The sequence below is a fragment of the Podarcis melisellensis genome, assembly GCF_964234715.1.
Source record: "Podarcis melisellensis genome assembly, chromosome: 10".
NCBI lineage: Eukaryota > Metazoa > Chordata > Lepidosauria > Squamata > Lacertidae > Podarcis > Podarcis melisellensis.
Window position 1 is genome coordinate 65937779 of NC_138542.1, and position 72089 is coordinate 66009867.

Consider the following 72089-nt stretch of genomic DNA (forward strand, 5'->3'; position numbering starts at 1 on the left):
TATCCATCTGCTATCAGAGGTATTGATGGTTGAATCTGTGCACCTGATAATTGCAGCGGCATTGCTTCCAAAAATTTGAGCTTTAAATAACAGCTCTGCTAACCATTCTTCTGTTTTGATCTTTGAATCGAAAGTAGCGCTTTTGAGAGCTGGGGAACAAATATTTCCCAAGCAAATATTTCATTGTGAGGATGTTCACCTTCTTTCAGCCCTGGTAGCTGTGATTGCTGCTTTATTCTACAGCTGCTTTGGCACTCTGTGTGTGTGTGTGTGTGTGTGTGTGTGTGTGTGTGTGTGTGTGTTTGCAGAGAAGGAAGCTTCTAGTTTTCTTTCCTTCCTTCCTTCCCAGATAAATCAGCTGAGCAATCTCATACACTCCTGAAGGTCATGGGCAGCTATGGACAAGGAGAGAGGATAGTCCAGTGTGATGGGTTGTGCCCCAGATTTGGCTGAAGCCCAAACCAAATTGGGCTGATGCATGGAGGAGACAGCAATGGGCACCGGTGGCGGCGGAATTAGCCTACCCTAGAAAGATGAACTCCACCCACTTTTGCCTCTGGCCCCGCCCAGTGCTGTCATGTGACCCTTGGAAGGTTGCCCAGGAGTGAAAGCAGCCCTCATCTTCCTACCCCCATTTTATGGTGTTTGGGGGGACAGAAATTATAAGAAAGCGGTCCTCGCAAGGAAATAACTTTCTCTCTCCACATTTCCATGCCCTCCACCATTTCTCCAATGAAAATAGGGATGTCCTATTTCATAATAATAATATTAATAATTTTATTATTTATATCCCACACACCTGACTGGGTTGCCCCAGCCACTCTCAGCGGCTTCCAACGTACATAAAAACATAACAAAACATTAAGCATTAAAACACTGCCCTATACAAGACTGCCTTCAGGTGTCTCCTAAAGGTTGGATAGTTACTTATCTCCTTGGCTTGGGGGCTGCATAACTCCATCCCCTCCAATATTTCTCTGATGAAAATAGGGAAATTCTAAGGAAAACCAGGACATGCCAGGATCAAATCAGAAACTGGGAGGGCTTCTGTAAATCCATGACTGTCCCTGGAAAATAGGGACATTTGGAGGGTCTGCATTTCATATATATTCCTCTCCTCAAATCTCTCTCTCTCTCTCTCTCTCTCTCTCTCTCTCTCTCTCTCTCTCTCTCTCTCTCTCTCATGAACTTTTGTCCAGCCCCAGTAGACAAAGACAAATAAGGACAGGCAGGTTCCTTCTTTATTTATAACTTTCTGGCCAGCAATCGTTTTTAATTGCAGCAGGTTCTTGCAGTACAAGACATTGCCGAAGGAAATTGAACGAAACACGGCAGCCATCAGCTGTTCAGGGTGAGACCCAGGCTAGTTAATAGCAAGGGAAGGGACGTCTCCTTTATTGTGGCAAGGGCTTAGGGGAAAAGCTCTTTTGAATCCGAACCCAGGAGCAATAAAACCTTTTGGCAATTCGTGAGTGCATGCATGTACAGGGTGTGTGTGTCAGGGGGTGTTGCGAGTGAAATCGATGCAGTTGCTAGTGAAAAGGAATTTGCATTTGTATATAACAAATAGCTGCACACACACACTCGCGCAAATGCCTGCCGAAGCTCTGTACCGTGTGCCTGAAATGTCCGGCAGATTGCACAGGATGAGAAATCGTTGCTTCTGGATCAGTGCACAGTCACTGATGGGCCTATCAAGCTGACGGCGGGAGCGCTGGGCCTAATACACATGGGTGGCGGAGAAGAGTGTCTCCGGATGTTATCTTCATGCATGTCAGGAGCACAGAGGCATCAGAAACAAGTTAACAAAAGCCAGAGCAAGCTCAATGGAGTCCCATTGCTCAGCTGATTTATCTAGGGAGCGGCTGTTAGCTTTAGTAAAGGTTGGGTGTTTTGGAAAATTGGAAAGTATTGGAAGACACAAGATCTACCCACCTTGGAAGAATGGTAGATGAAGGTGATAGACTATATGGGACTGGCAGAAATGACTAGCAGAATCCAAGACCAGGGAAGAGAGACGGCGGAAGAAGATTGGAAGAAATTTAAGGACTATCTTGGGAAATATTGCAAGATTAATTAATGTTAGAATGATGATGGTTTAGAAAATTAAGGGGTTTTTCAGCTGTAATGATTAAGTGAAAAGAAAGGTTGAAAATTAAATGTAAATTAAGGGAGAGGATTTGCTGAATTAATAATTAGAAATTGGAATACAAAAAGGGGAGGTATGAGGAGGTCGGGGAAGTAAGTTATAAGAAAATAAGGGAATGAAACTTTACTTGTTTTTAAATAATTTTTAGCTTTGTATTTTTTATTTTTTTGGTGTTTGTGTTTTGTTTTTATTATTGTTTTTTTGTATAACCTTTGAAATTTCAATAAATATCCATTTTGGAAAATTTTCAGCCTGAGGGGCACATTTAATGTTGATTAACCAGAGCAAGACGGTTTGAGCATACTATACCAATCCTGGTCTGACTGCACGGGCTTCCAATTAGTTTCTGGGCCCAATTCAAAGTGCTGGTTTTGACCTATAAAGCCTTAAGTGGCTCAGGGCTACAATACCTCAAGAACCACCTCTTCCCCTATGAACCTACTCGGATCCTGAGACTGAAGCCTTAATTACTTGGGATCCATTTGCCTGCTTACCCAGGACGCAGAGGTGACAAAGAAGCACCAGGGATTCAGTTCCTTCGGAGAAAAAGTTTATTGTGATCTGCGCAGAGACCACCAGCGGAATTATTTCCAAAGGCTGGGGGCCCCTAAAACACGTAAGCAAGCAGTTTTTATACCCTAGCAGCACCTCCCAACCACCCCACCACCAGTAACGTATCATATCATATTCCCCCCTTTGCCTTATGGCCTCATTGGGTGTTGCCAGAGCATTTTGGCAGTGCACTCCTTTCGCTTATCAGTCAAACCTGCATATCTTATTTGCTCCAGATGCATTTCTCCTCCTGCTCTCCGGGCGTTGCCTTCCAACTGTCAATGCACCCCCCCTGCCCACTCCCTTCATTTCCCTCCTCTTCTTCTGAACAACCTAACCCATAGGTTCGTTCGCAGGGATAGGCCTATACTCTCGCATGAGGGCAATCACACGGGGTCCCATCATTCGGGACATCATTTTTTTGCATCATCTGTTGCAAAAGCAGGGAATACAGAAGCAGAGCAAAAGCAAAATTAGCAAAGGTCCCATAAGCATAGCAAAGAGCCCCCGGAGCCACCCTGTTGGGAGGAAATTGTCTAGTAGGACATATCCCATCCTTCCTTCCCAAGTTTGTACAGGAACATGGGCTACTTTTTCTGCCAATTGAAGCCACTTGTTATAGAGACTCTGAGCCCCCTGTCTTCTCATTTCATGTGTGGGGAAAATGCTATTACGATTTAAGGCCTGGAAGCATTTGGCCTTGGGAGTGGATTCTCCCACCATAAATAGGAGAAGGATCATCAAGGGGATGGAGGGGGATCGCTTCCTTCCAGAAAACCTATGGCGTTCGTGCCAACAGAAATATAACAGCATCCATATAATCAAGGCAGTACATGTCACCCCTATCCACCATGCCCGATGGTTCCAAGGTTCCTCCCACCATTCCTTAATCATGATAAGGGTCTGGGGAAGGTTTTGGCCTGCCTGGGCGTTCAGGGCGATCAGGATAAAAGGGGTCGTGGAAACCTCCAAGGATCAAATCCTATAGTATGCAAATAGAACCCTTCTAGTCCTGCGGGGTGACTATATCCTTGGTGGGTGGAGGGCAAACACAAGCCCCACGGGGAAGGAGCCCAAGGTTGGTAGATTACCACACACCCACAAGAGTAGGTGGCACTTGGTGTCAAAATACCCACGGGCTCTTCCTCACACCAAATAATACACACTAGAGTTCTTTCGGAATTTAAAACATTATCAGGTGGTGTTACTCAAACTGCAGGCACGCTGGGAGCGCTGCCGGCGGGCGCTCCTCCCATCCACTTCTTCAGCCGTGCCTAGAGGTCCGGAGTGATACCAGCAGAGCGGTCGTCCGCTGGGCGCCTGTGTACGTACATACTGCCACAAGCAAATAATGATACAATCCACATCGAGGTAATTCAGTAAAGTCCACAACAAGGTCCTCCATGGGTGCCGTCCCACTGTGCTGAACTCCTGGTGGAGCCAAGTGTCCAGTTCTAGGGTTGTTCCTTTGGCACAACATGCATTTCCTGGAAGCTTGGGCAGCCAGTTGGTGAAGGTTGGCCACATAAAAACACTTTTCCAGCTGCTTGGTCATGTCATCAGGTCCCACATGGGTGGACTCATGGTACCGCTGAATTACTTGCCGGGACAATGATCCTGGGATCCATATCCTCAGCATCTGCAGTAGCCACCTCATGGGCAGAGTACCTTGGTTTCAAGGTGCTATCCAGAATTTCTTCTGGTACCAGGGCCCCAATGAAAGGTGTTGGGGATGAACCCCGGGCTGCTTCCTTTGCTACCCGGTCAGCCAGGCGGTTTCCCCTGGCCTCTTCACTAGGTCCAGTTTTGTGTCCATAACAGTGTATCACTGCCACTGCTTCAGGTTCCCAGACAGCGTCCAGAAGGTCTAAGAGCGCCTGAGGGTGCGCCACTTGACCCCCTCTGGAGGTGAGCAGACCTCTTTCCTTCCACAGTGCCCCGTGGGCATGCAGGGTGAGGAAAGCGTACTTTGAGTCAGTATAAATATTGATCTTTTCCCCTTTTGCTAGACACAGGGCCCTGGTAAGTGCCGTTATTTCAGCCAGTTGGGCTGAGGTTCCCAGTGGGAGTGAACTGGCCTCAACCACGTTGTTTTCAAGGGCTACCACTGCATATCCTGCCTTTCGCTGTCCAGCCTCAACAAAGCTGCTTCCATCCACAAACCATGAAGGCCAATGTGGGTTTGCCTCATCCTTAAGGTCAGGCCTGCTGGAATACACTTCATCCATGACCTCTACACAATCATGGGTCGGTCCCTCACCTTCTCCTACCGGTAATAAGGTAGCTGGGTTAAGGGCTGTGGTAACCTGAAACTTCAGGCGTGGATGTAATAACAACATCTGGCACTTCCTCATTTTTGCTTGTGATAGGAAATAGGTGCCTTTCATGTCAAGTAAGGCTGGGACTGCGTGTGGAGTCACACAAGTGGTGTCTTGTCCGAACGTGAATTTATCTGCCTTTGTGAGTAGGGTGGCCACTGCCACAACTGCTCTCATACAGGGGGGCAACCCTTGTTCTGTTGAGGTTAGCCTCTCTGACAAGTATGCAACGGGTTGCTGCCAATTTCCCAGTTTCTGGCATAAAACTCCCTTGGCTACCCCCTGGTCTTCATCTATGAACAGGGTAAAAGGCTTCTCGGGGTTTGGGATGCCAAGCGCTGGGGCTTGTTGTAATGCCACTTTGAGATCCCGAAAAGCCTGCTGCTGTTCCCTGCCCCATATAAAAGGATCCTTCTCTGTTCCCCTAGTTGACTCATGCAGGGGCCGAGCAATGCTGCTGTAGTTAGGTATCCATATCCTACAGAACCCTGCGGATCCCAGAAAACCACGGAGCTCCCTGCGGTTTTTTGGCTCTGGTATTTGGATAATAGCCTGTTTTCTTTCCTCCCTTAGAGTTCGCTGTTGGTGAGAGATGTCAAAACCAAGGTATTTTACAGTTGGTTGACATATCTGCGCCTTCTTCTTGGATACCCGGTATCCAGCCTCAGCCAGGTGGTTTAACAAGTCCTTGGTGGCTTTCATGATTCTGAATCACTTCCCTAACTCTCATCACCTACGGTCTGCAAATAATAACATCCTCAAGGTCCCAGGCCTCAGAGAGGTCAGGCTGGCCTCAACTAGAGCCAGGGCCTTCTCGGCTGCGGCTCCAATCTGGTGGAACGCTCTGTCACAAGAGACTAGGGCCCTGCGGGACCTGACATCTTTCCGCAGGGCCTGCAAGACAGAGTTGTTCCACCAGGCCTTTGGTCAGGGCACAGCCTGACTCCCTCCTCTGGCAACCTGCACAGAATCTTGCTTAATCAGTTGCCATTAATTTGATTTCAATTGATTTTTATAATGAAATATTTTTAGAATAGTTACAGATAGGTAGCCGTGTTGGTCTGCCATAGTCAAGACAAAAACAAAAAACAAAAAAAGGTGCTACTGGAAGGATTTTTTTTTTTTTTTAGAATGTGCAATTATCTGATTGTTTGATTGTTTTGATTGTTGTTAGCCGCCCTGAGCCCGGCTTCGGCTGGGGAGGGCGGGATACAAATAAAATTTATTATTATTATTATTATCAAATTAGTAGGCTTCCGGGAGGCCCGCCTTATCCCAGTCAATACATTCAAACAATTTTATAATTTTCGCTGGGTTCTCCTCAAAAAAAAAAAGGGGGTTCTGATTGCGCCAATTACATACATCTGCACTTGAGAAAGGCACATGTTGGACCGTATATGTTTGTGGCGCTGGCGCCCCGTTCACCCCTGGGGGTCCCGGTGGGTCATAAACCCGGCGCAGGGGGGCTATCTTCTCTGCTCTCTCCTTTTGTTTCTTGGCTGCCTTATGCAGGGCAGCTCTATCCCAAGCCTGTTCCCAATGTCTCTGTTTCTTCTTCCATTGCTCCCTTTTACACTCTGTGGCACTCACTAAGTGCCCACTAACGTCTATTTCTTCCTTAAAGTCATTTACAAAATCTCTAACTCTTTTCCTTTGTTCTTCAGTCCACCTCTTTCCACCCTTTGTCAACTTTCCAATAGTCTGTCTAAACTCCTCATCCTCTCCCTTTTCCTCATCTGATTCATCATCTTTGGCCTCCCCTGGCACTGCCATTGGTGGGGCATATGGGGGAGGAGGTCTCAATACACCTTCTTCTTCCGGGTCCTGTAAGACCTGGGGTTTTGGCTTCGTTCTGACCGCACACAGGCGGGCGCCCTGGTCTATTCTACTGCGGCAGGATTCCAGCCACGAGGGATTTTTTCCCACATTAGTTTTCCAGGTGGAAATATAAGGAATCTGGTCCGGGTGAACATTAACTATATTTTGCCACAGGGGGTCTATTAACTGCAGGTCGAGAGTGCCCTCTGATGGCCAGCCAGTACTTCACATAAAGTTCTAAGTCTCTCTTTCTGCAACTTAAAACCCCAATAGTCATGTTTTGTAGCTGTTCTCCAGTTATCCAGTAAACACTGCAAAGGGGTACATTTACTGCCTCCAGATCCCATGTCTAACAAAATACTCTGCTCCTATACGGGACTTCTCTTCAAACACACCGGTTTTGCTACAGACTGTGGCTTGGCGAGCTCGCGCTGCCAAGAAACTCACAATCCTACACACGCTTGGCCATGGGGACGCTAAGCCCCGGCCTCACATATACATTCATCCTTTCACACCACACACAACACAGGCTCCCCTCTGTCCTCCCCTCCTACCCTCCTGGCGGCACTTTTACTGCCACGGCCAGGTGAGGTTGATCAAGCCTCTAGCCCCTTTCCCTTAGAGCTCACCTTTCTCCCGTTGTGGGTCCCTTTCCTCGGCCGTCGTTTTTCTCCCTTGACCGGGTGTCTCCACTTTGGGACGGTGTGGCTAGCTCCCCCTACAAACTGGCAGGGTGCGCGCTTGGAGCTGCGAGCACCAGCCCAAGCTGTTCACCGCGGTCGAGCCTGGCCTCCGGTCCAATGGGTTTGGGCAAATCCCGGACGAGCCCCCAAATCTGAAGCCTTAATTACTTGGGATCCATTTGCCTGCTTACCCAGGACGCAGAGGTGACAAAGAAGCACCAGGGATTCAGTTCCTTCGGAGAAAAAGTTTATTGTGATCTGCGCAGAGACCACCAGCGGAATTATTTCCAAAGGCTGGGGGCCCCTAAAACACGTAAGCAAGCAGTTTTTATACCCTAGCAGCACCTCCCAACCACCCCACCACCAGTAACGTATCATATCATATTCCCCCCTTTGCCTTATGGCCTCATTGGGTGTTGCCAGAGCATTTTGGCAGTGCACTCCTTTCGCTTATCAGTCAAACCTGCATATCTTATTTGCTCCAGATGCATTTCTCCTCCTGCTCTCCGGGCGTTGCCTTCCAACTGTCAATGCACCCCCCCTGCCCACTCCCTTCAAGACCATCTTCTGAAGCTCTTTGTGTGCTGTCTCCTCAAGAGGTCCGGAGGGTGGCAACACGAGAACGGGGCCTTCTCTGCAGTGGCTCTCCGTCTGTGGAATGCTCTCCCCAGGGAAATTCACCTGGCGCCTTCATTATACACCTTTAGGCGCCAGGCAAAAAACGTTCCATTTTAACCAGGCCTTTGGTTGATCCGATTTATAATAAAAATAATAATTTACTATTTATATCCATTTATACTATTTATACTATTTATTTATATTCTGGTTGAGTTTCCCCAGCCACTCTGGGTGGCTTCCAACAGAATATTAAAATACAATAATCTATTAAACATTAAAAGCTTCTCTAAACAGGGCTGCCTTCAGATTTACATCCTATGCCCTTTTAAAATGTGTGGGGGTTTTTAGGAGGGGGCTATGGAGTTTTTTTTGTTTTTATTGGGCATTTTGTGGTTTTATATTTTGATTTTATTCTCTGAACCGCCCTGAGACCCCCGAGTGTAGGGCGGTATATAAATTAAATAAATAATAATGGTGGTGATGATATTAATAAGTCTCCCATCTGACTGGGTTGCCCCAGTGACTCTGGATGGCTCCCAACAAAATATTAAGAACACAATAAAACACAATAAAACATCAACCATTACCTTATGGGCAGCCTTATTTGGCATCATGTGACCATGGTGGGTGGAGCCCTGGTAAAGGTGGGTGGAGCAATGGCATAGCTCATTTTTTTGGGCAGCTCTGGACCTGCAGGGCTGTTGGCAAGCAACCAAGGAAATGGGGCAACTGGCAGGCCTCCATGTGGCTCCAGCCCACCGGCCGGTGTGCCGGAGAAACTCCAGTCCTTGGTGCAGCATGAACCAGTGACCTGAGCTTCAGTAGCTAGGGCACGCTACTCAGCAGAGTAAACACTGCGCAAACAGAAGTGGCAGGAGACAGCTGTGTGAGCATATTTACAAGTAGTTTATTCAGCGTACAGCAGGACAAAAGGAAACATGTCTGATCCCCTTTGTGTCCAAATCAAAGTGGCAAGAGCAAAAGCTATACACAAATGGAAGTTCCCAGCAAGCTGTGCTGGAGTGTAAACAGGCACATGACACACAACAATCATGCCTGTTCCCTAAGGTGGAAGGGTGCCCAATCAGCCATGTCCCTCCCAGCTACCCTCCCACTGGCGGGCACCCAGAAGGGATGCAGTCACTCCATCGGCACCCCCTCCCTCCTCTGTTTTTTCGAGCAATGCCGGGCCTTCTTTGTGCCCAGCTGGGGAGCACCAGGAAAGAACGCAGCAGATCAGGAACCTTGAAGGCCTAGTGTCACCCAGAATAATAATAATAATAATAATAATAATAATAATAATAATAATAATAATAATATCTTTATTGTCATTGCCCCCTCTCGGGGACCACGAAATTACTTGGCTGCTCCATCCACCCAGGTAGGGCACTCCACACAAAATCAAAACAACTATAGAAACACTAATTAAAACAATACAGTATAATACAGCAAGGAAGATTAGATGACTTTCAAAGTCCAGGCTTCCCATTCAGGGCCGAGATCGCTCTGGAGAAGAAGCTGTTCTTAAGATGGCTCGTTCTTGTCTTCATCGTCTTGTATCTCCGTCCCGACGGCAGGAGCTCGAAGTGACAGTGACCAGGATGTGATGGATCTTTTACTATGTCCAGTGCCTTCCTATGGCACCTTGTGGCATAAATCTGCTCTAAGGTGGAGAGTGGGCAGCCAACAATGCTCTTTGCTGCCTTAACAACTCTGCACAACCCCATCCTGTCCTGGGTAGTACAGCTTCCGTACCACACACATAAGCCATAAGTGAGCACGCTCTCAATGGCACAGTGATAGAATGATCTGGCCCTCAATCCCCAGTCTTACTACGCCACTGGGGTAGAGCACTAAATGCAAAATTTTGCCTTTATAGGCAAGACTTGGTTTCTTTCTCCAGTTACACGAGGGGCTATACTTTTCTGACCGTAGAGGAAACCATCGGGATTCTGCCTCCTGGTGGCCCCAGATTGAAGCAACATCTGGAACATTCTGGGGATAAGATCATAATGATGATGAAGAAGAAGCACCTGCCCAAATCATCTCTGCTGACGTGAGAGAAAATGCAAAAGGAGAGAGGTGGGGAAAGGAAAACAAATTTAGCAACAAAATGAATATGAATTTAATGAATGAATAATCAAACAAATGAGGTATCCGCTAATGAAAACGAATGGAATTATTGCATATGCAGTGGGAAAAACAAATCTTTCACCCCCTTGACAGCTACTGCTTGAATCATTACATTCATTATGTTCCTATCGGTGAATAATTCTGAGGCAAGGTACACAGTGTGACCTGGAACACCCCAAAGATGGACTTCATCTCCTATCATCCCTGAACTTTGGCCATGTTGGCTGGGGCAGATGGGACTTGTAGTCCAATAATGTCTGGTGGGTGGGCAACCGGTTGGGGAAAACAGGCCTAGAATCTCCACTCTTGGTGATGTGCTGTGGCAGGGCTGTTCCTCTTGAAGTGGTTGGACTTCACCTTCTTTCATCCTTGATGATTGGCCATCCTGCCTGGGGCTGATGGGAGTTGAAATCCAAAACAAGAGAGTCCTCATATGGTCCCTTCAGAGAAAAGAAAAGCAAGATCACAACTTTCCAGCAATTGTTTGTTTGCTGTTGTTTAATGAGAGAAATGAGACAAAATAATTAAATTATGAAGTATTCATGAGAGGGGAGGAATAAGTAAAAGGAAGAGACAACAACAAATTTAAGGAAGAATGGAAGATGTTTATTGCATATATACTGAAGCATTGTACACAGGTCAATACACTAGCAGAGTTTTAAAACTACTTGTCATTTTGTAATGAGTGAATAATAAGTCATTTGAATGGGTTTCAAATTTAACAATGGACATGCGGTATATTGATAAATAATGGAACCAAGGAAGAGATTAGAGGGAAGTCAATTTGTGTTGTGTTGTTTTGTTTTTTGTATCGGTATCGTTTTTATTTTTGTTATTTTTGGAAAATTAATAAATTGTTATTATAAAAGAGAGAGGGGGGAGGAAGAAGGAGGTACCACAGAATGAGTAGCATGGCTGTGCAACTTAAGAGAAGAAAATGGAGACTTTAGTGACTTCAGTGGAGAAAGGGAGCTTCTGAGAGAATGGCACGTTTCTCATTGGGGATAACAGAAGAACATGGCACGATCGTCTCTCAAATAAGTTAAAAAATGCCAATTAAAATAAGAGAGAGAAAAGACAAAAGACAAGCCTTGCTCCATGATCCCATCCTGTTGTCACAATAGCCAGCCAGATGCCTCTAGAAAACCAACAAGCAGATCTTGAGCACAACAGCACTCTCCCTACAACCATACCTTGGGTTAAAGTCACTTTGGGTTAAATCTTTTCAGGTTGCGTCCCACTGTGACCTGGAAGTAACGGGATGGGTTACTTTTGGGTTTTGCCACTTGTTCATGCACAGATGCTCAGAATGACGTCACACGCATGCGCAGATGCAGTGAATCGTGGCGGCGCATGTGCAGACGTGGGTTGCATTCTGCTCATGATGCGAACGGGGCTCCGGAATGGATCCCGTTCACATCCAGGGGTACCACAGTACTTGCAATATCCAACAAGTGGTATTCAGAGGCTTACTGCTTCTGACAGTTTGCTGAGGTGCAGGCAGTAGCCAGAAATATGAAGGCCATGTTCCCAGCCTGCGCACCTGGTCCTTCAGGGGCACAGTTACTTCTTTCAGCGCACTAGGTTTCAGCGCACTAGGCATCTATATCCCGCGGGATATAAAATCCAAACTCTCTTCTTCTTCTTCCCTGAGCTATTCAAGGCAGCAGAGATATGAGATGATCAGAGTCCCCCCAAACTTGAAGCATGGGAAGTCCCAACAAAAAAAATTATAATTTAGGCAGAATATTTGGACTATTTGATATGTATTTGTATAATTTGGAACATTAACGGCCTCGGTCCTGTATACCTGAAGGAGTGTCTCCACCCCCATCGTTCAGCCTGGACACTGAGGTCCAGCGCCGAGGGCCTTCTGGCGGTTCCCTCCCTGTGAGAAGTGAGGTTGCAGGGAACCAGGCAGAGGGCCTTCTTGATGGTGGTGTCCGCCCTGTAGAACACCCTCCCATCAGATGTCAAAGAGATAAACAACTACCTAACATTTAGAAGACAGGGAAGTTTTTAATGTGTGATATTTTAATGTATTTTTAATCTTTGTTGGAAGTCGCCCAGAGTGGCTGGGGAAGCCCGGCCAAATGGGCGGGGTACAAATAAATTATTATTATTATTATTATTATTATTATTATTATTATTATTATTATTACTGCTTCTGACAGTGGAGGGTCCACATGATCAGCATGGATAGTGGCCATTGATAGACACACACACACACACACAGAAAGAGAGAGAGAGAGAGAAGGATTATTGTCAGCCTTTCTCCTGTCTAGGACACAACAGATCAGGGGGCTGCTGATTTCAAGCTGCAAAGTGGACATCAGCTGGGAGTTCAGAAACTCAAGTGCAGGAGCTCAGGAGAGCAAAGCCAAGAACTCACGAGCTCCACCAAGTGGAAGGAATGACTCTGGGTGTAAAGCTGACATGCAGGAATTAGGACTGGAAGGTGGAATTTGGCGAAGGCCAATTCCAGTGTGGAATTAACCGATCCACCCCTTCATGGCCAGTGCGCAGATTGGCTTGGTGCCCGCTTGTGAATCAGCACATTGCCAGATCTTCGAGTTAACTCACACTCCCCATGCAAGGTGATCCAAAGACTGCCCTTCTGTCTCCTGCTACTTTTAAAGAGGCAATTACAGCTGCTGACCAGCAGCTTGCTAGGGGATGGGGCTCCTTCAACACATGTATTGATAACCTAGAGCAAGACCCTCAGGTTGTGATGCTCCTTGGCGATGTGCCGTTGCTCTCAGTGGGAATTGTGTGTTCATGTAGGAAGAAAACCCCTTTGCACCCACAGAGCAGCCATGACCCTTTATGTTCTCCCAGGTCTTCCAATTATTGCTTTCTACCTCTCTGGGTTTCCATTCTCTCTTTTTTATTATTGATTTTATGCTACTACATATGGTTTTCTGCTAACTTTCTGCGCTGGTGCAGCACCTTTATCGATTGTTTTCTTATAGCTGATTGCTGATTGCATTCCATTGATTTTAATTTGTGGATCACCCAGAGGACATTCCCAGAGGAATGTAAATAAAAAAATTACATGAAGAAATAAAATAAAATTTAGCGCTGACTCATTTTGTGCCATGCTCCCCACACCGACTTCTGTGAATGTTTGTATGCGAATAAACAAATCTAACTTTAGAGGCTCAGAGAAGCTGCCTCTTCTCTCTAATTATCCATGCAATGGTGGCGGGATAATCTTACACAGTTGAAGGGTGCTTCTGAGAGAATGGCACACTTCTCATTGAGGATAATGGCAGAACATTGCCCAATTTCCTCTCAGGTTAGTTTTTTAAAAATTATTAAATGGATAAGAATTGTGCAAGATATTCCACAACAAGGATGCATTCTTAACCATCTGTTTGTGCTCTTCTTTACAACAGGACCTGAATTGCCAGTGTGGTGTAGTGGTGTAGTGGTTAAGAGCGGTAGACTCGTAATCTGGGGAACTGGGTTCGCGTCTCTGCTCCTCCGCATGCAGCTGCTGGGTGACCTTGGGCCAGTCACACTTCTCTGAAGTCTCTCAGCCCCACTCACCTCACAGAGTGTTTGTTGTGGGGGAGGAAGGGAAAGGAGAATGTTAGCCGCTTTGAGACTACTTAAGGGGAGTGAAAGGCAGGGTATCAAATCCAAACAACTCTTCTTCTTCTTCTTCTTCTTCTTCTTCTTCTTCTTCTTCTTCTTCTTCTTCTTCTTCTTCTTCTTCTTCTTCTCCTCACCATTGAATCATACCACACTGGTGCATTTAGAGAAGGGGAGCATCTTTATTGCATTGTGCCAGATGTGTTTTCAGAATGGCACTCCTTGCAGCGGAGGGAAGGATTTAACCTAATTACTGTCCAGGACAGGGCTATCCAGCCTGGGGTCCTCAAGATATTGTTAGGCTACAGCTCCCATGATTCCTGACATTTGGGACTGGCTGGGGTTGACGGGATTTGGAGTCTAACAACATTTGGAGCGGGCAGAGGCGGAACTAGCTACTCTGGCACCAGGAGTGGCGTGCACCCAGGGGGTGGGGCTAGCTGCCTGTGGGGGGAAGAAGGAGGTACCACATCCCAGGGGGTGGGCCTGTTAGGATATTGATGTTCCGTTTCACCTAAGAGGAACAGATATGTGGGGTTTTTTTAAAAAAAGATTTTTTTATTGATACAAGAAGAAAAAAGAAAGAAACACTAATTCCAAATTACACACAGGAATAACTATAGACACATAATTTTCTTAGCAAACAATATAACATATGTTGGTCTTAACACTAAAGACCCAATCTCCTGCCTATTCCATATTTCAATTTCATAATACTTATTGCTAATACACACTTTTATCATAATTAAACTTATTTTTAATACCGTATTTTTCTCTCTTTAACACGCAGATTTTTTCTCCTAAAAAGTAAGGGGAAATGTCTGTGCATGTGATTGAGCAAATGTGTGGTCCCTGGAGCCTACTGGCGTGAGTGCAGGGGCAAAAATCAGGCAAAAATCAAATCGCGCATCATTTGACAAAGTTTGGACAAAGTTGTCCACGTTGGACAAAGTTAAAACTACAAAGAGCTAATTTCCTACTTGAGCATGCATATGTAATTCAGAGTAAATAAAAGAGGAAGCAAGGAGGAATGCTTTTAGGAAACTCTGGAGGTCATAAACAGGAGGGGCAGGATTGACCATCTCCTTATGAACTGTCTTCCTGGCCCTTAAGATTATCTAAAGATTAACAAACTACAATAGCTACATCAAAGCTAACTATCATCTTTATGACCCAGGATGCCTGATGAAGCAACTGGCCTGTGTTTAGAATGCTGATACGTGCCTGTCAGGTGTAGAGAAAGCAGAGATGCAGAGGCTTGTGGGATTCGATCAGAAATTATTGTCAATGTATTAAACCCAGTCAACGCAATGTGTTCATCGCGGACACAATGGCTTGCTCCATATTTTTTATAATTCCTCATAGCAATCCCACCTGATCACTACAGACTCACACCAGAGTGCCAGACCAAAAAAACCAGCTGTTCCAGGATCCAATCAGAAGCTGGGGTGGCTTCTGTAATTCTGGGATGTCCCGCTCAATTTGGGACAGTTGAACAGTATGGTGGTATCACCCAGGAAGGACAGTCAGGTGGGAAGAAGGAGAGGTCAAGTGGGAAAGATGTTTGCAAAGAAGCACTGTATATTCTCCCATGTAGACACAGCCAGCCTGTTAGGTCTTCCTCTTTTCCTAGGCCTTTTTCACTACTTCTCTCTCTTCCTGCCTAGCCGCTCCTTCTTCCCACCCAATGCTTATCTATCCTTCCTACCATATCCCAATGGCCCAGGATCTCTCTAAGTGGCCCAACCCATGGTAATCCGTCGCTGTTTCCACTCAATTTACCGTATTTTTTGACCCATAGGACACACTTTTCCCCCTCCAAAAATGAAGGGGAAATGTGTGTGTGTCCTATGGGGCGAGTGCAGGCTTTCATAGAATCATAGAATCATAGAGTTGGAAGAGACCACAAGGGCCATCGAGTCCAACCCCCTGCCAAGCAGGAAACACCATCAGAGCACTCCTGACATATGGTTGTCAAGCCTCTGCTTAAAGAGCTCCAAAGAAGGAGACTCCACCACACTCCTTGGCAGCAAATTCCACTGTCAAACAGCTCTTACTGTCAGGAAGTTCTTCCTAATCTTTAGGTGGAATCTTCTTTCTTGTAGTTTGGATCCATTGCTCCGTGTCCGCTTCTCTGGAGCAGCAGAAAACAACCTTTCTCCCTCTTCTATGTGACATCCTTTTATATATTTGAACATGGCTATCATATCACCCCTTAACCTCCTCTTCTCCAGGCTAAACATGCCCAGCTCCCTTAGCCGTTCCTCGTAAGGCATCGTTTCCAGGCCTTTGACCATTTTGGTTGCCCTCCTCTGGACACGTTCCAGTTTGTCAGTGTCCTTCTTGAACTGTGGTGCATTGGTGCGCACCGACCCCTCTCGCTCTCCAGGCTTCAGGAAGCTATCTGCAAGCCTGGGGAGCCCGGGAGGTCCCATCGGGCGCGCGAGGCTTGGGGCGGCAGCCTGCAGCCTGAAGCACGGAGAGCCCTCCGGAGGGCTCCCCGTGCTTCGGGCGGGTGTGCGCAAGGCTTGGGATGGCAGCCGCGGCTGGGGGGGGGGGGAGAAATATTTTTTATTTCCCCCCCAAAAAATATTTTTTTATTCTCCCCCCCCCAAAAAAAAACGAGGTGCGTCCTATGGGCCGGTGTGCCCTATAGGACGAAAAATACGGTATGTCCACCTTATAAAATGGCTGCTTGTGGACAACAGCAAGCAGATCTGAAAGAGTTAAAGTGACTTGGGTACGTATTTTGAGTCATTAACTTTGCAGATCTTGTTTTTAATAAACTGAAACCCGGCCACGGAAAAACCATCGCAAAGTCCTGAAATAATTAAAAAAAGGAGAGATTTTTAGGATGATATGAGGACATATTAAGGCCAAAGCCATTTTATTATGGCTGTCATAATATGATTTTATTTAAAGTTTGAAATTGGATTTTGGAGGAAGTAACCACCCACAAAAAGTCAAAGATTCCACTTTATATATATATTTTTAAAAGAAAAGCAGCTTCAAAATTGATTAAAGCCCCCCCCCCCCTTTTTTTACAGAGTGGGACTTTGAAAGAAGGATTGAAATCGAGTTTAACAAAATATCTGTCATGCGTTATCTCTGTAGGAGATAGAAAGGCAAATAGGAGGGAGAAGATAACAGCCCAAGGAGTCTTTGCAACTCCCCAGGAAACAAAGCCCCTTGTTTCTCGAGCAAGACCCATAAACGCCACTTTCCTTCTCTAAAAAGCGGGAAGGAAATGACTTTACTGCACTTCCTCTCTTCAAGTTGGCAAAGTTAGCTTTGCATGAAGGTTCAGGGAGCAGGTGAGGCTTCTGTTTGCTGTACGTTTATTTTAAACCCAGGAGAACCAGACATGCTCAGGTTGAGAAGCTGATACTCATTGTGAGTAGAACAAATGGCACACTCCTGACAATGTACTGTTTTCTCGTTCAGAGGAAACCAGAGACACTCATCTATTTTTAATTGAATTGTAAAAGGTGAGTTGCAAACTTGCTCCTGTTCATATGGTGTGTGTGTGTGTGTGTGTGAGAGAGAGAGAGAGAGAGAGAGAGAGAGAGAGAGAGAGAGAGAGATTTTACCTTTTTTTCTTGGCTGGTGTCAGGTGGCTGCAAGCAACTCCCATGGCCGGTTGCCAGGAATAATAATAATAATAATAATAATAATAATAATAATAATAATAATAATAATTACAGTCATACCTTGGTTACAGCTGCTCCAGTTGCATTTTTTCGGGTTACGGACTGCCGAAACCTGGAAGTACTGGAACGGGTTACTTCCGGGTTTCGACGGTTGCGCATGCGCAGAAGCGCTAAATCACAACCTGTCCATGCGCAGGTGCAAGTTGCAAATGCTGCGGGTTGCATGGATCACATTCACAACCCGAGCGTCCACTCTTCTTCTTCTTCTTCTTCCTCCTCCTCCTCCTCTTCTTCTTCTTCTTCTTCTTCTTCTTCTTCTTCTTCTTCTTCTTCTTCTTCTTCTTGGAACAAGATGGTGACAGTTCCTCAAGGCAAGATGGTCCTTCAAAGACCCCTGTGCTGGCATTTGGGGGGAGGGAGGGACAGAGGGGCCACTATGGGAGCTGAACGATGACACTTCATGTGCGCCTATTCCCCCAACACACTTCGGGTTGTAGACAACGAGGTTCTGCCCATTGTAGACCCATTGAAATTAACAAACCTAAGGTAGTCATATCCATTAGTATCAATGGGTCTACTCTGACTAGGGCTAGTATTGGCTTCAGCCCACATGGGTTCAAAGGATGCATAAACTAGAGAACTATACCATGCTCAAAGGTCAGTCATTGCAAATACTTTAACCACTCTGATTGTTAAGTGCAAGCTGGTGATAGCAGATTGGGCCTGTCTGCACTATACATTTAAATCAGTACCATACCACATTAAATGTGTCGTGGAAGAGGGGATTATTGGTTTGTTTGCTTTTTCTTATTTTTATTATCTATTTTGTGCTTTTAATATTGTGCTTTTATATTGTGAACTGCCTTGTTGGATATGAATTTGCTGAATTAATTTCCAAAAGGGATACAAAAAAAGAGACGTGAGGAAGTCAGGAAAATAAGTGAATCAAAGATGAGAAATTAAAAAGAGGGATCTTTGTTTTTTCTTTTAGTGTGTGTTTTTTTTCCTGCTTTTCTTTTTTTTCTATAAGTTAAATGTTTGTATTTTTTGTACTTTGTAACTTTGTATTTTTGTGTATGTGTTTTTCCTTTTTTCTGCTTATTGCTATTCCTAAAACTTAATAATATATATATTTTTATATATATATATATATATATATATATATATATATATATATATATATGCTTTCGTAGATTTTCACGGGTACAGGAATGCAGGTTTTGGTGTCCTCGGGTGTCTTCCCGTGTAAAAGTTGGGGTGTCTAGGCGACGTTTCGACGAGGTCTCACTCGTCATCTTCAGGCTGGTGCTTTCGGCTTCTTGTTACTGGAACAGAGCAGGATCTCAGTGTTTGAGTTCCTATAAATACTGTTGAGGGGGTGTGGTGTATAGCCTCCAATGTTCTGGGCAGAGAGGAAGTTCCCAGGCTAGTGTGCCTTTTCTTCTTTTGTTCCTTGATTACTTGAGGGATATCTTGAGTGATTTCTTGAGTGATATCCTGAGTACCACTTAGGTGGGTCATTAGGTGTGGATTAGTTGCTAAAGTCTTTGTGTCTTGACCTCTTGAACTTTGTGAAGAGTTTTTCTGAGAAGATGGCTGTACTGCACTTAGTTGTGCTCTGGCTTGGCTTCGTGTATAGGGGCGAGCTGTGGTTTTGTGGCCTGTGTCAGCCAGATCTGTGTAGGGATTGCAGGGGGGTGCAGCATCCGGAGGTGCCACCATGGTTTGGCTACTGGATGGTGTCTGTAATTTATCTGTGGAGAGGGTCTGGGTTTGGGTCTGGTGTGGTTGATTGGTGATGGCGTTCTGTGTGCCTCTGGATCTGGTGTCAGTTTTTGTGGGGAGGGCTAATTTCCAGATGTCTGGCAAGCGGGATGTGTCGTCACGCTTGTTCATGTTGTGAGGGTGTTTCTCTATCTCGATGGCTATACACCACACCCCCTCAACAGTATTTATAGGAACTCAAACACTGAGATCCTGCTCTGTTCCAGTAACAAGAAGCCGAAAGCACCAGCCTGAAGATGACGAGTGAGACCTCGTCGAAACGTCGCCTAGACACCCCAACTTTTACACGGGAAGACACCCGAGGACACCAAAACCTGCATATATATATATATATATATATATATATATAGTGAACTGCCTTGAAATCTATGGGTTTTAGGGTGGTATACAAACAACAACAAGAGAAAGAAGAAGAGGAAGAAGAAGAAGGCTTCTCTCCCAAAGAATCCTGGGAATTGTCATTCCTTCAGAGTGCTGAGCCTACTAGACCCCAATTCTCCTCACAAGGCCAGAATTACATGTTCACTTAAAAAACACACATTTCCCAAAACTTTTCTGCAGGGCAAGGAGATGCTATTTGCAGGAGATAATAGGCAGGTGGGCTGTGATAGTTAACCTTTCCATCACCTGCTACTTCTTTCCCAAAATCTGTTTTCTTGCAGGCGGACTGATTTCTGGAGATGTTAGCAAGACTTTCATTGCTGAGGCTTGGAAATGTAAGTCTCTGAAGTTTCCTCTCCCCTCCTTGAATGATGACCCCTGAAGTATTCTGAACCTCAGATTTTAATAGGAGTGAGGGGAAAACTCCCATTCAATTGCTACCCACCTACCCAGTCCCCAACCCCACACCCCACATTGCAGTAGTCCCTGGGGAAATTAACTTTCTACGTGTGATGTGTGATGGTGAGGAACAGAGACTCAAGGAGGTAGCCGGGTTGGGTACAATCCAAGTTCTCATGGGCTGGAAAACATGCACAACTATCTCCTAATTTTTGGGAAGGCGTTTAGGCTTATTTCTGAGCAAATCCAGTTCGAGCAAGGGAGCATTCACCCATCCCTACTTATTTCCAGTCTAAGAGCACAGCTGTGGGAAGGGAACCGAGATTAATATAGCCAGTGGGATGGCCTGTGTCGGATGAGGAGGGCCCTTCTTTATACACAGACACCATCCTCTGCAAATCCCTTGCAAATGGCCATCACATTAGCCTCCCCTGCTAAAAACTGGCTTGAAAACTGTGTCTCTGCATCATTATAATGTGCCCATCCTACCTGACACTGCCCTCTTTGAAGTCTATGTGGTGATAAACTTTCGAACCAAAGCATGTTTTAAGAAGAGCGTGGAATGTATAAGAGCTCTGGAATGACGCAGTTAAAAATGCCGTCGCCATATTGGGAAGTTCTGTCAGAGGACTTAAGTCTGAGAGGAGAAATAGAGAAATAGAGCTGTTTTTATATTGTGGGTGAAACTCCTCAGTGGGACTTAAGAGCGCCAGTTTTGCGAGATTAACAATGGAAGGAGCGATGTTATGTATGAAGGTGATGATATATGGAAACCATCTCGATTTGAGGATTAGAAGAATGGAAAATTCACACAGGATTATTATTGGTGTTTATCGGCTTAAGGAGACTATCAGAAGAGATCATAAAGAAAAAAGAGAAAATATATGAACAAGATGTGATGTGGAAACAGCAAGATAAGACTGCATAGAATTATGAACTCTGTTTGGACTGATTTGGATTGATTTGGACATTAACGCAGTAGCAAGAATATGATCAGAATCCCCCTTCGGATCTTGAAATATGGGTCCCCCCAACAAAATTTAAAATTCAGCTTTGTAATTCAGAATTTATGTGATGTGATTTAATTTGATTTGATTGGCCAGTTATTAAAAATTATTTTAAAATAAATAAATAAATAAATAAATAAATAAATAAATAAATAAAAAGACACTGCCCTCTTTGGTGGGGGAGAGAAAAGGATTCCCATTAAGTTGCAGGAAATCCATGTGCAATACTGGTGAGTGGATAAATAAATAACTATAGAACGCCTTAAAAAAATGGAAGTAAATAATATTTTAGGATACCTTATTCGAAGGCAGCTTTCAGATGGCTGAGCAAAACAGGAATCATGGGGAACATCAAGATATAATTACTTGCTTTATAGAGAAATCTACCATGAAGAGACGAGCGTGTCTCCTCCCTCACCCCCCCCTCCCCTCTCCCAACACGAATGACAGCGCGGAAGAAGTGTGCGGTGCACAGCCAAGCACAGAGAGACGTCCCTGCATGAATCATTAGCACCCTTCGTTTGGTGGAAGAGCTATTAGTAGCTCTGTGAATCTGAACCAAACAATTGTCAGCTGCCATCCTCCCTTTAACAAGGCAATTAAAAATTCACATTGCGCCAAGTGGAGATGGGAGGTCAAAGCAAGGCTTGGGGGAATTTGAAGCTTGGTTTTCCTTATAACTCAGAAATCCGGGGTAATTGGATCAAGCCTGTGACGGTGTGCTCAGAGCAAGTATTTAAAAAATAAAATAAAAATCAGGCTTGAGAGTTCCTACGTGCACCTCGGAAGAGCTCTGACAGATCAGCCCAATGGCTTCTCTAATCCAGCGTCCTGTTCTCACAGTGATCAACCAGATCCCTCTGGGGAATCCTGCAAGTATCTCTCCCTGCTTGGGATTCCCAGCAATTGGCCTTGCAGCAACATCAAGTTCTGAACATCTACTGATGTTATGTTGGATCTTTTGGGATGTAATCCACTGGGAGCAGTCAAGTACAACATTCCTTGTTTTCCTAGAGGGGACATGCAAGAGAATGTTTGGCCAAGCCAGTCAAAACTTCCTGTTCCTCCTGGCCTGGAAGCATCCTTCCTTGCATGTGACTAGTAGGTGAGCGTGACGTTTCCAGACCTGGCAAAAGGACAAGGCATGGTGCCATTCTTACTCTTTTCCATCTTCCTTTCGTCCTGTGAACTGCTGGACTGCTAGCCTGCAGTCACTAGGTAAATCTCCCTTATGGGGTAAACCTGTTTGTACAGTGGTACCTCAGGTTACAGACACTTCAGGTTACAGTCTTCACTAATCCAGAAATAGTACCTCGGGTTAAGAACTTTGCTTCAGAATAAGAACAGAAACCGTACAGCGACTGTACAGTGGCATCAGAAGGCCCCATTTGCTAAAGTGGTACCTCAAGTTAAGAACAGTTTCAGGTTAAGAATGGACCTCCAGAACGAATTAAGTTCCTAACCTGAGGAACCACTGTATATGTTTGAAGAAGAAGAAGAGTTTGGATTTGATATCCCGCCTTTCACTCCCTTTAAGGAGTCTCAAAGCGGCTAACATTCTCCTTTCCCTTCTTCCCCCACAACAAACACCCTGTGAGGTGAGTGGGGCCGAGAGACTTCAGAGAAGTGTGACTGGCCCAAGATTACCCAGCAGCTGCATGTGGAGGAGCGGAGACGCGAACCCGGTTCCCCAGATTATGAGACTACCGCTCTGAACCACTACACCACACTGGCTCAAACTTTAAGCCTAAAGCCTGCCTTCAGGGATCACACTGTGCTCTGCCTGATCGTCAGTAAACTGACTTTTATTGCTTATGAATAAGACTGTGGTGTCTTTATTCTTTTAGGAAGGATTCAAGGGGTCTTACCAGGAAAATATCAGAATACATTTCAATCTGGACAAACCAGGTTGAATTGTTTATTGTCTTAATAAACTCACATGAGTTTGCAACTAGTTTTCTGCTGCATAAAGGGGAATGCACTCTGCTAAGTAAAGGAACTTCTAGCACATGTTAGGAAGGATATTAATAAACAATATATGTGTGAAATACGAGCAAGCCAGGGCCGAACTGATATTACCCTTGCTGGTACCTTTCCCGTGAAAATCAGAGGCTCACTATGTCAGATTCCTATTGGAAGACCAGACAAACGCTAGAACATTAGCAGTGGCGAAGTTTTTATCGGTGGTTGCAAGAACCAATGATCCCTATCTTTAAGTCTGAACAAAATGCTTGTTTAACCTGGAGGTAGGCGGTCTGAATTGTGCACTGCTTTGCAACGATTTGTTGGGTCTCTGGACCGTAATAAAGATTGATGAAGATATATCCTCTCCTGCCACCCTGAACATTCCCACAGATCTCATCCTATCCCCAAAGGTCCTTCATCACACATACAGTAGTGATCTCTGGTTTGTCCTAGAATGAAAACAGTCAACATACAGTTGGAACATTTTATAAGAACCCAAGAAAAGGCCTGTTGGATCAGGCCAATGGCCCCTCTTGTTCAGCATCAACAGTGGCCAAATGGATAGTTGTAGGAAGCCCACAATCGGGACCTGAGTGCAGCAGTGCTCACCTCACATGTATTCTCCATTAACTGGTGTTCAGAAGCACACCACCTTTCATATTAGAGGTAGTATGTAGCCATGATGACTAATAACCACTGATAACACTATTCTGCATGCATTTGTCTAGCCCCATTGAATGCCACCCCATTTGCTAGCCATCACTACCCCTTGCAGCACCAAAATGAACACTTCATCACATACACAGCCCAAGCAGACAACAACAAGAATCCGCCGATAGCATACGAATCAATCTGGGCAACCTGATTCAAAAATACACACTCACACCCTGCTCACACACAAAGACAAATCTCACTACAGCCAACCAACTACACCCTAGGCCACACCCAACCTCTCTCACCATCAAGGAATAATAAGAGAACCCACACAAATGACGCTAACACAAAACCCCACACATACACTAAGTAAAAGAATGGAAGCATTTCCACACAACCCCACCCCACTCACCATTCCCTCTCCCCCTCTTTCCCCCCTAACCTAACACTGTATGTAACACTAATGTCTCACAACAAAATGAAGCTGATCTGTAGAACATGCAACTTGAAAAAAGGGACAATGCACATATTTTTGTAAACTAAGAAATCTTTAATTTAAAAATATATATATATATTTTAAAAAAACTATGCACCGTGTGAAGGAACTACTTTCTTTTGTTTCTCCTGTACTCTAAATATTCAGCCTGATTGGGTGTTTTCTCCTTATGAGAGAGGGAGGGGAATAAAAACCCATGTGTAATACATTTTCCTTATACAGCTGTGTTCCCTCTTCTTTGTCTTTATCTCCTAAACTAATCGCTTCCCCAAAATGCTGTAAAGCTTTCCTCTGTTGTAAAGTTGCTCTGTCCCCTTGATGAATTTGGTAGCCATTTTCTAAACCTTTCCCAGCTCTACAATATCCTCTTAGAGGTGTGGTAACCAGAACTGTACACCGTATTCCACCATTGATTTGCATAATGACATTTTGATATTGCCAGTTTAATTTTCTTAATGTGCCCTAGCATGGAATTTGCCTTTTTTTTCACTGAGCTGTCTACTTTGATCAGAATGGTTTCTCTCCTGGTCGGCCACTGCCAGCTCAGATCCCATGAACATACACGTGAAATTCAGATTTTACACAGTTGCCTCACTGGGACTGTATTTGCCAGTTCACTGCCCATTTCCCTGGTTTGCAAAGTCCCTTCTGGAGCTCCTCACAATCATTTTATTTCATGTATTAAACTTATTAGTTGCTTGTTGCCCAAAGGTCTCCAAACGACTTACAGAGGGAGAGAGAGAGAGAGAGAGAGAGGGAGAGAGAGAGAGAGAGAGAGAGAGAGAGAATTCAATCCCTTTTTTGCTTTTACCACCCTGAACAATTGGGGTGAAATGTGGGTGAAATGTTCTTTCTGAAACTTCATCTTTGTATCTTTAAGTACTAAAAGCTCTCAGGCTGCTATTTTCTGTGACCTGTACCTAATCCTGTGTCTTCATGTCAGGGCCAGACCATGGAATGCAGACTGAGGTAAGTCACTCCAGGAGCCATGATCAGGAATGAAGAACACCTGAGAACTGAAGACCAAGCCCAGGACTACAAATGAGTAACCACGGAGAAATGCACCATTATTCAGGAAGACCATATGGTTCAATCAAGGCTTGGTTTGAAACACAGGGAAGCTGCCTACCAGCTCCATCTGGTGCATCATCTGAGACCCTACCTGCCTACCCACTGTCTCACCAGAGCAGTACATGCTCTGGTAATCTCTCGCTTGGACTACTGCAATGAGCTCTACATGAAGCTACCTTTGAAGGTGACTAGGAAACTACAACAAATCCACACTGCAGCTTCCAGACTGGTGACTGGGAATGGCTGCTGGGACCATAAAGGATCTACACTGGCTCCCGGTATGTTTCCGAGCACAGTTCAAAGTGTTGGTGCTGACCTTTAAAGCCCTAAAGGGCCTTGGCCCAGTATACCTGAAGGAGAGTCTCCACCCCCATCATTCAGCCTGGACACTGAGGTCCAGCTCCGAAGGCCTTCTGGTGGTTCCCTCACTGCGAGAAGTGAAGCTACAGGGAACCAGGCAGAGGGACTTCTTGGTAGTGAAGATGCCCCATCAGATGTCAAGGAAATGAGTAACAATATAACTTTTAGAAGACAACTGAAGGCATAGTGAAGTTTAATGTTTTGTTATGCTTTTATGTATGTTGGAAACCGCCCAGAGTGGCTGGGGCAACCATCACCGTCACCACCATCATCATTGAACATGAAGCCTTGAATTGAATCAAGAGATTTGGGGAACTTGGCTCAAGCCGGCTGGGGTGTACTTGGCAAGGTGTGTCCTCAAGAGGGTCTTCAGGGCCAGAATGAGATGGTTGGAGGGCTGCATATGGCTCCCAGGCCTGCAGTTCCCAGTAAGAGAGTAGCATATGGTACTGGGCAACAGAGCATCCGTCGAATACACTGTAAGAGTTCTTTGCAAACTCTTTTTGCAAACTGCTTGCTTAAATCTTTGAAGTCTCATCCACATCTTCTTATAGCCCCTGTCCAGATCTTTTGTCCATTTATCTATATCGACAAGGAGGGGTGCTTTTTTTTCCTCTGGCAAGGGCAATCAGACTATTATTACAGAGAGAAACAGGGTCTCTCCATCCTCTTGTGTATGTGTGTTGAACGGAGATAGCCAGCCCCTTCGCAAGGGAGCTCACAGGGCCCTGTGCCTCTGCATTCTCGGCTCTCATCTTCTTCAAAAAAAGGCAGTGCTTTGAAGATGTTTATCAAAAAGGATCATTAAGATGAAATGCGGGACTAAAATAAGGAGCGGAAGCCTTTATGTCTGGGACAACAAGAAGGTCCCCTGATGGTGCAGAAAGCCAAGCCAGATGTAACCATTGGGGAGAAGTGGCTTTAAAAAAACCCCACAAAAATATCCAACCTTTTTCAGACATAAAAGAGTATTTTTATATCTTAATGATCACTGGGATTTATCCCTAGAGCGATAGTTTTCTGGCTTCTTGCCACCTGCAGCAATTTCTTTTGGGTTCTGGTGGGTTTAAGTTGATAATTGGTCCATGTCATGCCCTTGACCTGTGACCCTATAGGATATGAGCAGCAATCGGATACCCCAAATAAGTCATTCTCTCTTTCATCCTGCAGCCATTCTAGCCAAGGTCATGAGATTCAGTCCCATTGATTTCGACAGCAGAGTCCTGTCCAGCTTTCAGGGTTCTCTCAGTCACTGTGAGAACAGGAGTGGCCTGATCTTAGCAGGGTTGTCTTATACAGTGGTACCTCTAGTTACGAACTTAATTCATTCCGGAGGTCCGTCCTTAACCTGAAACTTTTCTTAACTAGAGGCGTGCTTTCGCTAACAGGGCCTCTTGCTGCTGCTGTGCTGCTGGCACACAATTTCCGTTCTCATGCTGGGGGAAAGTTCGCAACTCGAGGTAACTCATCCAGGTTAGCGGAGTTTGTAACCTGAAGCTCTTGTAACTCGAGGTACCACTGTATTCATATGACATAAGAAAGTTGTCCCCATGTGCACACATTGTTGAAATGCCAACACTTCTAATCAGCTTGGTCTCCTTCTGAGTGGGAAATTTCCAAGTTTAAATGCTTGTCATCTGATAGCTTTGCTGCTGACAAGTACAGTGGTACCTCAGGTTATAGACACTTCAGGTTACAAATGCTTCAGGTTACAGACTCCACTAATTCTCACAGGTGGCGCTGTAGTCTAAACCAGTGTTTCCCAACCTTGTGCCTCCAGATGTTTTTGGCCTACAACTCCCATCATCCCTAGCTAGCAAGACCAGTGGTCAGGGATGATGGGAATTGTAGTTCAAAAACAGCTGGAGGCCCAAGGTTGGGAAACACTGGTCTAAACCACAGAGCCTAGGGCTCACCGATTGGAAGGTCAGCGGTTCAAATCCCCGCGATGGGGTGAGCTCCCATTGTTCGGTCCCTGCTCTTGCCAACTTAGCAGTTTGAAGGCACATCAAAGTGCAAGTAGATAAATAGGTACCACTCCGGCGGGAAGGTTTCTCCAGAAGTGGCTTAGTCATGCTGGCAACATGACCCGGAAAAACTGTCTGTGGACAAATGCTGGCTACCTTGACCTGTAAAGCGAGATGAGCACCACAACCCCAGAGTCGTTCATGACTGGACTTAACTGTCAGGGGTCGTTTACCTTTACCTTTAAGTATTCTCACTACCTAAACAGCAATTCTACATTGTTACTGTTTTCCATTATTTTCTCATGATCTACCAATCATTTGGGGGATGGGGGACCAGGACCTGTCCAGAGTGCTGAAGCTCTGCCCCCAGCTATTAGAAATCTTTTTTTAGTCAATATGCTAGCGGTTGATATTTCAGCAGTTGCCTTTCAAGCCTTTCTTTGCAGCCATGAATTTTGCAATGTTGTTTTTTTTAAAAAAAATAAACAATTCAATCTGAAATTTAAGGTTGAATCCTGTGCCCTGCCATGCACCTACACTGATGCAATATATATGTGCAGCACCAGTGACAGCCTCTTTCAGACAGAGAGGGTGTATTAAATCAGAAAAATGAAAGTGAGCATAGATCTCCATTTTTGATAGCACAGACCAGGGCAATGGTCCAAGGGTGACATCCATTCCCTCCTGCACAACCTTTTGAGGGCCACATGCCAACGGTAGGCAGAACCAGAGGCAAACATGGGTGGATCAATGAATGAGTGCTAATTTTACCTTTGCAGAGGAGAACTGCCTTCTACACACATTTGCACAACACATCTTCCATCTAGGTAAGAGATCATCAACTCTGGTTCAAGGACTCGTTCCAGCAGCCAGGCAAAAAAAAAAAAAAGGTCGGAGACAGGTGTTTAGATTTCAATAAATAAATAAACTTTATTTGCATTAGCCAATGGCCATAGCAACATAAAACAAGCAATATATACAAAGAAAAAGACAGCAATGGGTAAAAAGGGCAATCAAATGACCAAGATTATCGTTCAGATAGTGACACTTCATCTCAATGCACCCTCGATAAACCTAGCAACCTTTGCTGTTGTCTGATCATTTTGATCTGATAAAAGAAAGAACAATGTGGCCTCAGAAGGGCGGCCTGGGATGGTAAGTAAGAGTGGGGTGATGATCTCATTCCTCAGGTCTTTATAAAGGGGACAGGACAGGAGAACATGAGCCACTGTTTCCAGATTGCCATCTCCACAGGGGCAGAGTCGTTTCGAGAGCCAGTGTGGTGTAGTGGTTAAGAGCGACGGACTCGTAATCTGGGGAACTGGGTTCACGTCTCCGCTCCTCCACATGCAGCTGCTGGGTGACCTTGGGCTAGTCACACTTCTCTGAAGTCTCTCAGCCCCACTCACCTCACAGAGTGTTTGTTGTGGGGGAAGAAGGGAAAGGAGAATGTTAGCCGTTTTGAGACTCCTTCGGGTAGTGATAAAGCGGGATATCAAATCCAAACTCTTCTTCTTCTTCTCTTCTTCTCAGTTGGAATCTTTTGGTATCTCCCCTCAAGTACGGAGACAGGTGTTGGGAGGACCACCTTCAGTCCCTGGGCCTGAGATCCCCATCCCCAAGCTAAGGGCCTAGACTGGACTATGTGTTTGGGGACCGGGGCAAAGGAGGGCTTTGAGCAGGGTCAAGTCCAGTGCAGTCCCCTTGCAGCGAGGTGCCCACCTCAGGTCGGCTGGCACGGATTTTGGTGCACCTGCCCAATGAGCACGTGCCTTTCTGCCATCACACACAATCTCATTGAACAGATGATGGCGCCTGGCAATGAAACCAGCTTTGCGCCATTTCGTCCTATCCACAGATGTCAGATGATGTAATCGGAGGTGCATTTTGTGAGTCATGCCACAGTAAATGTAGCTGCAAAATGCTTTTGTAGTATTGCTTTGCTGCTGTTGTTTTTCCTCTAACAAGTACAAAGACCTCCCTCCCTCCCCCCTCTCTCTCAAAAGAAAGAAAAAAAGGGAAAGGGAGAAAAAAAGAATCTCTGCATTTGTTTCTGCCTGAAAAGAAAATTGCCGGTGTGTTTGTGTGTCGGTGTCTAGTTAGGGAGTGACAGCTGCAGCAGCTGCACCTTGTGAGCAGTTGCATTGTGCATTGTTTTCCTGAACTCCACCAAATGTGTTCCACCCTAAACTGCCGGGTGCAGATGATCAAACCAGTGAAGAACTACACAGCCCTGCTGCTGGTATTCACATGGGAATGTTCAGCAGGTGCCCTTCTCCCTCACTCACTGAGGCTAATGTTGGTCTGTGCACAGGACATGGGGTTTTTTTTGGGTGGGTGCTCTGAAGGCAGATGAAGCCTTGGGGATGTTGAGACTTTGAGTACATGCAGCTTTTGGAGTGCACAATTACTGTGTTGGCTACAAGCCAGGTTAAACAGAGTATGTGAGAGATTCTGGAAATTTGGGAAAGCTTAGCAACAGGTGGTGATTGGCTAAGTTCTTCCTTATAAGCAGTATGACACCGTGGTTTGTTGTTGGAGTGTTGTGTTTGGAATAGGAGTTTGAACCTTGTCTGTGTATATATAGTAACTTCTACAAAGCTATGCTTTATTCTGCTGTATATAATAAAAGTAAGGACGCAGGTGGCGCTGTGGGTTAAACCACAGAGCCTAGGATTTGCCGCTCAGAAGGTCGACAGTTCGAATCCCCGTAACGGGGTGAGCTCCCGTTGCTCAGTCCCTGCTCCTGCCAACCTAGCAGTTCGAAAGCACGTCAAAGTGCAAGTAGATAAATAGGTACCGCTCCGGCGGGAAGGTAAACGGCATTTCCGTGCTCTGCTCTGGTTCGCCAGAAGTGGCTGAGTAATGGCCACATGACCCAGAAGCTGTATGCCAGCTCCCTTGGCCAATAAAGCAAGATGAGCACCGCAACCCCAGAGTCGGCCACGACTGGACCTAACAGTCAGGGGTCCCTTTACCTTTACCTTATATAATAAAACTAAACAAAAATCAAGTTACTAGTCAGCAAGTTCTGCTCCTGTTCGTCATCTTGGAATTCACTGATTTGGCAGCTGGTAGCAAGAGTTATGGTTAAGATCCATCAACAGGGGACGAGCTTGTTTTCTCCTCCTCTGGAGGGTAGGAATCAAACCGATGGCTTCAAGTTACAAGAAAGGTTGATTCTGACCAAACCCCAGGAAGAACTTTCCGGCAGCAGGAGCTGTTTGACAGCGGTACGGACTCCCTTGGAAGGTTGCAGACTCTCTCCTTCATTGGAGGTTTTTTAAGCAGATGTTGGATGGACATCTGACATGGAGGCTTTAGCTGAGATTCCTGGGGTTGGATTAGATGACCCTCAAGGTCCCTTCCAACTCTGCAATTCCGTGATTCTAGAAAATTAAAAATAATGCTCTATATATCCTCACCTGAACACTTGGATCTGCAGCGCTGGCACTTTTAGAAGTGTAGCATAATCTTTGATCTGCGTTTGCAAGGAATGGAGTCTTCAGTGTGGAGTCCTACAGTCCTACAATGGAGTCCTACAGTTCGGAACTCCCTGCCCATTGACATGAGGCAGGCAAATTCACTGTATTATTTCTGGAGCCTGTTTAAAATATTTTTTACAATTTATTTCAGAAAGCCTACTTAGACATGTACTGTACATCTGACAGGCATCTTAATACGTAACTGTATCTTCTAATTTATCTTTTTTATAAACTTGCTTTTTTAAAGTCTGATTTAACTCAATCTATGTTTTATGGCTTAGATAAACCGCTTAGAGGTTAAGTGGTATACATATACATATATAAACAGATGTCTGGTATTTATATTAGTGCTGGGAAAGACTGTGTGGAATTGCTGGCAGTCAGATAAGACCAGGGCTGTGGTTCTGTATTTATTTCATTTATTCCATTCCTTCCTTCTCAAGAAGCCTGGGGTGGCAGACAGCGAGGTGGTAAAACAATGCAATTAAAAACAAAACAAAAACATATTTGAAACATTAAAAACATATACGGCGGCTTTGTAATATTTATTGGGTGTGAAACATGAAATCAAAACAGCGTGAATGGCTTCGGATCTAATTTGAATGATAAAGGTGTGCATATTCATATTGGAATATTTTCACTATGTTGGGTGTCTTGCAGAGGAATCCTGTATTCCCGATGCCACCAATGGTTCCACTGCCCAGCTGCTCGCAGAAGCATCAGCAGCAGTGGAAGGCCATGGGGTAGCTACATCAGACCCTATCTTGGGTCCTCTCAGCCCTGTTCCTTCAACACCCTTGTAACACCCTGTTTTGGGGGACTTTCTACTGGATACTGTGATCTAAACCACTGAGCATCTTGGGCTTGCCCATAGAATGTCAGCAGTTCGAAAACCTGCAATGGGGTGAGCTCCCATTGCTCTGCCCCAGCTCCTGCCAACCTAGAAGTCTGAAAGCACGCCACTGCAAGCAGATAAAGGAGTAAGTAGATAAAGTAGTATACCTGAAGGAGCGTCTCCACCCCCATCGTTCTGCCCGGACACTGAGGTCCAGCTCTGAGGGTCTTCTGGCGGTTCCCTCACTGAGAGAAGTGAAGTTACAGGGAACTAGGCAGAGGGCCTTCTCAGTAGTGGTTCCACATTCCCTGTGGAACGCACTCCCGTCACATGTCAAGGAAATAAACAACTATCTGACTTTTAGAAGACATCTGAAGGCAGCCCTCTTTAGGGAAGTTTTTAATGTTTGAAGTATTATTCTGTTTTTAGTGTTCTATTGGAAGCAGCCCAGAGTGGCTGGGGAAACCCAGCCAGATGGGCAGGGTATAAATGATAAATTATTATTATTCTTATAAACAGGTACCGCTGTGGCTGGAACGTAAATGGCGCTTCCATGTGCTCTGGCTTCCGTCACCGTGTTCCATTGTGCCAGAAGTGATATAGTCATGCTGGCCACATGACCCAGAAATCTGTCTGTGGACAAACGCCGGCTCCATTGGCCTGAAAGTGAGATGAGGGCCTTTGACTGAACTTAACCGTCCAGGGGTCCACATGATGGTGTGAGCTCCCATTGCTCTGTCCCAGCGCCTGCCAACCTAGCAGTTTGAAAGCACACCAGTGCAAGTAGATAAATAGGTACCCCTGTGGTGGGAAGGTAAACGGCGTTTCCGTGCACTCTGGTTTCCATCACGGCGTCCCATTGCACCAGAAGCGGTTTAGTCATGCTGACCACATGACCTGGAAAGCTGTCTGTAGACAAACACCGGCTCCCTTGGCCTGAGAGTGGGATGAGACAACTGGACACCAAATGGGGATTAGAAGACACTCAGACCTGGAGTGCTGTTTCTCAAAAATATTTTATAAAGGGCAGGGTGGGTGGTTCCCACAGACAACATGCTTCCATGGCGTTTTTCAACACTGGAGCAAAGTTTTTCATAGAATCTTTGAGCTGGAAGGGACCAAAGGATCATCTAGTCCAACCCCATGCAATGCAGAAGTCCCAGCTAAAGCATCCATGACAGATGACCATCCAACCTCTGCTTAAAAACCTCCAAGGAAGGAGAGTCCATAACCTCTCATGGGAGTCTGTTCTTTCAGACATCAAGAGCACTCTCAGGGATTTCCGGCTGGGGATTCCCCCAGTCGTACCAGGAGATTGAACTTGGCACCTTCTGCATTCAAAGCAGATGTTCTACCACTGAGCTATGGCCATTTCCTACTGGTGAACTGATGCACCCCACAACCTTGGAGATTGCAGAACCCATCATTAGAAAGTTGACCGTCTACCCTATGGTTCATGGTCATCCACTTCCACCCACAACTGCCTGCAGTTCACAGAATCATAGAACTGTAAGTTTGAAGGAACCCAGAGAGTCATTTAGTCCAACCGCCTGCAATGCAGGTGTTAAGTTGTGGGTGAACATATCAGACGACACAGCGATTCTCCAAGCAGCTCTTGTTTATTCACAGGTCAGAACAGAACTGAACTGAAGGGTTCAGCCAGCCTGCTTATATAGAGCTCCAGTACAACGTAACTGTAACAACTTTCTGTAACTATCCAATCACTGAACGTCACTTTCGGTCCCTTATTTGCATATGTGGACGTCAACTATCTACAGTATCCCCCTGCTGGCCCAGGGTGAGAACTTCAGTACATAACACCCCTCCCCACTGAGATAAGGCGTTAGTTACAATCGTAATGGTTTTCTTATATACATCACTACACGTAATGGTTCAATTAGGCACAAAAGCATATCAGTTACATTTCACATACTTCCATTAGACCAACAGGGTTACATGTCCAACAACATAGTCCTTTAAATAAGTTGGGCGCTTGGAAACTCTGCTAGACCGCCAGGGACCGGTACCCAGGTCCGGGGGGCCGCCCGATTCTTGCTGAGGCTGTAGCGTGACCCTAGGTGGCGTTGAAACCAAGTCCTCTGGATCCGCTGCTGTGGGTGGAACATCCGCAAGTGGAGTTGGCAGAATGTCAGGCACGGCCTGAGTCCCTCTGCTGGCCCAGGGTGAGAACTGCAGTACATAACAGCAGGAATCCTGCCCACAGTTATCCCTGGGTGGGCTTGAACCACCAGCTTTCTGGTTAACTGCCAGATGCAGTTGTTGCTTTGGAGTAGGCTACAGTCTACCATTATGCAGCCCCAGTTCTGTTGACATTTCTTGAGAAGGAAACGCTTATATTGAGTGCCTTAGCCTGGGTCTCCCTCAAAAGCATTTTCATCCTCTAGCGATCTGGTGTGTTTCAGAACCCAGAGAAATGTAAGCTGAAATGAGCCTATTCAATTTTCTCGAAAGACCCAGAGAATACAATGTGGGAGACAGATTTTTCCTGTCGCTTACCAAATGTTTGAAGTGAAAATGGCTGCTTTTTTTCCCCAACGCCGGGGAACTTGTGGGAAATGACCTGTACCGGGGATAAGTTGACAGGCACAGTGGGGGATTTCATTACACCTTCGGATTTGATGGCGCAACCAGCTCTCTGTAACCTCTGGCTAGTGCTCGGAATTGAATCTGTAAATGTTAATCAATATTTCAGGCCTATTAAATAAAGAAAGGCATTGTGGAAATCAAAGCGCTAATGGCTGGCGTGGCGCTAGGCAAAGGCTTCCAGCCTGTCAGAAATCTTGTCAGGAGCAAAAGAGCAAATATTTTAATAAAACAATTATCTCTACGATATCGGACCTGTTATGCTGCTGGTACGATGGAGGTGATTTAATTCCCGTGATGGTGTGCAAGGTGGGAAAGAGCTGTAGCTCAGCGGTAGGGCATCTGCTCAGCATGCGGAAGATCTCAAGTTCAATCCTTGACATCTGTGGGAAAGGCTGAAACACCTGAGAGATGCTGGCAGTCAGTGCGGACAGTATTGAACTAGAGGCACCAATGGTCTGACTCAGCACAATAGAACCACAAGGCCTTGTTGATCTTTCCATCTCAGTTTTGGAACCTTTTTTTCACAGACTCGGAATTTGTTGTTGTTGTTGTTTAGTCGTTTAGTCGTGTCCGACTCTTCGTGACCCCATGGACCAGAGCACGCCAGGCACTCCTGGTCTTCCACTGCCTCCCGCAGTTTGGTCAAACTCATACTGGTAGCTTCGAGAACACTGTCCAACCATCTCGTCCTCTGTCGTCCCCTTCTCCTTGTGCCCTCCATCTTTCCCAACATCGGGGTCTTTTCCAGGGAGTCTTCTCCTCTCATGAGGTGGCCAAAGTATGGGAGCCTCAGCTTCAGGATCTGTCCTTCCAGTAAGCACTCAGGGCTGATTTCTTTCAGAATGGATCGGTTTGATCTTCTTGCAGTCCATGGGACTCTCAAGAGTTGGAATGCGAGGTGTCAAAAATGGACCCAAATATAAAAATGATGTATAGATGGTACATCACACCTGTAAAAATGGTAAGAATGTATAGAACAGGCTCTCAAAAATGCTGGAAGTGTAAAGAAAAAGATGGCACGTCTTTTTCATATGTGGAGGAATTGTAAAATAATTAAGAATTATCGGGAAATGAGATACAGTGGTACCTCTGGATGCGAACGGGATCCGTTCTGGAGCCCCATTCACATCCTGAAGCGAACACAACCGGCGACTGTGCGTCTGCGCATGTTGCGATTCGCCACTTCCGCGCATGTGTGTGACGTCATTTCGAGCGTCTGCACATGCGCAAGTGACGAAACCCGGAAGTAACGCATTCCGTTACTTCTGGGTCGCCGCGGAGCACAACCTGGAAACACTCGACCCGAAGCTACTTCAACCCGAGGTATGACTGTACATTGTTCCAGGATACTAGTTGAATGATGGTAAGTGCAGAAAAGCCCTGAGGGTTTTTGTGTGGCTGGAATGGTCTCCTTGAACCCTAGCAATGGTTTGGTTTTTTTTGCTCATCTGGATGTAGAATGGGTTATTTATGTATTAAATTTATACCCCACACCTTCCCCCAAAGCAGCCCAGGCTGGCAAACATGTCAATGTCAAAACAATGCAGTTAATTTTTTTTTAAAAAAACAACAACACACAGTTAAATACAACCTTAAAATAAATCCCTTAAAAAACTCCTAAAAGCAATTGCCTACATTCAACCAGTTTCAAGCCTGCCAGGGATAGGAATTTCAAGAATCAAATGCCAGATTGTGTGTGAGTTTGTGTAGAAACTAGCCTGCTTAATAATAATAATAATAATAATAATAATAATAATAATAATAATTTTATTTCTTATACCCCAACCATCTGGCTGGGTTTCCCCAGCCACTCTGGGCAGCTTACAGCATAACGGTGATTTGATTTCTTGCCCCGCCCACTTTTGTCTCTGGTCACGCCCATGTGACTCCTGAAAAGTTATCCAGAACCAATCACAGCTCTTGGACTGAGAAAGGTTCGAATTGACGGAAAATAGCCACCATCATTTATGCGACAGGTATAAGTTTAAAAAGAAAAGAAAAAATGATTCCCACCCTTATATTTGTACGTTTTGCGATTGCATCCTCGAAGAATTTCCATTATTAGTTTGTGTGCCATGAATACGGAAGGTTGTTATTATTATTATGCTAATTATTATTATTTTCGCTTTAAGTACTAACAGCTGAAAAGCTCTTCGTTCAGCTCTCGTTCGCACTTCCTGCTGTGCAAAACTAGGTGGGAACTTTCACTGTCACAAATTTATTCTTGAAATTCCCAGAGGGGCTGGGAAGCTACAGAAATGTCTTGAAGGTGTCATCCCAAATGAATAATCTTCACCAAGGGATGCAACAGAGAGTTGCATAAAACACACACACACACACATACAGAGAGAGAGAGAGAGAGAGAGAGAGAGAGAGAGAGAGAAATGAGATGGAAGGAAAATGAAAAAGCTTCAGTAAAAAAGCACAATGTAAAGATAAAAGATAGCTCTATAAGGAATTTGGAAGGTTAATCAGAATGCTGAACTGCAGGGGGAATGTCCATGGATGTTCCCTCTTGTTGTAGGCAACATGTCTCTGAATACCAGTTGCTGGATACTACAAGCAGAGACCATCACATTGCACTCAGGCCATGCCTATGAGCTTCTCAAAGGCATCTTGCTGGCCCATACTCCCCAACATTTCTCTGATGAAAATAGGGACATCCAGTGTGGTGTAGTGGTTAAGAGCGGTAGTCTCGTAATCTGGGGAACCGGGTTCACTTCCCCGCTCCTCCACATGCAGCTGCTGGGTGACCTTGGGCTAGTCACACTTTTCTGGAGTCTCTCAGCCCCACTCACCTCACAGAGTGTTTGTTGTGGGGGAGGAAGGGAAAGGAGAATGTTAGCCGCTTTGAGACTCATTAGGGTAGTGATAAAGTGGGATATCAAATCCAAACTACTACTTCTTCTTCTTCTTCTTCTTCTTCTTCTTCTTCTTCTTCTTCTTCTTCTTCTTCTTCTTCTTCTTCTTCACATTACAAAACCTCCATGTACAGGGCTGCCTTCAGATATCTTCTAGAGGTTGGATAGTTACTTATCGCTTTGGCTCGGGGGTTACATAACTCCATACCCTCCAACAATTCTCCCATAAAAACAGGGACGTCCTAAGGAAAAGCAGGACATTCTGGGATCAAATCAGAAACTGAGATGACTTCTGTAAATCCAGTTCTGTCCCAGGAAAGTTGGAGCACTTGGAGGGTCTATGGTGGTGCAATACCACCTGAACGTTACCACCGTTGAAGGCAACAATGCTTCTGGATAACAGTTGCTGGAAACCACAGGCGAGAAGAAGATAGTCCTTGTTCTTGATCCTGCTGGCTGTTTTCCCACCTGGTTGGCCACCTTGAGAATGGGACGCAGGTCTAGAGGGACCATTCTTATGTCCTTGTGTTGGTTACAAAAAAAATGACCTAAGCAAACACATCAGAGCACATAACCACCTCATTTCACGGTGTTCAATGTTTTCGTTTTAATCTGCAATTAAAGCTTAGATTGATTAATCTGCCAATTAAATCTTGCCTCTTGAATCTGAATCCATTTTGATGGGCGACTAACTCGGGGTACGTTGTTGTCTTTCCCCTGGGGGCCGATTCACCCAGAACAATCGATACTTCATGTTCTCTTGTCTACCCACGGCCATGTTTTCCATTACAGGAGGGGAGGGGGAAGCAGATCCCCATTTGTTCCTGACAGCTTGCATGTGGCTTAACATTTAGACAATTCATGTGCAGACATTAATTAGCTGGGGTGAGATGAGGAACAAATGGTGGAAACTCTACTCTTCTCACCTCGGAAGCCTAACAGAATGGGCAAGGCGCTCTTGCGAGGCCCAGCCAAAGAAATCCACCAACTTGGAACAGCAGGGTGCATTTCGGATAGTCAAACTGTCAACAGCCTCCAACGAAATAGTTTTGAGAGCAAGTTGCAGCTGACACTTTGTAAAAATAAAATTTTAAAAACCCCCAACAAACCACGATGTGCTAAAAATGCAGGAGAAAGTGGATTATGGTGCCCCTGACTTGGAAAGTTTTGACAGAGGCTGGTGTGTGAAGGCATCGTAGCGTTGATCAAACTGATAGAAGGAGTCATTGCCTGAATTTCTAGCGCAATCTTATAATTTAGGAATGCACCACCTTAGGGTTTAAAGAATGGGTATACAAACTAAGGCCCTGGGCCGGATCTGGCCCAATCGCCTTCTAAATCCAGCCTCCGGACGGTCCAGGAATCAGTGTGTTTTTACATGAGTAGAATGTATCCTTTTATTTAAAATGCATCTCTGGGTTATTTGTGGGGCATAGGAATTTGTTCACCCCCCCCCCCTTCAAAATATAGTCCGGACAGTGGACCGGCCCCCTGCTGAAAAAGTTTGCTGACCCCTGGAAAGGAATGAAATCACTTGGACTTATACACCACATGCTCTGTAGGCAAAACGTCAGGAAAAAACTGAGCAGGGTCACCCCAATATTACTATTATTCATTATTATTTATTAAATTTGCATACCGCCCTATAGCTAGTTTCAGGGCGGTTCACAATATAAAAACATAAAATACATGATAGATCTGAAAACAAGAACAACCCAATAACCTTCTCTCTCCCCAACACATTTTATTTTATTTTTATTTTTCAAATATAAATTTATAACAAAACCAAATACATTTCCATATACAGAGATTCCTCTGAATCTCATGACCCCCCCCATCCCCTCAGTGGGTCCTAATGTCAATGTTTTCAACGCATACAATTATTGTAATCTATGTTTTATATCTATCCATATTCCCCACCGTATTTGTTACACCACAATAATGAATAATAATAATAAATTTTATTTATGTCCCGCCCTCCCCAGCCATAACTGGGCTCAGGGAGGCTAACATCAAAATATAAATACATTAAAACATAAAATTCAGCAATTGACTGAAATACATCTTAAAATTGGTATTAAAATAAAATAAGATCAGAAGGCAACTGTCAAATTATGACTGTAGGGGTTGGGAACCTTAGGTACTCACCACGCTCAGCTACAAGTGTTATAATAATCCTGCTAATGTTTTCATCTGTTTTACAGTGGTCTGCTAAATAACTCCCCAACACATTTGAAAACAGCATTGGGTGTCAATCAGCCAAAGGTCTGGTTAAAGAGGAACCTTTTTACCTGGCGCCTAAAGGTATAGAATACATTTTTGCACTTGAGGTGAACCCTAAAATGGTGCCCCTCACCCTCGCTCGGGAAGAAAGGTTGAGTGAAGATCTCCATCTAGAAGAAGAAAGAGAGACATCTGGATCTGCTGACCCCATGGATTGTGCCGCCTGAGGTGACCTATTGGGTGGGCTGGTCCTGGGGCTGAGAGGATATGAAACCCTGGAGAGCTGCTGCCAGTCAGTATAATAATAATAATAATAATAATAATAATAATAATAATAATAATAATAATTTATTATTTATACCCCGCCCATCTGACTGGGTTTCCCCAGCCACTCTGGGCAGCTTCCAACCTAATATTAAAAATAATACAGCGTCAGATATTAAAAACTTCCCTAAACAGGGCCGCCTTCAGTTGTCTTTTAAAAGTAAAATAGTAGTTTATTGCCTTGACATCTGCTGGGAGGGCATTCTACAGGGCGGGCGCCACTACCGAGAAGGCCCTCTGCCTGGTCCCCTGTAACCTCACTTCTCGCAGCGAGGGAACCATCAGAAGGCCCTCAGAGCTGGACCTCAGTGTCCAGGCTGGATGATGGGGGTGGAGACGCTCCTTCAGGTATACTGGACCGAGGCCGTTTAGGGCTTTAAAGGTCAGCACCAACACTTTGAATTGTGCTCGGAAACGTACTGGGAGCCAGTGTTCAAGACCGGTGTTATGTGGTCTTGGCGGCCACTCTCAGTCACCAGTCTAGCTGCCGCATTCTAGATTAATTGCAGTTTCCGAGTCACCTTCAAAGGTAGCCCCACGTGGAGCGCGTTGCAGTAGTTCAAGTGGGAGATAACTAGAGCATGCATGCATGCAGACCATATATGTTCAACGGGTCGACCACGATCAACAGGTATATCACCGGGATGCTCCAGATCGATCGTGGGATTAAATAAAGTGGGCAATGAATGTCCCCGCCCTTTGCCCCCAGTGGTAGGTCCCATCGCAATCCTCCCCCTAAAAAGCTCAAAAACTCTAGGCAATGCTCTCCCCAAAAAGCTAAACAGCTCTTGGCAATGACAATAGGTAGATCACTCCCAGTTTTTTTTTTATACTAGGAGTAGATCGCAGTCCTTGGTGTGTAGACAATACAGTGGTACCTCAGGTTAAGTACAGTACTTAATTCATTCCGGAGGTCTGTTCTTAACCTGAAACTGTTCTTAACCTGAAGCACCACTTTAGCCAATGGGGCCTGCTGCTGCTGCCGTGCCTCCAGGGCACAATTTCTGTACTTATCCTGAAGCAAACTTCTTAACCTGAAGCACTATTTCTGGGTTAGCAGAGTCTGTAACCTGAAGCGTATGTAACCTGAAGTGTATGTAACCTGAAGCGTATATAACCTGAGGTACCGCTGTACTGAGCTTGATGGGCCAATGTAAAAGGCAGCTATGTTCCTAAGATGTCATATTTATTTCTTTATTTATTTTACTATTAGTCGAGGGGAAGGACTTCTGCCTATTACCAAGGGCAAGCTAAGTAACTTCTTGATCCTATTTCTGATTGCAAAATTATGTAAGCTTAGGGTTGCCATGGCAATTTGGGGGGCTAAGTCCAGATTATTAATGCCTCGACATAAAACTCCAGATCCTCCTCTCCATTCCCAACCCCTAAAAAAAAAAAGGAAAAATAAATCAACTGTCATATATTTAGGAAGTCTCTCATGAATCATCTTATGGCTATCCTTCTCGTCTGTCTCCAGTAAAACATTGAGCTCTTAAGGATAAGCACATTCCCCAGGGAAGCTCATGAAATAATGATTGAAATATCAAGAGAAGAAATAACCTTCATTGTATTATATGGCGTTTTCCCCCCTCTGAAAGGAAAAGAAAGAAAGCTTCCATCTGCAAAACATTATCTAGCGCGAGAGAGAGGATCAAGTGAGAGGCCTCTGACTTTAGCATTGATGTGAAAGTAACAAAGGTCCATGGCTGATGACTTCAGCTGAAATGATTTACTCCCATAACCAAAGTCATACTTCATCTCCACCCTGCTCAATCTTCTTCCCAAATTGGAGCAGGAGTGGAATATTCAAAGGAATATTATAAGTGAGGTATTTGAAGGAATATTATAAGAACCAAAATGATGTTGTTTTCAAAAATTAGAAATTAGCTTGAAAGCAACTTACATTCCTTTAACATTTATTTAACATGATTTATACACCGCCTGCCTTTCTTTTTATTTTAATGATCTGAACAGGTTACGTAAAACAATGTGAAACAGTTATTTAAAACGAGGATAAAATCAACCGACTTCAAAAACAAGCAGGCACCATAAAATTGCCCAAATGTAGATAAAGTCAAAACAAATGCATATGGTAAAATTAGATGTTTTTCCTAGGCTTGCCTAAACAAAACAAGGCAAAAGTTTTTATCAGGTGTAAAAAATAATATAGCAAGCTTGCTTGCCTAATATCAAGGCAGAGAGTTCCAGTGGTCCAGACAGTGGTATATATAACATTTCAAACAAAGCATTTAGATTTTCACCAATCATATACATCATTACCTCATTTCATGTTTTACACATGTGCAATGTTGTTGTTGTTTAGTCATGTCCGACTCTTTGTGACCCCCTGGACCAGAGCACGCCAGGCACTCCTGTCTTCCACTGCCTCCCGCACTTTGGTCAAACTCATGCTGGTAGCTTTGAGAACACTGTCCAACCATCTCGTCCTCTGTCGTCCCCTTCTCCTTGTGCCCTCAATCTTTCCCAATACCAGGGTCTTTTCCAGGGAGTCTTCTCTTCTCATGAGGTGGCCAAAGTCTTGGAGCCTCAGCTTCAGGACGTGTCCTTCCAGTGAGTACTCAGGGCTGATTTCCTTCAGAATGGATAGGTCTGATCTTCTTGCAGTCCATGGGACTCTCAAGAGTCTCCTCCAGCACCATAATTCAAAAGCATCAATTCTTCGGCAATCAGCCTTCTTTATGGTCCAGCTCTCACTTCCATACACATGCGAAATAAGCACTAGCAATTTTCCCACCGTGTTCTGTTAAATTGTGTTAGTGTGCATGTTGGGAACCTGTGTTACGTGTAGCCGTTTGCGCCACGTTCTAGCTATCAGCTGTATCTTTGTGATTCACATATTAGATGTATTCCTGCCCCAGTGAGGGGCGGCAACTTGCAAAACCACCAGTTTCATAAAGCAACAGGTTACCATAACTTCTCTATTAGAAGCACACTCAAGGATTTCCAGGGGCACACATTATCACATTTATTTTGGCCCTTTGGGCCACCACCACACTATCTATTTTCTATACACAGCCATTTTCCACAATACAGCCATTTTGTGTTATGCCACGATGTCAGATAACCTGCGCGGCATTACGCTCATAGCTGTCAAGTGTCCCTTATTTGAAGGGACAGTCCCTTATTCCAGCACCATGTCCTGCTGCTGTCCATTATTGATGGATGTCCCTTAAATGATGTCCCTTAAATTTCAAAGGAAGCAGCTCCTCTCCCTCCCTCCCTGCCGGCCAGGGAGGAGGGAGGCTCCAACTGTGTTGCTTGGCTGTGTTGCTCACCCAATAAGAAGTCTATGAACGACTGGGGGGTGGAGCTTGCATGCCTTGTGTGTGGCTAGTTAATGCAAGCTGAGGGGTTTTTTGAATGCTGGATGCCATTTTGTTGCACGTGCTGCTGCAAACTTTGCAGTGCAAAGCCAGGCCGGGGAGCCATCTTAAGTTGAGGCTGCATAGGCCTTGTGGTGCATGTGATTCAGATTCTATTCAGTTGAACCTCTGGTTACAAAGTTGGTTGGACAGTGTTCTCGAAGCTACCAGCATGAGTTTGACCAGACTGCAGGAGGACAGGAAGACTGGAGTGCCTGGAACAGGTGAGGCTGCAGGTCCCTTATTTTGGCTGCTGTTCCGTTATTTTCGAGGCTGCTGGTCCCTTATTTTCGAATCTGTAAGTTGACAGCTATGATTACACCACACCACTATGCCAGCCGTATCGGTGTTAGCAGTGGCAGCCACAGAGCTGAGGAAATGAAGAACAGGACAGGAGAGTTTTGTCGTAAAAGAGCTGAAATCTGCTCCTTGCGCTTATGAAAAGCGTTGCCCTGCCTTCAGAACGAAGAGCAGAGGAAATGAAACAAAAAACCCACCTCCATAAACATTTGGTGTGAAAGAATGGGAGGCATATACAACAGTCAAATCTGCAATCACTAAATTTAACCCGAGGAGCACTTCTAAATCAATGAAATTGCAGGTTTCTATTTATCTCTCCCCTCCTTTTATGCTGCCAGCCGAACCTTTAACTCGCATTGTCTCCATCTTTCTCAAAACATGCAGAAATAATTCTCAGCGATTGTTTCGGGGTGGCTTAAGACTCGTAACACCAGCAAATGTTTGTCATTCTCTGTAGAAGAGGCATTTTGTTGTTAGCACAAAGGCAAGGACACTGTTCAAATGGAAGGAGGCTCGAAAATAACTGTGTTTAGCTGAAGGCCCAATCAGGCTTTATTTTGAATTCCTTCTTCTTCTTCTAAAAGCAAATAGGTTCATATACGGCAAGGAGGGTGGAAAAAATGTATCAAAGTGCTATTAGAAAAATAATGCATCTCGCTTTCTTTGAGGGAGAAACCTGCATTCCCCCCCCCCCTCACATTCTGAAATACAGCAACTAAATCACGGTGAGTTGTCTCTGTCTCTTATTCTTAGAACAAAGCAGCCTAGGCATTATTTCCTTTTTTTGTGTTCTGCTCAGAGTCTAAATCTTTAGGGTAGCGGCAGAGGCTCAGTCTATGTGGAATGAGGACACATCCACACAGGTCTGGATTTAGGTTTTTGAGACCCTAAGCTACTGAACGTAATTGGGCCCTTTATATGTACAGCTGTCCTTTGTCAACAACAAATTGTTGCTGTTTTTTGTGTTGAATGTATGCTATATGGTAATTTGTGGACCTCATAGGTATCTAAAGCCCTTTGCACACATTGCCACGCAACCAGTCCATGCAGAATGTAGGCACCCTATTTATAGAAATGAGCAAACCAGTGATATTTTAGGGAGCAGGCTAGCAGGCGGGGCCCATTACTTACATCATAGGAGCCTACACAACACAAAACACTGTTGCTGTATGTAGGCTTTATTTTATTTGTTTTTTATCTTATATTTTGGAAATGTACATCCAGGTTTTTTTCCCCTTTAATTTTTTGGGGGGTCCTAAGCTACACCTTGTTTAGCTTACACGTAAATCCAGCACTGTTTAACATCTTGGAATCAGCCCGGTTGCAAATGATTGTATGGTACCTGTGTGTGTGTGTGTGTGTGTGTGTGTGTGTGTGTGTGTTTGTTTTAAAAAAGGAGCCTGTGTGGAAGTGCTGGTAATGTGCATATTTATTAAAATATGCACACATTTACTAAAAATGTTAAAACCAAATATCAGTTAGCAAACCGATTAAGCAGTTAAATTGCAGATGACTAATACCTTTAACATTTCGCAGTCAGTTGGCAGCTTTATTAAATGAACAAAGGCGGGGGGAGAAAAAAAGAAAGAAATGAAAAACACGGGAGAATGAAGTTTTGGGATCTTTTCTATGCCTCTCTGTAACTAGTTCACATTTCATTGTTTTAACTGAGGGGGGGGGGAGGCTTTATTTATATGTAATAGCTCAGCCAGATTGCAAACAGATGTGGGCCAAAAGTGACTCTCTTCTAAAATTAATTTGCCTTCTCCCTCCTTCTGGGAACGAAGTGTACAAATCAAGTTGCTACTATGACACTTGCCCCCCAATGGGCTCATATGCAGGCATGCCAAATGTGCTGTAGACAGAAATATGGGCATCTCTTCTTTGGATAGATCTGTTCCTGACAGGCTCATCTCCTAAAACACAACCAACGACTCTTGTATGGAAGTAAGGAAGGGATATTCAGTCAGGCTAATGGCGGTACAGGCTCGGCAGGAACCACACAAGATCCAGAAGCCAAGATTGCTAGGTACAGAAGAAAGACGAAAAGTTCATAACTGGACCAAAGCTGTGAAGCTGTCCTGCCAGGCTTTTAAAGTTGAGGTGGGGTGAACTTGCTCATGAGACTCTGATCCCACCTGTTAGACTAACCAATAATGTTTGGCTACGGGATTGAGGATAATGAACTTTGCTCTGGTCAACAGTAAGAGAGAAGGTGACCTAGGATAAGGGTGAAGGTGACTTTGCTGATTCGTGTCTTCTTTCTTCTTTGGAGATCGCTCGTAGCCAAGTAAGATTGTCTTCCATAAACACGGTTTTAACAATGAGTCCATAAGTGACTGTGGAGGCCAATTCTGGATCCACACGTCCTTCCACAGTGGGGACATTGGTTTCCGGGGGGGAGTTGATCACGGTGTGGATTTGCCAAGCATGCCTTCCTCTTAGCACCTTTCTCCCTTGCGTCCTGAGTTCGAGTGTTTTCAAAGCCCATGACACCTTTGGTAAAGGCTGTTCTCCAATTGGAGTACTCACAGGCCAGTGCTTCCCAGTTATCAGTGCTTATACTACATTTTTTTAGATTTGCCTTGAGACAGTCTTTAAACCTCTTTTGTTGACCACCAGCATTATGCTTTCCATTTTTAAGTTTGGAATAGAGTAGCTGCTTTGGAAGACGATAATCAGGCATCTGCACAACATGACCTGTCCAACAAAGTTGATGCTGAAGAATCATTGCTTCAACACTGGTGATCTTTGCTTCTTCCAGTACACTGGCATTAGTTCACCTGTCTTCCCAAGTGATGTGTAAAAAAATTTGGAGACACCACATGAACAAAAATGTAGAAAAAAGGTAGTGTCTGGTTCTCAGCAACACGACTGTATTCTGACACTCTGCTTTGTCACCCTTTCCTGTTCAGCAGGCTGGTTCAAGTGGGAAAGACATCGGGAAATGATCCATAATGAATTGGGGGGGATGTTTAAAAGTACTCCCCCTCAAAAAACAACAACCAGAGCCCTCTCTGTTGGGGATAATTCAAACTGAAACCCCCAGGTGTTGAAAAAGGTTATTTATGTATGCTACTACTGTGGCCCATGTTTTGTTCTCCAAAAATGGAAAACGAGCGAGGTCACAACCAAAGAAGAATGGCGACTTAAGTTGACAGAATATGCACAACTCGCAGACTTAACATATAGAATAACAGAACAAGAAGAACATACATTTAAAGAAGTTTGGAAAACGCTTAATGAATATATGGGAGATAATTGTGTGCAGCTGAAAACGCTGGCAGCATTAAGATTAAGAAAACTTGCAAACAAGTTTTGGTGGATACAAAAATGGAATACCAAATGGTATAGTTTTTATAAAATATGCAGGGGTTTATGATATGTAAAATGAACCCTGGGAGGAGGAGAAGGGAAGTCACTGATATCTTGAGGGTGTAAAATGAATATTTAAAATGGTAAAACAGAAAATTTAATAAAAATTATATGTAAAAAAAAAAATTAAAAAGAGGCGAAGACATCCACAGTTCAGCCACCGAAGAGAGGAAACGGCTCAGGAAGAGCACCAAAGTCGCTGTCACCATTGCCCCCCAGTATTTGCCATGTGAGGCAGTTGCCCCACTCTGCCTAATGTTAGGGCCTGTCTCGGTTCTGACTTATACCTGTGGACCTTGGTTCCTGTTTGTCCTGAGGTTCTGATTTACTCCACAATGTCCAGCTTCTGGCTCATCTCTGGCACCTGTTCCTAGCCCAGCTATGACGGAGCCACAAGCAGAGCTCTTAATTCTTCATGTGAAGGGTTTTATATCACATCTGGACCTCTCTATACAGCAGAGGTTACGAAGCTTTCTGCAGCCACATTTGAACTCTTGAAAGAGTGCCTTCGGTGCCAGTCGCAGAATGGCTGCCCCAGAGGCATGGTATTATACAAAATGGCGGCCACATCTGGAAAGGCAGAATAAAAGGTGGTGTGGGATTTATCTGCACATTTCGCCTGTTCAGGACAGAAAGGAGGGTGGTCATCCAGTCTTGGCACCCAATGAAATGTGGCCATGTTAAGAAAAAGATGTTGAAATATACATTTTTTTAAAAAAAACCAGAAGCATTTTTACTTGATATTATAAGTGAGGAAACCAGAGGCATTTCTCTTGGGCATGGTCGGCCAATTGGTGTTAAAGAAGGATAGGACTTTTTTTATGTACGCCACAACAGCAGCAAGGATCCTTTTAGCAAAGTATTGGAAGACACAAGAACTACCCACACTGGAAGAATGGCAGACAAAGGTGATTGACTATATGGGAGATGACTGGCAGAATCCGTGACCAAGAAAAAGAGACGGTGGAAGAAGATTGGAAGAAATTTAAAGTATATCTTAAAAATTGTTGTAAAATTGATGAGTGCTAAAATGTCAAGGGAAAGGAAAATATAGAATTACAGCTGTAATTGTAAGTATGAGAAGAAGCTTAAAAAGAAAATAAGTAATTAATTAATTGGTGTGAAGAGTTGCTGAAGAAATTTTAAAGAGGGATGCAGAAAAGGGGAGGTAAGGGGAAGTCTGAGAAGTAAGGTTTATGAAAAAGAGCTTTTGAAATTATACATGTTTATATGTTTTTGTTTGTTTATGTGTGTGTGTTGTTTTGTTTTTAATTTGTGTTGGAAAACTAATTAAAAATTATAAAAAAAAGATATTATAAGTGAGGACATTAGTAGACAGGACATTAAATTGTTTTCATACGCAACAACAACGGCAAGAGTACTGTTGGCCCAGAAATGGAAGCAAGATGAATTACCGATGAAAAAAGAATGGCAGACGAAACTAATGGATTACGCAGAACTGGATAAGATGACAGGAAGGATTTGAAACCTGTGGGACCAGAGATTCACAGAAGATTGGAAGAAATATACAAACTAATTGAAGAGCAACTGTAATCAACAAAGTACGCTAGTAGGACTACAAGACGTTTTGTAAGGAGGAATATATGAAATATTGCAAAAAAGAGACAGCAGAGAGACATTAGTTATGATACTTAAATGTAAGAGGGAAAGTAAGAAATGTAAATTAAGTGGAAAAGATTGCAAAATTTTCAGATGTGATTGATGGATGTCAAAAAAATGTATAAGATATAAAAGTATATAAGATATAAAAATATATAAGATATAAAAGTATGTTTAATAATTGTTGAAAATGATATGTTAAACACACACACACACACACACACATATATATATATATATATATATATTTGCTTTCGTATATATATATATATATATATATATATATATATATATATATATTTCGTATATATATATATATATTTCGTATATATATATATATATATATTTGTTGTTGTTTAGTCATGTCTGACTCTTCGTGACCCCATGGACCAGAGCACGCCAGGCACTCCTGTCTTCCACTGCCTCCCACAGTTTGGTCAAACTCATGCTGGTAGCTTCGAGAACACTGTTCAACCATCTTGTCCTCTGTCATCCCCTTTTCCTTGTGCCCTCCATCTTTCCCAACATCAGGGTCTTTTCCAGGGAGTCTTCTCTTCTCATGAGGTGGCCAAAGTCTTGGAGTCTCAGCTTCACTATCTGTCCTCCCAGTGAGCACTCAGGGCTGATTTCCTTCAGAATGGATAGGCTTGATCTTCTTGCAGTCCATGGAACTCTCAAGAGTCTCCTCCAGCACCAGAATTCAAAAGCATCAATTCTTTGGCGATCAGCCTTCTTTATGGTCCAGCTCTCACTTCCATACATCACTACTGGGAAAACCATACCTTTAACTATACGGGCCTTTGTTGGCAAGGCGATGTCTCTGCTTTTTAAGATGCTGTCTAGGTTTGTCATTGCTTTTCTTCCAAGAAGCAGGTGCCTTTTAATTTCGCGACTGCTGTCGCCATCTGCAGTGATATATATATGGCCATGTTAAAGGACCATGTTCAATGCAGGAGAGGCTGAGCCAGTGCAAACACGAGCTGAGCAGGAAGAGCAAACGGTCTCTTGTGCACTGTGGATTTCTGTGGCACTATTTATGGAGACCTTTCATGGGCATCTTCAGAGGTATTGCCAGGCACATTGGTGCCCGTGGTTGGTGTGTTGGGGATCCCTGCTCTACAAGTAATCAAGCAGAGAGGAATTAAGAGGATGTATGCAAACCTGTGAACTATGTGGTTTTTAGGAGGGTGTCTCTAGCCCTCCTGGAATGGAAGCAGGAAGGAAAAGCGGTGGGTGTTCAAGAGATGAGTTCTGTTTTCCCGGCTTGAAGAACGACAAAAGTTTCATTCTGACAAGCTAAGTGATTAGAGCAGGGGGTGGGCAGGAAGGTTTACTTTCTTGTTGTTATTTGCTTTTAATGAAGTGATGACTGTGAGCCAAACTCATTATTTCTGGATCTCTCAGCTGCTTGAACAGAAGAAGCAGAGAAGCTTTAAAAAAATAAAATATGAGAAAGGATTCTCGTTCCACTCTTTCTGCTTTCAGGAAAATGAGCACACACCTGGGGAAAGCAATTGCTCCCTCCCTCTAGCTTTCTCTCCCCCCACTCCTCATTCCTTAACTTTTTCTGTCTGTCCCTGGAACACAGCCAGAAGCATCATTATGAAATCTGAGCGGTGAGCTGGAAGATTATTCAGCATGCTGGCATCCTTCTTGAACTGTATTCCCGTGACTTGTGTAGCCAAGAGAACACACAGTGCTTTCAGAACACAGCAGAACATCTCAGGCCAGTTAGGAGCATGTTTGGCCCCATATTGTAGTTGGAGTCAATAAGGTGTTTGGCGGAGTGGCTTCAAGATATTCTGGATTCACTGTCTCCCGAAATTGGAAGTGTCTCAAGCCATCTGATAATTTTTTGTGAAGAAATGCTGTGCAGCTTATCAGAAATCTCTCTCTCATAAGAGCATCCAGAAGAATCCTTGTGAATTTTTCGAAATTGCATTATACTGGGAAAATTGCTTTGCAGAAATATGTCTGTTGGGCAGAGTGGCAGAAAACAATGTGCCCATTAATTTGCTGATCAATTCTCATGAAGACATTAAAAAAAACAACCCAAACCTACAAACAGATGTGGAAATGTGAAGAAATTTATTTAGTATGAGAAACTGACAGAAACTAAAATACTGAAAATGAATTATGAAAAAAATAAAATATTAAAGATAAAATACAAAAAAAAATTAAAGATAAAATGCAGAAAGGAAGAAAGAAAGGAAGGAAGGAAGGAAGGAAGAAGGAAGGAAGGAAGGAAGGAAGGAAGGAAAGAAGGAAGGAAAGAAAGAAAGAAAGAAAGAAAGAAAGAAAGAAAGAAAGAAAGAAAGAAAGAAAGAAAGAAACTGACAGAAACTGAAATCAACCATCTAGGGCGACTATTGCATGACATCCTTTTGCCAAGCAAAGAGAAAGGAGTTGCATGTCCTCTTTTTCCCCATTTAGGAACCCAAAGAACAGCTCACTGCTCCCGAAATGGAATATGCTGTCTTCAACCATGAGAGTAGCTGACAGAAACAATGCATCCTTGGAGCCATTTGTCCCATAACCCAGAATGAGTTGAGAGGTTGAGATCACAGTGACACCACGAGCCACATGTATGTTGAAGCAGATTGCAGGACCCCAAGTAACCTGGGAAGGGCACTCCTGATGTGCCATGGGTCCTCTTAAAAAATAATAATCAATTTTTAAATTTTAAATTTAAATATGTTTCAAACAAACAAACAAGAAACAAATCAGAGCTTTGGTGCCAAATGCACCTGTCAATCATTTTTGCATTTCCTCCCAGGGACTCTCAGTCATTACTGAGCATTTTAGTTTAATGAAGCTGGCCACCGTGGTGTTGTTTTTTGAGAGGGAAGGGAATATAAAACTAAGATAAAAACAAAGAGGGGAAGGATTTGCTGAATTAACCATGTGAACAGGAATACAAAAAAGGGAGGCGTGAGGAGGTCAGGAAAATAAGTAAATGAAATACAAGTCATGAAAAGACTGATTTGTTTTTAAGGTTTTTTTTAATTTTTCATTTATTCTTTTTTATGTATTCTGCATTTGTTAACTTGTATTTTTGTATCTTTGTTTTGTTTACTTTTATCTTTTTTCCTTTTTATTCTGTAATCTTTTCTTGCTTATAAAATCTTAATAAATAGCTTTAAAAAAAGAGAGAGAGGGAGGGAGGGGAGTATGGCTGCCAGCAGGCGTGTAAACCAAGCTTAGATAGAGTTCCTTGAATAGTCACTCTTACACACGACATATTGGAAGCACAATTAATTCTAATTGTGGCCCAGTGAAGAAATCTGTCTATCGAGAGACTGAAATTTGTATAAGTCTAATCTCCACTTTTAGTCAAATAACATTTCTCCTTTTCTTCAGCAAGCTTAGGTCATAGTTAGACAATATCATAAGCCCGGAAGGGTGATATTTATCTGCCAACGTATAAAATAAACCAAATGGAACCTCATTTGTAATCACAATCTTATCTTAGCTGTGATTCCCTGTATCAGCCGGCACTGGGAGGACTTTATTCCATTATTTCCATGCAATAATGACAAAGAAACTAAATTGTTTGCATTCACAATAATGAAACCAATTTGAAAACCTTGCATGTAAAAAAATAAAATAAAAACCCAAACTCCCTGTTATTCCAGACATGATTACCTGGAGCTGTTGATAGCATTTGTCAAAAATTGCTTCTTTTACAATAAAGCATGTCTCCACCAATGCTGGTTCTGTTTCCCCCCCACCTTAACCCTCCTTCACTTCTCCAAAAGAAAGAAAAATATTGTTATTTGCTAGGTTCCTCCTCATTTAGGAAATATCACGTCCTATAAAAGTAGCAGATGTTAATATGAAAGGACAGAATAGCTCTACTTTATCACCACTCTCATGGCTTTTAGATCAGTTCTGCGGTTCTTGCAGTTGTTAGTCCTCGGAGAAAAATGCTAATTTGAACGGTTGAAATTGACACAGGTTACAGAATAAAGGGTAATTAGTACGAGAACTTCCACAAAGCATTTTTAGCGCCATTAATCAACACCCGCCGAGATGTACACTTTTCTTACTCGGAAGTGTTGTTCGAACTGCATTGAAGATTGGGGGAACGACGCACACACACAATGAAAGCTTAAAATATTCCATTCCCTTTAAGTAATGCAAAATGTAGAATTTGTCCTGAAAATACAGCTGGAAATATTCTGCACTGCAAGTGCCTAATGTGCAGTTAGAGACAGACTTATATTGCCCTAGAGAATTATTAAAAGCACATAAAAGTGTTATTCGGAGGAAAGCGCCTTTTCTGATAGCAGCGATCCTACTGGTTTCATCTAAAGTGCTGGCATGTCATTAAAATGCATTAGACATGTTCTGGTTTTCCATGGTGCTTAATCCAAGGGAAGAAGAAGAAAAAACGATCCTTTTAATATTAAGAGAAATACTCGACTTGATGCTGCATTTTCACCAGGAGGAGGAGGAGAATAAAAACAACAACAACAACAACAACAACAACAACAACAACAACAACAACAACAATAATAATAATAGCTCAGTAGGAAATTGGCAGCCAGTGCAGAGGTTTTAACAATGGCATCCCATGTTTTCATTCAGATGCCGAGATGCCAGGTGATTCACCCCAATGTAAGGCCAACAGTCTATCCAGGTGAGTCTGTAAGTTGGAGAAGTGGGGTGGTTGGAGAGGCCAGTACACTGTAAACACACTGCTCAGATCTCCCCGTTGCCTTGGACCTCCTTCTCTTCCTCCTGGTAACCCAACAGTGGTCTACCTGCCACCGAACCTGGTGAGAAACTAATAAGGCTAATAAGGTCACTGGGAAGGGTTGGTGGATGGAAGACTATGCCTCTTCTACATACTATGTCTGCACGGGTTCTCTCAATAAATTTGCAATCTTAAATTCTGGTTAAACCTCAGTTTTTAGATAGTATGGATTCTAAGATAGTATGGATTTAAGATAGTATGGAAGACTCCATTCCACCTCAAATCATCACAATTTCTGTTCAGTTCGCTAGTGTTGACTATCAAAACAGAGCTATAACATATAATGGATTTTATGGGCAATCTTCATTGCACAGACCAGATTTTTGTGGCATGTCCAATGCTCATTGGCTGCAAGGTCTACTGTATGCTGGGACCATGTTGAGATGAATGCTTCCTACTTGGATTGCCAAAGCAGGACATTTGATAAAGTCGACAGATGACAGAGATTAAAATGTCAAGGACGATGCAAAATTTAGGACCCCACAGTAAATGATACTGGGGCGTTCTGGAATCTGTTGACGTGTGGTGGAGCCAAGCTGTGCCTCACAATTCGCACACCTGTGAATAAGGAACATGCCCATGCCCATTCACAACATATCAGTGGCTAGCTTGATGTCAGCACTGCTCAAAGTCAGACCAGAAACCTCCACTTAGCATGGTGAGGTCTGGCAACCAAGCCTGATTTCAAGGACTCAATCCAGAAATCTTGTGGCTGGAGGCTGGACTTAGTCTAGTAAACTACTGTACCATTGACTGAGGGTGTGTATGGTGCTGGAGGAGACTCTTGAGAGTCCCATGGACTGCAAGAAGATCAAACCTATCCATTCTTAAGGAAATCAGCCCTGAGTGCTCACTGGAAGGACAGATCCTGAAGCTGAGGCTCCAATACTTTGGCCACCTCATGAGAAGAGAAGACTCCCTGGAAAAGACCCTGATGTTGGGAAAGATGGAGGGCACAAGGAGAAAGGGATGACAGAGGATGAGATGGTTGGACAGTGTTCTCGAAGCTACCAACATGAGTTTGACCAAACTGCGGGAGGCAGTGGAAAACAGGAGTGCCTGGCTGGTCTGGTCCATGGGGTCACGAAGAGCTGGACATGACTAAACAACAACAACAGAGTCCTTTTGAGACAGAGAAGTCATAGGAGTTGTGTGGGTCTCTGCAGGTAGCATGAAGCTTCTGGATTGGCTAAGCATGGGTTCCTTAACTGCAGCATCATTTAGGTGGTCAGTGGCGTGTCTGTGAGGAATGGTGGGATCAGCAGTTGCGAATGGCAGGGGCAACAGCTGCTCCATTTTTCTGAGGACCTGCTGAGTGGAATGGCCCAGATATGATGGGGAGAGGAGGCATCTGAAAGGAATGGAGAGGATGAGCAGCAGAGTTAGTGGAGGGTGGAATTACAAAGTTGTATCTTGCTTCACGTAAAAACCACATGACACCCAGCACAACTCATTACAATTGCTAAAACAAGCAGAGAAATCATTAACACGTTCACAGAGACCCTCAGGAAATTTTCAAGGGGTAGGTGGTGGTGTTGGGGAGTTTTGGTACTAATGTCTCAAATGTGAATGGGGACCGTGTGGGCCTGAAGATGTTGCTGGATTACAACTCTCATCAGCCCTGACCATTGGCCACTCTGGCTGAAGTCCAGTTGGAGTCCATCACCATCTGCAGGGCGACAGGTTGCCTATCCCTGTTCTAGAAGCCTGCCCTTCCATCTTTACTTAATTAACAGATAGTATCATTCACGTACACCTGAATTAGGTGGCGCTGTGGGTTAAACCACAGAGCCTAGGACTTGCCGATCAGAAGGTCAGCGGTTCGAATCCCTGTGACAGGGTGAGCTCCCATTGCTTGGTCCCTGCTCCTGCCAACCTAGCAGTTCGAAAGCACGTCCAAGTGCATGTAGATAAATAGGTACCGCTCCAGCGGGAAGGTAAACGGTGTTTCCGTGTGCTGCTCTGGTTTGCCAGAAGCGGCTTAGTCATGCTTGCCACATGACCCAGAAGCTGTACGCCGGCTCCCTCGGCCAATAAAGTGAGATGAGTGCCTCAAGCACAGAGTCGGCCACGAATGGACCTAATGCTCAGGGGCCCCTTTACCTATCATTCACGTACAGCACCCCAGTCTCCAGCTTCAAAGGCAACGCACTGACTCCAGGGACTATCTAGGAGGTCTAGATGTTGGCATGACTGTCCACCACGTTGATACAGTGGTTCCTCAGGTTACATATGCTTCAGGTTACATATGTTTCAGGTTACAGACTTCGCTAACCCAGAAATAGTGTTTCAGGTTAAGAACTTTGCTTCAGGATGAGAACAGAAATTGTGCTCTGGTGGTGTGGCAGCAGCAGGAGGCCCCATTAGCTAAAGTGGTGCTTCAGGTTAAGAACAGTTTCAGGTTAAGTACGGACCTCCAGAACGAATTAAGTACTTAACCCGAGGTACCACTGTGTTGGTCTCCATTGTGGAACTTAGTAACATGAGTTCAGATCTATTCCAGCTCTGAATAAGGAAATCTGGACCTATGAGAACCTTTCAATCATTGAATTCCACAATTTAGCCCTTAGCTATACTGAGGTGTTGTTGTTACTTTGCCTGAATCAGTCTCCTCGAGATTGTTCAGCCTAACAATCTTACGTTTAAAAGCACTACATCATTGACACTGTTGGGGGAGATACATTAACTGTGAGATCAAACAAAGTGAAGATCTGAACAGTTTGGCTTTTTCTTTCCACCAGCCCCAGTCTATAAATTAGACCCTACCCTGAATGAGGGAAGCCATTATCTGCTAAAAACACATAGTTCTAGGCATTCCTGGGCTGAAGCACAATATTTATTGTTTCCCATTGGATGGTTGATAAGAAGCAGCTATTTTTATATATCTGCTACAGCCAAACAGCATGCTCAAAGGAGAAACCTTATTTTTGGTCTATGAATCACACACATGGAACTAGGTAGAATCTGGATGCATCAAACTCTCCAAAACAACATGATAGGACATCTGGCTCACAACTGTCATAAGCAAAGATTGCAAACATATTTACTTAGTGGTGGGTCACAATGAACTACATAGAGCATACATCATTAGATGTTTGACTGCAGCATAGTCTGTTCTTCTCAGGGTGGGGACAGCATTTTTGGATCCCAAATAAATTGCGCAAAGCCCCATGAAATTCAAATGAAGATGAGCAGATGTGCCTGAGCGATGCACCCATTGCTAGAATACACCATTTCAGACCACAGAGGTGGGATCCAAGACTGGCTAAATTTAAAAGGTCCCTACTCAAACAAACGAGGATGCTGTAAGCTAGCCTTTTCCGCAAATACATGAGCTTTGCAGATGTAGAAAGTATTTTTCTGTGGTGTTACATTCGCACATTTGTTGAACTCCTGCAGTCTGAAATGGTACAGTGGATCGTGGGTATTTATCCTTCAAGCCTTGAAGTTGCTTTAGCAGCTATATGTAACATTTCTTTAGATTTTATATTGAGTTTGATTCAACAGATATGTTCTTGATATATTGGACTCCAGAGTGCCTTTATAGGAAGGAATTGGCTAGTTCTGATAGATGCTGGTGATGGAACACTGAAAAGGCCTCTTTGCGGGGTGTGATGTGGGTGTGTCCTAGGCTTCTTCTCTTTGGTCAGAAACAGTTGGTTTTGGAACAATCCTTGACATTTGTAGATGTTCACACACTTTAAATGCTACTCCTGTGTTGCGGAGACCAGCAGATGGACTAGAAAAGTGGTTCCAGCAAAAAGTGGTTGAAAACAGACTTTCTATTTCCATGAACCTCTCCAAGACCATCTTCAATTGCCCTTCATGTTTTAAACTAAATTTAATAATGAATGATACTGGAAAAGATTTAAGGTAGTATAGAATAGCTAGTGGAGAAAGAGTTTGGGAAGTAACCTCAAGAACCGTAGTTCTTACCATGCCTGCTTTTGCGCTGTGGCTATGCTTAAGTTCATATTTCATTCAGACCCAATTTAGGATGAAACCCCCAGAGAGTGGACCATGATGCAATATAGATCTTGACTCCGAAGAGGCTCAGTTTCCCTGGGATTGGGCTTTGTGTAGTAGAGGGGAGTGGTTGATGATTCCCAAAGCACATCTTGACCAATTGTGATGGCCTGGGAATTGGATTCGGAGGCTGAACCTGAGGAATCCCAGCCTGCACAGGATTCCCCGCCTCCAGAACCAGCTGAGCCGGGGCTGGGGCCTGAGCCTGAAGGGTCCTCACCTGTGCTAGATCCTCAGGTGCAGGCACCAGCTGAGTCTGCTCTAGCTCCTGAGGGGATGGAGGACCCATTGCCTGCAGGTGCTCCACTCTCAGCCCTGTCAGAGGAAGCTGAGGCTGCCTCTGGGTCCGGTAACCCTCCAGCCTCTCCTGAGCGGCAGAGGCTCAGGGCAGAGAGGTGGAGGCAGTGGCGTAGTGTGGGGGTGCAGGGGGGGCCGACCACACCGGGCGCAATATCTGGGGGGGCGCTCGCCGCCTCCGGAGTCGCCGAAGAGCCTCGGGCACAGGCTGTAGCAGAGCCCCATGTCTCGCGGAACCGACGAGCTGTGTGCGCGTTCGGGCTGAAGGTGTCTGGCAGGCAGCGGCTCTCAGCGCTCGCCGTGGTCCCCACGCATCATGGCCGCGGAGGGCGCACCAGGCAGCCCCTCCTCACAACCCTGTCGCCGCCACTGCTGCAGCTGCTGGGCCATGTTGCATTTTCCTCGCCTCTCTGCCCTCCTCCTCCGGGCAAGCGGCGTCGTTTGGGTGGCAGCGCCAGCGGCAACTCGCCTCAGATCACCTGACATGGACCCGCCGCCGCCGCCGTGGCTACCGTACCGTAAATACCCCAGCCCAGGCAGCAGCAAGAAGAACCTGGCAGCGGCGGCAGGTTAGGGGTTAGGGGGCGCAAATTACTTGCCTTGCCCCGGGTGCTGACAACCCACGCTACGCCGCCGGGTGGAGGGAACTAAGTTCCCGCAGGAGGAGTGCTCGCCTCCAGGCCAGGAGAGACGAGTCACCTGAGGATCGGGTCCGCTCTATGCCTCGGGGGAGATAAAACCCAGCCAGCCCCAGTCCCAAGTTGCGGGAGCTACATCGTTGGTTTTCGGTTTCAGCCTGATCCCTGACCTGCTACCCTGCCGGAGCTCCTGACCTCACCCAACGCCCTGCCCTGCACCCAGCTTCGACTTCTACAGACTGCCTTCATATTGCACCATCGACCTCGGAAAGGACTCGGACCTTGCCTCTCGGTTAGCCCCCGGGACCAGCATACCAATCCAGCACTGTGAAGGGATTCTTCCAGACACTGCCAGTCTCTGCTCGACTTGGCTCACACAGCTGAGGATCAGGAGCCGGAAGTGTTGGTTGACAAGGAGCCAAAGGACATCCTTCAAGAGATAAAAGGGTGTTCTCTCTGGGTCCTAGAATAGAATAGAATTTATTATTTATACCCTGCCCATCTGGCTGGGTTTCCCCAGCCACTCTGGGCAGCCTCCAACAGAGTGTTAAAATACAGTGGCCTGTTAAGCATTAAAAGCTTCCCTAAAGAGGGCTGCCTTCAGATGTCTTCTAAAAGTCTGGTAGTTGTTCTTCTCTTTGACATCTGGTGGGAGGGCGTTCCACAGGGCAGGTGCCACAGATGGGGAGCCACTGCAGAGAAGGCCCCATTCTCGTGTTGCCACCCTCCAGACCTCTCTGGAGGCACATGAAGAAGGGGCTCAGAAGATGAATTCAGGGTCTAGGCCAGTTCATATGGAAAGAGGCGGTCCTTGAGATATTGCGGTTCTGAGCCATTTAAGACTTTATAGGTCAAAACCAAAACTTTGAAATTGGGCCTGGGGTGAACTGAGTGCTATGAGTACAAATAGACCACCTGAGGTTCTGATACATTGGGCAAGCCCATGGACGTCTGGTTGGCCACTGTGAGAACTGGATGCTGGACTAAATGGTCCATTAGCCTGATCCAGCAGCCTCTTCTTATGTTCTTATGTCAGCAAATGTTTTCAGCAGGGGGCCGATCCACTGTCCCTCAGACCTTGTGGGGGGGGGCAGACTATATTTTGGAGGGGGGAAATGAAAAAATTCCTATCCGCCACAAATAACCCAGAGATGCATTTTAAATAAAAGGACACATTCTACGCATGTAAAAACACACTGATTCCTAGACTGTCCATGGGCCGGATTTAGAAGGCGATTGGGCCGGATCCGGCCCCTGGCCTTAGTTTGCCTACCCATGTTCTTTTTTAAAAAAAATAAATAAATATTTTTTACCAACCACTAAAACACAAACAGTGAAACCCCCCAGGCGGCTGATACATTGAGTATACATATTCAATAATATACATATTCAATAATAACATATTCAAATCAACCATATGTACACTTCTATATACCTTAACACTCCTCCCTCCACAAGGTTTATTTAACTTTTAACTTTTTAATTGCCCCAAATTGTTCAAACCTACTCAAATAATTCAAAATCTTCTCAAACCAATCCTCTTCTTTCTCACCGACCTTAAACACTTTCATTCTATGTATCTTCACATGTACCTACCCACGTTCTAATGAATTTGTGTTTTTCACTGATGCCCTAGATATTTGTGAAACGCCTTCCTGAGAAATGGCACCAGATTGGTCAAATCATTTTTTGCTTTCCTCGGAGCTCACACGATGTTTCACTATAGGCAAGACTTTTCAGCCACTTTGGTGTGGGCACCTTGACACCCAGTATCTGTCTTTAATAGAATACAAACTTCTACCACTGAGTGTGCAGTCGCCTCCTTGCTTTGTAGTTTACAGCCTATAAAACTTCCTGATAAATCAATATGTGCTTCCTGAATTATTTAGATCATTATGCTTTGCAAGTCTACCTTGCTCTTAACAGAGAACTTTTCCAAGGGGCTAATTTGCTATTCGTGCCCAAAAGCATCTTGTGAAAAGTTCCACCTCTACGTAAAGGTTAACAGGCTGGCTCGCTAGAAGCTTCTTCGGTAATGATGCCAGGCTCAGATTTTTTATTTTATTTTTTGTAATTGTGTGCTAACATAAACAAATGCTGAAACGTATGGGAAAGGAATATAAGTTGCTACATGCGCTAAAAGCCATATAGAATAATAATACGAGGTTGCAGTGTAACAGCCAGCCTTGGTTGCAACAGAACTCTCTACACCAGAAACGGAATGTGTTGTAATACTAATATTATCCATAGGGGATCATTCTGTGCAACATAGAAGAAGTTAAGAAACTAAAATGCAGCTACTGAACCCATGAAATGTGCTACCCTGAAATGGACAAATTAAATACCACCGCTCTGGGGAATATTTTTCCGATGCATGCAATATATCTGTGGGGAATAACACAAAGCAAAAATACCCTTAGAAAATGAGTACACGAAAACACACATTCGTGCATAAAACCAGCCTTCCAAAACAGCCCTGGTGGGGAACTTCACAGTGCAGCAAGTTCCAGTGGGGTCTTGGTCTTCGCACTGATCAGCTTATTGGTGCTGACAGAAAGCCCAGCTTGCAAAAAGAACAATCAGGGCTTTTCTCTTTTTAGCTCCTGATTCTTCCTTTGGCATCTGTGCCCCTACCTGCCTTCACAATGACATCAGGTATTGGGGAGACGGGCATGGTTTCAGGGAAATGTCCTTGCAAACGGGGGTCTTTGCTGGACATATTTGCGCTTATTTGCAGTGCCGGATTTACGTGTAAGCTAAACAAGCTATAGCTTAGGGCTCCACTCTTTTGGGAAGCCCCAAAAAATTTAAAGAAAAAAAACCTGGATGTACATTTCCAAAATATAAGATAAAAAACGAATAAAATAAAACCTACATACAGCAACAGTGTTTTGTGTTGTGTAGGCTCCTATGTTGTAAGTAATGGACCCACGCCTACTAGCCTGCTCGCTAAAATACCACTGGTTTGCTCATTTCTATATATAGGGTGCAGACATTCTGCATGGACTAGTTGCATGGCAATGTGTGCAAATGGCTTGAGACACCTATGAGGTCCATAAATTACCATATAGCACATGGGTAGGCAAACTAAGGCCCGGGGGCCAGATTCGGCCCAATCGCCTTCTAAATCCGGCCCATGGACAGTCCGGGAATCAACGTCTTTTTACATGAGTAAAATGTGCCCTTTTATTTAAAATGCATCTCTGGGTTATATGTGGGGCATAGGAATTCATTCATTTCCCCTCCTCCAGAATATAGTTCTGCCCCCCATAAGGTCTGAGGGACAGTGGACTGGCCCCCTGCTGAAAAAGTTTGCTGACCCCTTATATAGCATATATTCAACACAAAAAACAGCGACAATTTGTTGTTGACAAAGGGCAGCTGGACATCTAAAGGGCCCCATTACTTTCAGTTGTTTAGGGCCTCATCAAACCTAAATCCGGCCCTGCTTATGGGTCACAGGTTTTCCACCAGCCCTGAGCTATTTTGGAGGAGGACAGTCGATTCCACCAATCCCCCAGTTCTGAATCAAACCTAAAGGAGTGCAGCGACCCAAAGCTGTCAATTTCAAAGAGTCAATCCAGGGAACAATTTCTCAGAAGTTCAGACATGGTTCCTTGTCTCCGGGAAGAACAGATAGGTGGATAACTCAGTTATCCTCCGCCATATGTTCCGCCTGATGCGAGAGTCAAATCCGAGGCCTTTTCTAAATTCCTCCCTCCCTGGAGGAGGGACCTTATTTAGAGCTTCTCTATTCTGCCACCCAAAAGCTTTCGCGCCGGGCTCGGATTCCAGAAACCGCCGTGATTGCTTGAAAATTGATTTGATGTCTCTTGCCCACCCCTCCCTTGGGCCCCTCAAGACATTTTAATACGAGCCATGACATTATGACGGATGAATGTTGGCATTTTCTTGTAGCCGCGTTACTCCCATGTGGAAAATAACAGCTTGTTCACAGCCCAAGTTGTAGCCAGATTTAGGATATACAGTAAAGCTGAAGCTTCAGTCTCCATTCTCCAGCCTTAACCCGCCCCCCCACTCCACTTCCATGTACAGTATCTCTCCCAAACTGCTCCATTTCGTATGTCAAGCTGCTTTGGCGGCACCAGGTCCTGTCGCCTTAATCCTTACCAATTGCACAAAGCCAGTTCAAAGCGAGCTCCCCCAAATCTCTTGGCAGCTTGAAACACACAAGGAAGTAATTTACAGATAATTACTTGAACAAGGGGGAGAAAGGGAAAAGGGGAAAAAAAAAACCTCCAACATTTGAAATGCCTTGCCAATTGCTATGCTATTATCATCTGTCATTTTTTGACAACGTCAAGAAGATCTTTGTGTTCTATAATGTTCATTAAAGGCAGAGGCAACAGGAGACAATGGCAAAATGGCCGACTTCACTTTGTCTGATGTGGCAACATGACGTTTGACAAGCATTTGTGGAAGGGGTGGGCCTAGCGGGAATGCCACCCAGACGATCCTTGCAAAGCACTCCTTTCCTAAATACCTGTATGTTACTATTGTGGGAAGTTGCAGTAAAATATAACTAACAAGCTTAGGGCTAGTTTGTGCATGAAAGGGTTAAGACCACAGAACTGTATTCCTGGACTTTGCTAACTTAAGCCGCCTTAACTCTGGCGAAAAAGGAAGTGAAGCGTCCTTTGCTCATTCTCATTTCAACATATGAAGCAGACCAGGCAACATGTCTGGGCTCAACCAGATTGCATTCTCAGTAGTATTTTTCTGTATTTTGTAACCTGAGAATTTTCTGTGTTCTTCTTGTTGCTGCATGGAATAACACATGAATCTGACCTTTGAAGTTTGTAAGTAAAGCATTTAAGCTTACTAACTGTGTAGTCTGTTCATTGAACGAGGGCTAGGAACAGAGGAAGTGCTGTCAGCAGGCTAAATGGGATATTAAAAAGGTTTAAGTGCCTATATTCCTAACACTTCACTGTTGCTGCATATTTTGTGATTTGAAACTTCTCCTGGGACTCTCTTACTGAATAATATGCTTAGCCCCATGCTTTGGATCTAGAAATCCAGCCAATTCTTTTATTAACTAACCTGACATGGGTTAGAAGCACAATTATACCTCTGGGTGTTATAATGAAGAGTTCATAAAACACACAAAGAGAAGCTGCCTTTTGCCATGTCTGACCATTGGTCCATCTAGCTCAACACTATCTGCATTGACTAGAAGAAGAGTCTTGCTAGAGTTTCATATGGGGGACATTCCCAACTCTATCTGGAGATTCTGGGAATTGAACATTGGAACTTCTGCATGCAGAGAAGATGCTCTTTGTTCAGGGATGTGTGTGCTAAGTGTGAAAAGCAGGGATGAGTGTATTAGCCCACTCTCCCTCTCCATTATTACCTCTGTTATTGCCTTCAAACATATGGAACACAAAAGTCTGAAGCAGGAAGTCTTCCGTATTCATGGATGGTCCCCATGCATGTTGTAGTTGTTTGGTCATTTAGTCGTGTCCAGCTCTTCGTGACCCCATGGACCAGAGCACGCCAGGCACTCCTGTCTTCCACTGCCTCCTGCAGTTTGGTCAGACTCATGTTTGTAGCTTCGAGAACACTGTCCAACTATCTCGTCCTCTGTCGTCCCCTTCTCCTTGTGCCCTCCATCTTTCCCAACATCAGGGTCTTTTCCAGGGAGTCTTCTCTTCTCATGAGGTGGCCAAAGTATTGGAGCCTCAGCTTCACGATCAGTCCTTCCAGTGAGCACTCAGGGCTGATTTCCTTCAGAATGGATAGGTTTGATCTTCTTGCAGTCCATGGGACTCTCAAGAGTCTCCTCCAGCACCATAATTCAAAAGCATCAATTCTTCGGTGATCAGCCTTCTTTATGGTCCAGCTCTCACTTCCATGCATCACTACTGGGAAAACCAGAGCTTTAACTATATGGACCTTTGTCCTCCTTTATGGATCACTGCCTTGCCGTGGCGAAGGGGCTTGAACAACTCAGAGAAGCTATGAGCTATGCCATGCAGGGCCACCCAAGATGAACAGGTCATAGTGGAGAGTTTTGACCAAACGTGATCCACCTGGAGCAGGAACCGGCAAGCCACTCCAGCCAAGAAAACTCCATGGACAAAGACAACAGCCATGCATGTTAGGACTTTGGAAAACCAGAGTTCCAAAATGTGTGGGGAGCCTCCAAAAGTGTGGGAGTCTTCCCACTGCAAATGGGGGGAGGGAGTAGATCTAGAACACTTATCCTTATTACCCCCAAACATGTTTCCTGATTTAATCTCAGCACAAGAAAAGGAATATGGTGGGTGGAAGTAACTCCATGGATGTTACTACTGACCAACAGTATGTGGACTTGCTAGCAGTTACCCTGAGCTTTGTTGTTGTTTAGTCGATTAGTCCTGTCCGACTCTTCGTGACCTCATGGACCAGAGCAGGCCAGGAGCTAGTAGACTGTCATAGGCAGCTGAAGCCCAACTCAAAGGAAATGCAAATTTTAAAAAAATCCTCCACATTTCAATCTGAGCTGAAGAAGAATACCCGGCTTCACACCCACGTGCTCCCTAAAAATGGAGAACCATCACCTACAGATTTCACGTTTACAAAACAGCTATCCCCAGTGTTTCCCCCCCTAGAAAAATAGGTGCCACTATGTTGTTACGGTACGTGCTGCACTTTTTAACAACAACAACAAAAGAGGTGCCTGTACCGCGTACCATTGAGTGCCCCCTGGGGGAAAAAGCACTGGTTATCCCCACCCCATGTAAGCAAATGGAGTGAAGCAGGTGCTTGCAGTTTACATGGAGTAGGGCCAAGCTGCAGGCAGCAGGAAAAGGCCACCCCCAGTTCTGTACTGGGTGAGGGACAGCCGGGTACGTTTCCCCTGGGCCCTGGAGGGCTACGCTGCCTGGGGGAGGGTACCAGGGGCCTGCCAAACTTATACAGTCATGCCAAGATCAAGGCTCCTGCCCTGGGGCCTCGGACAAGCTCTGCATAGGCCTGGATCTTTGTCAAGGAAGGAGTGAGTTGTTCCCTTCCCCATCCTCCAGGCCATAGCTCATTGGCTTTGTATCTTCTTCTTTGCATGGAGAAGGCTCCAGGTTCAAAACTTGACATCTCCAGGCTTGGAATGTTCTCTGTCTGAAATCCTGGAGACCTGCTACCAGTCAGCGTAGAGTAGGGTTACCAAATGTCCCCGATTCCCAGGGACAGTCCCCAGATTTGCAAATCTGTCCCCGGACAAATTCCGTCCCTGGAATGTCCCCAGATTTACAAATCTGTCCCTGGGAAACGTGGCAGCAGCAGCCTCAGCAGCCCGGAGCCAGCCTGGTAGTGCAGTTGGCTCTGGCTGGCTTCAGGAGCTGCTCGCTGCTGGCACCACTGCCGAGGGGGAACCAGGGATGTCCGGCGTTACAGATCTCCTTCCCCCTTGCCACTTTGTTTTGACAGATCAGGGGAGGCTCGGGAGTCGTGGGTGGGCAGCCGTTGCCCAGGAGGGGCACAAGGCATGCGGTTTCTCTGCCAAGCAAGGAGGTGCAAAGGTCTTCTTTCGCACCCTGTGAAAAATAAATGCGCAGTTAAAAAAACAACTGGGCAATGGCCGCCCGCCCGCGACTCCCAAGCCTCCCCCGATTAGTCGAAACAAAGGGGGAAGGGGGCAGGAGATCAGGGGAGGCTTGGGAGTCACGGGCAGGCAGCACGCCATTGCCCAGTTTTAAAAAACTCTGCGCATTTATGTTTCACAGGGTGTGGAAGAAGGGCTTTACACCTGTATACAATATGCATGTGTGCTTGGGCCCAGGGTCTTTTGCCTCACCATCCCCACTACTGACTCCCTGTTGCTACTCAGCTTCCAAAAAAAAAAAAAAAGTGCCCCTGGATTCACTGGAAAAAATCTGGTAACCATAGTGTAGAGAAGATCAAGTGATCTGACATGATGTAAGGCAGCTTCTTATGTTCCTATACCCTTCATGGTCATTAGTTTCTAGAGGATGGAAGAATGGATCAGAAAATGTACCAATTTCCCGCCCCCTGAAGGACCAAGGTGGTTTCAACTGGAGTATTGGGAAGTTTGTTTGTCTCCAGCAACATTCAAAATGGTGGGCTGAGCTTCTTGTGAAGGATTTGAACCATCCATATGCCACAAATCTTTTTGGAAGTGGTCTGGACTAGTCGACGATTTGCGTCTCCCAAGACAGAGTATTTCTGTTCTGTGAGTCACGAAAGATTTCAGGAGCAATATTCCATTATCTATCCTTTCTTTTCTCTCTCTCTTTTTTGGTAACCATCTCCTTCCAGTTCCTTCTGACAATGTGATAAAGTCTCGCAGCTGAACGCAACATTAATTACATTTCAAAGCAAACCTTTTTATTCATTTGGAGACAATCTGTGAAACAGAAATTTGTGACTGAAGCTCCTGCCAAACCAATTACAGGAAAATAACTCAAATATGTCTTGACAGATTGCAGTTTCCCCTCCCTGCCAGACCTGCTAAAGTTAGCCATCCTTTGGACTGCACAAGCAGTATTCATCTCCAGAACAGACACAGAGTTTAAATAGGTGATCTTTTTAGTTGATAGGCGTGAAGGAACATAGGTAACTGCCTCAGGATGAGTCAACCATTGGGATGGTATCCAGATAAACAGTTCCATTAGTACAATGACTTTTCCTCACCATCTCATTTCCCTGCATATCTGTGCACCTTGTAAATCTACTGGGGGAGAGGACTGTGGGACAGATTTAGAGGTCATGCAGGGGTCACGCAGGGACACAAGAGGGCAAGGAAGATCCATCGCACAGCTAAAAGTCGTTGTGCAAGCAGAATTGCTTAGCTGGGTACCTCCCATGGTCCAGCTAGCTCAGTATTGTTTGCAGAGATTGACAACAACTTTCCAGGCTATCAGGTGGAAATCTTTTCCCAGCCCAATCTGGAGATACCAGCAATGGAAACTTGGACCTCCTACATACGCCTTGGGAGTTCCTGATCTGCATATCCCAGATGAATGCTAATCTATAATGTTGTTGTTTAGTCGTTTAGTTGTGTCCGACTCTTCGTGACCCCATGGACCAGAGCACGCCAGGCACTCCTGTCTTCCACTGCCTCCCACAGTTTGGTCAAACTCATGCTAGTAGCTTCGAGAACACTGTCCAACCATCTCGTTCTCTGTCGTCCCCGTCTCCTTGTGCCCTCCATCTTTCCCAGCATCAGGGTCTTTTCCAGGGAGTCTTCTCTTCTCATGAGGTGGCCAAAGTATTGGAGCCTCAGCTTTACGATCTGTCCTTCCAGTGAGCACTCAGGGCTGATTTCCTTAAGAATGGATATGGCAAGAATAAATATTGGCCTGTAATGTTACAGACCTGCAATTTAACCCGTCCTGGGAGCCAATGGCTGAAGGGTGGGTAATAAATTAAACCAATAATAGTAATAATAACAATAACAATTATTGTGGTTTAGCCGTGTCCAACTCGTCATGACCCCATGGACCAGAGCACGCCAGGCACTCCTGTCTTCCACTGCCTCCCACAGTTTGGTCAAACTCATTCCGGTAGCTTCGAGAACACTGTCCAACCATCTCGTCCTCTGTTGTCCCCTTCTCCTTGGCCCTCCATCTTTCCCAACATCAGGGGCTTTTCCAGGGAGTCTTCTCTTCTCATGAGGTGGCCAAAGTATTGGAGTCTCAGCTTCAGGATCTGTCCTTCCAGTGAGCACTCAGGGCTGATTTCCTTCAGAATGGAGAGATTTGGTCTTCTTGCAGTCCATGGGACTCTCAAGAGTCTCCTCCAGCAGTGTAATTCAAAAGCATCAATTCTTTGGCGATCAGCTCCCACTGGTCCACTAGTTATTTTTCACTTCCTGAATGTTCTGAGGCCATCAGCTCAAAATAAATAGATAAATAAAAGCTCGTTTTAAAATGCACATTTTGATAGAACGTGCATTTTGAAAACATGCTAAATGTGGGTTTTTCACAAGGATAAGGGAAAGAAATCTACAGGTTAATGCAGAAATGGGACAAAACTGAATTATGAGGCAGCATGTATGAAAGTGGCATGGTAACTATACGGATTTATCCACAAGCCTACATTGATGTATCCAGTTAAGCAGCATCCCTTGGGGATGCTTGAAACCTTTTCCATTCAGAAGCAAACAGAGTGGATGGGGGATTGTGCCACCAGTCTGTCCTCAGCCAGCCCCCAACTGCTTCCCATGGTAGCCCATGGGGTAATCCTGGATGTCAGCTTCTTCCTCCTGTTGGGGTCCCCCCCCACTGCGAGGGATTTAATCTGATTGAACATCAAACACCCTAAAATATTTCATTGCTTGACGATGCACTTAACAGACTACATGGCCAACCAAAGTGGAATGCTGAAGTCCCATTCATTTCCATAGGAGAGATTAAGGCTGCAATCCTATAACACTTTCCTGAGATTAAAGAGTGCCTTTGGGCCTAACTTCTGGACAGATGTGGAATCACAGAGCTGGAAGAGATATTTACACAATGTATCCCACGTGATTGGCTAATTCCAGAATTCTCCTGTAGGCCAATCAGGTTGCGGATTCACTTCCACCTGGAGCTGGATTGGGTGGCTCCTGTGGACCAATCATACTGCTGCATTCTGAATCCTATTGTTCTAGGACCAATCAGACTGCTGCATTTTGGATCCTATTCAAGTCAGTACGTAACAGGGGGAAAGAATAATAATTTAATTGTAGACTTTGATTTTGTACTGAAAGGCCCCAAGCTATCATGTTGGCCACAGAGTAGAAGAACTGGTTCGTTTTGCCTTTGGGCATCTGAATTATTCTAATCTGAGGCCTTCGCTTCACAGAGGGTGCCCCTCCCTCATTTCCTTTTCTCCTAGTGAATGAGTTGAGGCTACAATGCTGGCCATTGAAGCCAAAGATTGTGGGCTATTTTTGCTTTTGGTTTTTTGGCATTCAAGGTTGCCCTAACCTTACGTTTCAACTTTGCAGATAGCTCTTGGGGAAAGGAGGTCGCCTCTTAATCTTAGCTAACATTAACAATGCACATGAGGAGGCGGTTAGGATGTTCTCAGGACATGACAGCAAAAGGAATGCAATTTAATTTATTTTAAAGAAGCGTAAGCCAAAAGGAATCTGGATACTCTCTCTCTCTCTCTCTCTCTCTCTCTCTCTCTCTCTCTCTCTCTCTCTCTCTCCTTTTAAAAAAAACAAGTTAGGGCAGAAACATTTGACCCTTTGACAGCTCCAAAGGCAAATTGACAGCACAGCTCATGCTAGGAATCTGTGCTTGCCATGAACCTAGCAACGCTGCGCTGCAAACTTCTCGCTTTTGGAAGCAGGCATCTGCGTCTCGAGCTTGCCAAGCTGAACCTCTGAATGATGACCCGGCTATTGGCTCTGATGAGAAAACATATTGAGAGGGAGTGGAGGAAACTGAGTTGCGCTCCAGCATAGAGGAGAGGCAGAGCCAAGAAAGCATCACGCTGATGTATAGGAACCAATTACCTTTGTAATTGCATTTTGCTGATAAAAGACAACATTGTGTCCAGAACCTTGTAAGATGCACCGGATGCCATGGCAGGTTATGGGTGTATTTAATGTAAAGACACACAGAAACACACTTGTTGGAGGAGAGAAATGGCTATATTAGAACCAAAGGGATGGGCAAGATCATGGCAAGGGGGTGTTGTTGTTTAGTCGCTTAGTCGTGTCCGACTCTTCGTGACCCCATGGACCAAAGCGTGCCAGGCCCTCCTGTCTTCCACTGCCACCCGCAGTTTGGTCAGACTCATGTTTGTAGCTTCGAGAACACTGTCCAACCATCTCATCTTCTGTCGTCCCCTTTTCCTTGTTCTCTCCATCTTTCCCAACATCAGGGTCTTTTCCAGGGAGTCTTCTCTTCTCATGAGGTGGCCAAAGTATTGGAGCCTCAGCTTCAGGATCTGTCCTTCCAGTGAGCACTCAGGGCTGATTTCCTTAAGAATGGATACGTTTGATCTTCTTGCAGTCCATGGGACACTCAAGACTCTCCTCCAGCACCATAAACCCACACTTGTTAACCTTGGCCCTGAGCTGTTCCCAATTCCCACCAAAAGTGACAGGAAGCAGTGAGGGACTCCAACTTGCATCAAATAATAATAAAATAATATTATTTATTATTATTATACCCCACCCTTCCCAGTTCAAAAACCAGGCTCAGGGCGGCTAAAAACAAATTTAAAACACTTAATTGTAAAAGCAGCATAAAATACAGTATAAAAACATGAATAACAATAAAATTCAAAGTTCAAAAATCAATTCAAGGGAAATCCATCTAATAAGCATTAGATAATTACCAGGGCTAGCTGGCTGAATTTGTCCTACTTGGGCCAGCGAGGAGGCCAGGGGAGAATTTGCTGTGGGGTCTCAGAGCGGGAGATCTTCATAAAAGGGGAGGGGGAGGGAAGGGAAGGGAAATAAAAGATCAGGATGAATTCAAATTAAAGGCCAGGCAGACTAGCTCTGTCTTACAGGCCTGAAGGAAGGAGGTTAAATCCTGAAGGGTCCTAGTCTCATGGGAGAGAGCATTCCACCAGGTCGGAGCCATCACTGAAAAGGCCCTGGCCCTGGTGGAGGATAGTCTAACTTCCTTAGGGCGCAGGACCTCTAAACTATGGTTATTCTTGGACCTTAAGGTCCTCTGCAGGGGTTTCCACGTAAGCTCCGCCCCACATAATCAATCACATGATGCGGTGCACACACACCATTTGAATGGCAATGCCCATCAATTTTGCAGGTGCCAGCCCCCTCAAATATTTTATTGGGGCAGATGAAGACCCCCCTCGGCCCCTAGGAGTTGGCTTCTATGGAAGCAGCAGGGATTCCTGGCCTTCCAAGGTGGAGGTTTGATGAGCTTCAGTTCAAGGGGGAAGAAAAATTAGGTGGGAGTATTGCTTGCAGTTGATAGAAAAAGCATTGCATTTAAAAGAGTGGAGGCCTTTTGTGGACTATATATATATATATATATATATATATATATATATATATATATATACTATAGTCAAATGAAATCACAGGCAGGAAGAAAGACGTTAAGATAATGGTAAATAGAGAAACTTTTTGTAATAGGTAAAGATATAATGCAGTAGAAAAGGTTTGAGTAAAAACACTGGAGGAGGGGGTCGGAAGTCAATTTATGAAACAATGTAATGGTTTGATATGAAGATTGTTGTGAAAATGTTTGAAAAATGTAATAAAGAATTATATGGCAAAAAAGGCAATGCGGCAGCTAGACTGGTGACCGGGGGCAACCGCCGAGACCACATAACACTGGTCTTGAAAGACCTACATTGGCTCCCAGTACGTTTCCACCCGCATCGTTGTGCCCGGATGCTGAGGTCCAGCTCCGAGGGTATTCTGGTGGTTCCCTCACTGTGAGAAGCAAAGCTACAGGGAACCAAGAATAGGGCCTTCTCGGTAGTGATGCGCACTCTGTGGAACACCCTCCCATCAGATGTCAAGGAAATAAACAACTATTTGACTTTTAGAAGAATGGAAAAGCATCCATTCTTCGGCGATCAGCCTTCTTTATGGTCCAGCTCTCACTTCCATACAACACTACTGGGAAAACCATAGCTTTAACTATACGGACCTTTGTTGGCAAGGTGATGTCTCTGCTTTTTAAGATGCTGTCTAGGTTTGTCATTGCTTTTCTCCCAAGAAGCAGGCGTCTTTTAATTTCGCAACTGCTGTCACCATCTGCAGGGATCATGGAGCCCAAGAAAATAAAATCTCTCACTGCCTCCATTTCTT

The 72089-nt window shown here is 44.7% G+C and overlaps 1 long non-coding RNA gene across 1 annotated transcript; it reads right to left on the reverse strand.

The window, feature by feature from the left end:
• Positions 1 to 33523: 33523 nt before the first annotated feature.
• On the reverse strand, positions 33524 to 34872 carry LOC309379766. Its single transcript, XR_014172638.1, has 2 exons — positions 34783 to 34872; positions 33524 to 34611 (listed from the first exon to the last, which is right to left on the reverse strand). It is a non-coding gene; the product is annotated as an uncharacterized lncRNA (long non-coding RNA).
• Between the last annotated feature and the right edge of the window lie 37217 nt (positions 34873 to 72089).